This window comes from Sparus aurata, chromosome 16 (genome assembly GCF_900880675.1).
Source record: "Sparus aurata chromosome 16, fSpaAur1.1, whole genome shotgun sequence".
Classification (NCBI taxonomy): Eukaryota; Metazoa; Chordata; class Actinopteri; order Spariformes; family Sparidae; genus Sparus; species Sparus aurata.
In genome coordinates, this window is record NC_044202.1 from 20,780,521 (window position 1) to 20,841,468 (window position 60,948).

The window sequence follows — 60,948 nt, forward strand, 5'->3', positions numbered from 1 at the left end:
AATCTGGCCATAATGAAGCCAGTCGACTCTGAGTTAGTAAGGAGCTAGCTCTCAGGCTTAGTCAGTGCCATCTATGGAAAAGCAACTGCCATAGCTGCCAAGTGCCCTGTGGTGCCTACACTGCTCATTGCACCAGCTTGGCCATTCACAGGTCCAGAACCATGGCTCCACCAACCAAAGCTAATTTTTGTGGTCCCTTATCAAGATTTACCCTCTATACCTCCCATCCAAGAGATTCCTTGTGTTGTACATCATCACCCAGCTCAGTGACCGAGCATGGGAGTGGGCAATAATCCAATGGGAAAAGCAGCCACCCATGAAAATGCTCCTTCACCAACGAACTCAAGAAGGTTATTGACAACGCTATTCGAGAACTCTTCATTCTGGTCCAGGGCGGATGGAGGGGGGCCCATTCTCCATCAAGTTCCTGACCTTGGTAGAGGAGAGTAAGTAGAATGCACTACCATTGTCATGATTCAGTGTCTTCTTGTTGTTGTGTTCTGATTTATTTTGATAGTATGCCCTCTTGTGTCACTTCTTGCTTCTCAGTTTCTCCTGTGTGTTTTTTCCCTCAGTGTTTTTCCGTTCATTACCTCACCTGTCCTTTTCCCTCCTTAACCACTTTACCTGTTCCTGATCCCCTCTTTAGTATGTCTGTGTATTTAGTCTTTGTTCTCCCTGAAGTCCTTGTCAGTTTGTTCGTTCTATCAGCGTCTGTTCGTCTCTCCGTGATGTTCTCTAGTGTTTCCTCCAGTGTCTCCTCCTGTGTCTCCCCATTGGTATGTTTGGATTTTGATTTTTGTTACCCGTGTGATTTGAATTTTGCCCTCCTGTTGCACTTTGTTTAATCTTTTAAGTTGCTATTTGTTTTTTGTCCTCCCGACTCATTTTGTTTTCTTCTAATTCTCCTGGTTGTTGTACCTTCAGCTCGCTCGCTCCACTTTCTCTCCGTTCTAGTGTTCATTGATTCTGGAGCTGACTTCAACATCCTGAACTCAGTCCTAGCCCTCCAGCTAGGGATTCACCTGTCCAGCTCACTTGATGGACATCTTCTATGCTTCATCACCCACAGAACTGTTCTGGTTCATGTCAGATAACCACTATTGGACTCTCACATTCCTGCAGCCAGCCAGCCAACCAACCAGTGATTCTAGGGTTTCCCTGGCCCTGAAAAGAACCCACATATTGACAAGGCACAGGGGGCCATTATCCGATGAAGCCACTACTGCCATGCTCTTTGTTTCAAGTCTGCTCTGTCCTTTTCCACAAGGCAAGGGTCTGATCCAACTAGCACTATGACTGTGTCCTTGACCCCCTCGTAGGCACCTACTAAGGCTAACTCTGATCTCTATCTGCCACTGAAACCAAAGCCACAAAACGGTACATCGATGAGTCATTGGGTGCTTGGAGCATCTGCTCCACTTCTTCAGTGGCTTGTCAAGTTTTTCTATGAGGAGAGGAAAGACAAAACACTCCGCCCCTGCATAGACTACCTTGGTTTCAATGACTAGAACAAGTGTCATCTTCTACTAATCTTTCTCTTTCAGCAATCTTGCAAATGTCCCCATTGTGGGACTAAAAAAGGATTATATTTTAGTAGTGTGCCACCATCTTTACTAAGCAGTATGTTTGGATGCCTACCACCCTGTCGATATGAGAGGGCAACACATGGTGTTCATCTATGTAAAAAGTTCCTCGAAACTCAATTCTTTGTCAGATCTCTAAGGTTTTATTTCTGGGCTGTATGGTGGATGCTGCTAATCACCATCTTTCACATTAGGTTCATCTGGAACTACGATTTGGTGGCAAACTCTCTTAATGTGATGTAGCATTGACAGAGTTTATACATAGTTACAAAAATAGGTGACCAGTGATTGTCAAAGAATTCATCCCTACTGCATATCAAACACACATGCTGTTTGGCTATTCAGAGATACATTATTATTATGTGGTTTCAAATTCAAGAATATGAACACTTCAACACATACAGAGAATGTGAGGTTGGTACAGGAATTTGAAAAAATCCACTAAACATCAATTATGGGCCAACGGAGCACACTGGTCCTGCTGTCTGTTGTTCACCTACCTGTTCCTTGACTCTCCTCTTGTGATGGCTGTAGGGGCTGCCGATGTTGGCTGGGGTCTTGTGGTAATGTTGTTCCTGCTTTTGCTGCTTGTGATGAGCGGCCTTGATGTGAGTTCTGCTCTCCATTTTTTCACTGCTAGGGGTTTCTTCCACCACAGAACTGCTGTCCTGCTCAGGACAATGCAAGACAGACATAAGGATAAATTTAATAGATGTTGGAGAGAAAAAACCAAAGCAGAAAAAAGGCGTCTGGATGAGAAAACAGTTGTGGAAACATGGCCAACATGGGCTGTCTCTATTCTGTCTGTACTGGAGGTAAGTTCTTCCCTGTCAGTTTTGTTTTTTGGCACAGTAGTATGCTAGCTAACATTAGCCTCATAGGCTAGAGAGGTTATGGGATTGGCTTTTGTGGTCTCAGTCAGAAAGCACAGACGTAATCATCCAGATTTGACTCTTAAGCATCAGACATATTTGATATTATTGGGTTGGTCCTTATGAGTCCAACAGCAGCTCGGGAGGTTTAAGTCTGGATCTGTAACCTCTTATTTGATAATCCAGGCTGAAAATTGGTACCAACTGACTTAGGTCTCAAACCAGATTTCGTTTTCAAATTTCAGGAAGGGTGAGTGAAGAATACATCAGCTCCAGACTCTTTTAGTCTGAGAGCGGCTTAACTCAATTGTGAGAATTCTCTCGTAGTTCACGAGACCCTGACAACAACATTGTGTCTGTGTGAGATTTCTTACTTTGTTCGGTAGAACGTCTACCCTGGTGACAGACTGCGTCCTGCGCTCAGCTGTCAGTTTCTCCCTTCTCTTCCTTATTGTTCTTCCTCGCATGAAGCGATGCACCTGAGGACAAAATCTGCATTCACATCAGCTGCAAAAACTCGACACATCTTCTGTCAGTAGCTGGAAACTTACCTGTCATCATCTCATCCATCTCTTTTTGTTTCTAATTATAATTAAGTTGATCTACTTGCATGATTGTGATCTTTGTGGTTTGCATGAACTTTATTGTTTTTGGTCAATATTCACTCACTATGCATATGATGCTTGCACCCTACAAAGAGAAAGAACCACAGCCTTTTTGGAACCAGCTTGGAATAAAATCAAGGTTAAGTTCATAATGCAGACACTGACCTGAGGAGCTCTGGCCAGCAGAAGTGCCACATCTTTGTGGTGGTTATCTCTGGCCTTGTCGAGGGCTGTTTTACCTGCCTGGAAGTGAACACAATCTCATCAACACGAGAAAAAAAAAACATGCATACATTTCACATGACCTAAAGCAAAACAGTCATGTGGTATTTACCATATAGTCCACTGTCAGAAGTGTGTTTTAAAGGTCAGATTAGCCATCATGAGGAGGACTACTCAACCTTTTTTAGACTATAAGAAATAACTTGGATGTCATCAGGGTTATGTTGAGAAATCTAATGTGAATTGTGAGCGTGTTGTACTTGGATGCTGGTTTGGCAGTAACTTACATTGTTTCTGACTGTGCCGTCTGTCCCAGCCTCCAGTAAGAGCTGAACTGTCTTCTTATGGTTCAGAGTAGCAGCCACATGGAGAGCTGTGTCCCCTGCCTACAGACAAACACACACACACACACACACACACACACACACACACACACACACACACACACACACAGAATATGTATATGCACGTATAGCTTAAATACAGTGACAACAAACACAATGAAGACGTTTTTTCTGCTTAAATGGAGCAGATCTAACTCCACACCAAACAGCGGTGAAAACAAAAGACACTTTGCTAAGATAGCTACCTTAAAAAAATATGTCATTTTTATTTTCTTAAAACAATCTACCATTGAGATGGGAGCATTTCAGATTATATTGATATTCTTAATTATTGCTTAATACACATTTTCTAAAAGCATTAGACATATTTTATCATTCATAAAGTAACGATCTCTCATTCTGTCTTATTTTCTCTCATATCATCATCACAATGATCGCCTTGATCAGCTTACATTAAAATGCTGCATACATAGTGATGAGTCGGTGGTAAGCATTCAATAATAGTTTATACAAAACATAGGTAGCCTTCGTGCATAATAGTTAAGTATACTTTTGTTACTTTAATTAAAATATCCTGATTATTTTGACTCAAACACACTATAAGGACCTTTTCTATACTCATTCCTCTGTATGACCTACATAAGCAAGCATGACCATCGTCAAAGAACATTGGCCTTTTCTCTGTAGTTAATATAGTTATTTCTAATGCCAGCACTGGGTCGCATTCTGACATATCCAGATTGGATAAATTCAAAGGATTGTTGATTGCTAAAACAGACTTTTTGTCCACAGGGCTACCAGCACAAACAAAAGTGGAAGCTCCTTGCTGTGGCTTTACAAGTTAAAATGCAGTCCTGATACTGCTGCTTAATGCGAGCACAACACCTCCTGCAGACTCATGCACAAGCTACTGACACAGGATGAAATGAAGCACTGACATCTCAAACACACTGAAGAGATCCACGCTGTAAGATGCTAGATCCTACTGACATCCTGTACCTGGTTTCTCTCTGTCACACGGCACAGGGAATTCAGCAGGATCTTCACCAGCGTCAGGTTGTCGTATCGAGCAGCCACATGTAGACACGTGTCACCAAACTGGAAAAACACAGAGTTAAAGAGGTGGACCGAGTTTCAGAGTGACAAAGAACATTTCTTAAATCATTTGTTCATCTCTGAGGAGAGCTCAGTACTTTGTGAGGAGATGGAGGACTCACGTTGTTTTTGGTGTCTGGCGTGGATCCTCCGAGCAGCAGCAGGCGAGCAGTCTGAGCATGTGCATTCTGACAGGCCAGGTGGAGGGCTGTGTTTCCTGCCTGGATCAACATAATATACAGACTGCTGAGTAAATACAACTTTACAGGAGGCTTCTATTGGGGAATTACTAGGGAGGGTAGTTATGTAGCATCATCTATAACATGAGAATGTAACACCGCAGCTCACATCTTCTGATGTCTGAGTTTGGCAAGACAGTCCACAGTGTTGACTGATCACATTATAGTTCATGCAGGAGTAAGAATGAAACATGAAATTTAAAGGAAGATTTCAAAACATTCCATTGAAAATCAAGCCTATATATATTTGTATGTTTTAAAACAAGTCCGCGGGTACTTCAGTTATTGAGGAGAATGCTGCAGTGCTGTTTGGCTGTGAAGCTCCAGAGATCGACACTCAGGTAAGCTGATATGACTGAGCCTGAGATGTAATGGTGTGAAGCTGCCATATTGTGGGGGTTTATGAAACGAAGACTGGGGCTTCACAACCAGAAACAAAAATATTGGCCATGAATCAGACATAAAGCATAATGTTACTCTTCTTTGCCCTTTTCTTAACATAATGTTCCTCACCTGTCACTACAAACCAAAGACTGCAAGACTGAAACTTGTAACTGGGAGTGCAGAAACACGTACCGTTGAGCTTTTATTGTTCATTTGGATACTCTTATATCAGAATAGTTTGATCAAACTACTACTACTTATAATAATGATAATAATAGAGTTATTATCCTACCTTGTTCCTGATGTGGAGATCAGCCCCTGCCTTGACCAGCAGTTTGACACAGTGAGAGAAACCATGCCAAGACACCTCATGCAGCGCAGTGTTTCCATCCTTTAATCAGATATTGGGCACAGTTATTCCATCACTAATATAACCTTATCAGCATAAATGACCTTTCCTGTAGCTGTGTCTGACATGCATAGAGTTCACCGCTCACTCTGTCCTGCAGGTCCACAGCACAGCCCCCCTGGATCAGAGCAGCCACAGCATCACTGTTCCCCACCATGGCAGCCCGGTGCAGGGCCGTCTGGTGACCGGGGCCCGGGCCTGATGATGGCGATACATGGATCAGTCCCTGCTCACTCATCACTCCTGACACACACATTCATGCACATAGGATTACATGCCTCTTCATTGTACTGTATGTGTGCATGAACATAAACAGATTCAAGTAATATCATCCTATTCCTGCCCATCTTCAGATGACTGACTTCATACACTGACTTGTATGTGGATATGCCTTCATATTTAGGACAATGCAGCAGGACAGTGAGCAGGACACTCGGCACCAAACGGCAGACCAATTCAATTCATATTTCCAATTCAAATCAGGAAAGTGCAGAGGCTGCTGTTGTTTCTTTGAGCATCTTTCACTGTGTATGATGTGGATGAATAAATACATCCATACTAACACTGTACTGTGATTACGCCCGGTGTAGGACCATTTTTTCCCGAATTGAAAGAACAAATGTCAGGTATTGTCAGTCACTTGTGCCCCTGGTGTGCCACTGCATGTTTTTGGCTCACTCACTAAACACCACTGACCTGAATTCTTACACTGACTGTCCTCCTCCGGTAATGTTAAGCATCTGACCCAAATGACAAAGGATTTCATGTCAGTGCTGCAGTGTTTGAGCTCAGATTATGTTCTATGCAACGATGAAGCCTTAATCTCTGTTAGCGATTATAAAGAGTCTTAAACCTAAAGCATGTGTACATACAACACTGAACACTTGGGCTCATCAATCGCTCCTACTCTGTACTCAGCACTAATCTGGACTCATTCTTATCCCATGCATAGAAGGCTGGGTCTCTGTTTACGTAATTACACCGTCTGAAATCCTCCGTTTCATCGTGTTTTATCGTCTGCCTGACAGATTGTTACAGACCTGGGATTTGTATTTACCACAGTGCACAACACAAAATGCCAAATTTTCCTGATGTTGCTTTGACTTCTGGATCCAGTGCGGTGCATGCAGACCTGGGCAGCATTGAATGTGGTGAGGTGTGCTCATGTTTCAAGGTTGGACACCAACCTGAGCTTTCCTCCACCAACGCCATCAGGTCAGACTTCACCCCTGACTAAAACTGTGGTGCACTGTAAAGTCTGATTCATTTCTAGTGCTTTGTTGTTTTTTTTTTGCTTTCAGTTTTGAAGTACTTGTACCCAACTCAAGTAGGCTATTTAAACTCCACTACATTTCTGAGCTATTCAACCTTTTATACTTCTTTCTACTAACAAAGCATTACAATAAAATATCATAAAATACATTGTTAAAATGTGAACCTGTGGTTCTGACCAGCCGTGTCTGTTCGGGGCCCTTCTCACGTTCGGTGTCTGTTAGTTAGACATTTCCCCTCAAACTTCTGCGATTGTTTAATTCCACGACACAAGAGACAAACCATGTATTATTTCACAAAGAGGCAAAGATTAGAGAAAAGACCTGCGCAGTACAACTTTGTTCACCTTTTCTGTCCCAACACACTGATCATCGTACAACCCCTCACATTGATCTTGTGACTCTTACGAGCCCCACGTTGGAAACCAGACTAACCTTCGCTAACTGTACGTTTCAAACTCGCTCCACCTCAAGCAGCTACAACAGTACAATGCTGCTAATACGTTGATAAATCGTCAAAATCAGAGAATTTGCACAGACAGGTCTGACTAACTGTTACACACCTGGGGTTTGTATTGACCACAGTGGTGTTGCACTCAGACACTGTGGGGGTGCCAAATCACACAAGATGACAATTTCTATGTCATGTTGCTTAAAGTGTCAAAAGTGGAAATAAATGATAAATATATTTACATGTATGTATACACTGTTAACTATGAGTCGACTGTTTATTGGCCCAGCCCATTATCAGATTCCATATTCAGCATTTCTCAGTCTGTCTGAGTGACAAATAAATCCATTTGTAAATGCATCACCTTGGCTCTGACAAAGCATGTAATCAGCAAAGTAACCAGTAACTACATGTATCAATTAAATGAAGTGGAGTAACAAGTACAATGTGAGCCTCCAAATGTTGTGTAATGCTCAAGTAGTATGTACAAGTACCTCAAAATTGTACCTAAGTACAGGACTCGAGTACATTTCCTTAGCTGTCTTCATCACTTGTATTTGCTGCTGTTAAAAAACCTTTTCAGTGCGTTTATTGGTATTTCAAAAAAGCTGTCTCTTTTTAAAATGTTTGTTGTTCAATTCAAGTTCTGACAGAAAAAAAGTGCATTGTCCAGTTCCAGTTTACCTTATCCACACAGCAGAGAGCGCGCACACTTCAGTGACTCCGGGTTGTAGCAGAAAGGAGCATCCGTCCACAATCCAAACAAGCCTTTCAACGGGTTGTAGCTGTGTGTGGCGTGTAAGAGGATGATGCTGCTGCAACAACAGCAGGCCGGCTACTCAGTGTGTGAAGACGTGCTGAGAGGACGCCAGCTGTTGTGGTGCATTACAGCTTAGAGAGAGCGAGTGACAGAGAGAGAGAGAGAGAGAGAGAGAGAGAATGGCAGTTGTACTTACTGTATGTCTACATTTATACCCTTCACCCACCATCTGCACGTGCGCACGCTCATGGAAAAAAAGGTTTAATCTTGTTTATGATCAGGTCATCTCAGCTGACTGTCCCGAGGTTTCAGTCCAGTTTGTAATTTACATTTATCAGACTTTTGTACAAAGAGACTTACAGTAATTCATACATACATTCATACATGATGGTGGTGGCTGCCATGCAAAGTACCGAGCAAGGGAATCAAACCAGCGATCTTCTGATAACAAGACACTGTCTCTACCCCTGAGCCACAGCCATAAAGATGTAATAATATGTTGAAATCTCAAAGTTACAAATAAAATAACCAGTCACCGCAGCAACAGATCAGCTCCATGTTCTCCACGGTCGAATCATTTTACAAAGTAGTCTGGTGATTTAAAGACAGCTTAAGCTCCCCATCGGGTAAATCCTACATTTACAGCAGTCTGTCTGTGCAGGGAGCAATCGAGGTTGCTCCTTCCAACTCACCTTTGTCATATTGTCTTTACAATTTTGTGTCTTTTGTCATATAATACAGGATGATGAAAGACATAAATAATCAGTAGGTTCACTGAACCAGTTGTGGACAGGAGCAGCCCAGTGGAAACTCATGTGTCCCAGATGTCAGCGTACCTCTGAGCCATTCATCTGCTCGGCTGCAGGCAAGTTGATGTGTGGTGGGTCCAGGAAACTGATGAAATGGATGTCCTGCAGGGCCAAGGGGTTGAATGATAATGCAAGGTATCTTAAGGATTCCAAGCTTCATTTTCCTGGTAGTTTCAACTCTAAAACACCTTTAAAAATACCCACAAAACAGCTTTTTTGTCACTACAGGGCCCATTACTGGTCTATTAGTGAGATATGTAGCAAGAGATGATAAAACTCTTAAACATTGATTTGGACTTCTTCAGGAGGGTTAGGTCATGCATGAACGCATGTACACACACACACACACACACACACACACACACACTGTCAGTGTCAATCTCATGATGAGTACTTACCAGCATCGCAACAGGAACAGTAATGTACTGCACTGTATAAAGGTGACAGTAAAGTCTCTTATCTCTGTTAAGTTCAGGTTGAACCAGCCTGACTGACTGATGCTGACGATGCCTCTGCTGCACTCATCTATCCTGGCTAAGGCTTTTTTAAGACTCTAAGGCTTTATGCCCTTTAATAAACACCTGACTGTGTAACCCACTGATGCTGTGGAACAGGCCTCAGCTCCTGGTAATGATTGAAATATGAAAAAGAAAAAACAGAGGTATTTTTGCCGTTTCAAGCTTTTCATTCATTCATGAACCAACCGCAAGCTCCATTACACATCTGAGCAAATGAAACAGGGGACATTTAGGGGTTGGTTTAGATTAGTTTTAATTACACATGAGCAGTAACATGACATGACCCAAAGCTGTGGGAGAGAGGACACGAACCCAGCTGGGTGACAGTTTAAGCGCCAATCTGTATTTTGTTTTTGGCAAAGTACATTTGAGGACATTCACAGTAATAATGGATATAATGTATCATAATTCAAAATAAAGGGTTGTTTAGCCCAACATGTACAGAAAACACTGATGGAAACACATCAGAAAACTAGCGTCCATGCCTGTCAAACAATCTGTGAGGGGAAGCAGGTCCAATCGTGTGTTTGGATTGATGTGTTGGAATAAAAACAAATCCATTCTCTCTGTTTAAATTCATCAGATCATCTTCCACATGCAGGCCATGTTACAAATGGGAACTAGCTTAAGAAGTGGAGGTCTTAGCTTCACTTGCATTATAGCTTTGGTAGGTTACAGAGCATTTACTGCACTTAGTATTACATTTACATAATGGACATGCACTGTGCCACTGCCTGTGGAGAGAAAGTGTCCCTGCATACGACATTAACTGACTGATATCTCAACATAAGAAGATAACACAGTGGAGCTCTTGAGATAAATGTGGTTATTTCCATACAGGCAGCTGTCAAACCTTTCAGAGATGCTGCTGCTCTAACGGACTCTGCTCTGGTGCCTCTGCTACCCGTCTGCTAACAGTGTCGTGATTGGCAGTTCAACACATAACAATAAAAAGTATGTTCATGGGTCCACAGGCTCATTTTTCTTCACATAACCACATACATACATAACATAATGATATAGAGTACAAAGTATAGTCATATAAAATGCATGCAAATACATATCATAATACAATATATAATGTATAAAATCTAAATGTGTGGTCAGCAATTGTAAATCTTCCGCACACTCACTGTCAGTATCTCGTCACAGTGCGCTGGCTGAACTCAGGCCTTAGGGAGGACTATATACAGGATATGACGATCATTCCCTATTTGCTACATTGTTCGCTAAATTTCATGTTTTTTTTTTGTGCACTCCAAAGAATACCAAAGTCAGTAACATCAGCTGTTTTTTTTTTCATTATCATAAACTAACTAATCTACCTTTACATTTAATGAAAAGTCTTCAACCTCAGCGTGGACACTAAATAGTGCCCTCAGACATGTAGAGTCCACAGCATGCACACTACACTACATGTATGGTCCTGACAGTAAAACCTGCTGTGCACATCTCATATCTTAAACTGTTCCAAATCCCTTGCACAGTTTTTAACCCAAATTTTTAGCAGTGCACTACAAAGTGACGACCAAAGTATTCTGGATCATAAAAGTCTTTTTCCTCTGGTGGAATCTGCGCCTCCCACTGGACCCACTCCTCTCTGTTTATCTGTGTCAGCTGTAGATCACCTCTCGAAGAACAATCAAACCTCCCGACTACAATGAAAATTGCAATCACATTAGGACACAATGGCAATGTTCACTCTCTTAGTTTTCAGGCAGAGAGAGTACAGAGCCTCTTGTGAGGCTGTTGGTTTTACATGTAGGCCTCTCTTTTGTTTGACCAAGTGGTGAGGTCCCAACAATAAGCTCTGTGAAACACATTCTACTACACACTCTTCATTATAAGATATCAAATAAATTCAGGAAAAGGTTATACATGAAGTTCTTTTCGTCTTTGTGTAAAAAACACATCTGCTGTAATAAATGATGTCAACAGAGCTTTTGCATTTCTGTTGTGAAACAGTGACGTATAAGCAGGTAGTGATATATTTGCAAACGACAGATGACAGATGATGTATAATGGCTCAGCCAGTCTGTAAAAGTGCAGTCTAGCTGTGCTGTACTGTGAGAACGGAAATAAGAAATCTTACCACATTGAAGAAGAATAGTGATTCCACACCATAGAAGAGTGATTGCACCAATAATACAGCAGAGTCCAAGGATCAGTACCACATTTATCCAGTAGACACTTGAAGCGTAAAGAAGGTGTCTGCCGTCCAGAGTAGTTCCATCTGCAATGACAGAAGATCCTGAGAATACTTTCTGACCTCCGTAAAACTGAAAATAGGAAAGATTCCAACAGTGAAAATCTGCCTCAGAGTTTTGACTCTGAAGTCTTTTTGAGGAATGTTAGTCCTCATCCTCTTTCACTGAATATCATTCAAGAAGACTCTTGGAAACAAGAGGACTTTTCCTTGATCAACGTGTGGTTCATTAAGTACACCAACATATAAGATCTACTGCAAACAAAACAAACCAACACACAAGAGAGATATTCAGTGTTCTAAATCATGTCCATCAACTGAGTTAACTACAGGCGGACTTCAGTCAAGGTGGAGAAACATCTCAATGTCACATTTCTCTGTTTCCTTTTTAATACATTTGCAAAAATCTGTTTCCACTTTGTCTTTACAGTGTACTGAGTGTAGACTGATGAGGAAAATCATAATTAAAACAATTTTAGCATTAGGCTGCAACGTTACATAATGTGAAAAGGTGAAGGGGTCTGAATACTTCCTGAATGCACTGTAGTTCAGATGAAACAACATGAAGTTATTGTCTTCTTTGTCTGACAGCAGGGTTTGGATCACAGTATATGGAGCGGGACAGGATGTTAGTCAACAAGTTATGTTCAACTGAATATCTTAGTTAATTAATGGATAAGTTAAGCCAACAGAGATAAGAGAGCTCATTGTCATCCACCTATATACAGTGCAGTACATTATACACGAGGATGATACTGTGTTTCTGCTGGTTCCTGTTGGGATGCTGGTAATCAGTTTGATTTAATTAACTAAACATAATCAAGCAAGTTTTTCAGAGGTCTCACCCCAAAAGAACGTTAAGTTGTGACTTCCTGTTTGTACTGCACAGCCGTAGATGTTAGTCTCTTGGTTGAGGGAGATGCCAGCTCTCAGTCTGAGGATCACAGATCCGTCTTCAGAAGGCACTGGTCCGGTTACGGAGCTCCAGCTTGCTTGGGGAGCCCCAAGCAACAACAATCCATGATGTTCATATTTTCATAAACTGACTTAATGTTATGAAGCTATCGTTCTCTTTCACACTCATTCAAGCACACGTAGCAAGAATGCTAGCAGCTAGCCGTCACAGTTACTACTCTCAGTCTAAAGTTAGTGAGCCGAATTAGTTAACTCAATTATACAACTGTATTGTGTATTTATTTGTTTTCCAGTGTCCTCGGATACAAGAGCTGCCGAGCATGTGGCAGATTGTACTTCTTTAAAAGATGTCAGAGGTGATATATATTTATATGCATATTTTCAATAATAGGGTCAGTTAGAACTTGTTCTGACTTTATCATGTTTTGTGAGTCCTCGTTGTTTCAAGCTCTCTCACCATCATGGTGGTCTAACTGTTGTATTAGATCTGCAGCTGATTTGTCTGGGTAGGTTTAGACTAGAAAGTGGGAAATGTTGGCACATCGAAGTTATTTGTGTCATGGTCATCTGAGTCTGCTATATTTTCACTGTGATCCACCTGTTTGTTCTGGTAACTACACTCACTTTGTGTGTGTGTGTGAGCAGTTTGACACATTATGTACAATATGAATTAAAATTATTTCTCTATGTCTGTTTCATTTAGTCTCTTAAATGCAGTGATGGGAATAACGGCGTTAGAATAATTACTGACAATTAAATGTGGCGCGTTAGAAACTGAAGCTGCTCATTGAAGCTGTTGTCATCCGACTCGGCTCTCAGCCACTGGAGGGAGGAGGGAGGGGCGAGACAACTGCATAAGTAATAATGATTGGCGAAGGTAGCGTAAGAGTTTGTAAGCCAATCACAGTCAGTGTTCAGTTTGCACACAAACCACACACACACACACTGCAGCCTTGCACACACAAACTAGCAGAGGTCAGCTGCAGCAATGGTGAGTCCAGAGGGAAAATTGACGTTTTCAAAGTGGAAGTACAGACACTACTTTAATCTCCTTGAGGTAGAAGGCAAGAACGTTCATGTGAAGTGTACATTATGTCCCAGAGCAAAGTGTTTGTCCATGTCTGGTGTAAGCAACTCTAATCTAATGAAGCATCTCTCAACGGCACACGCTTCTACCAAACTAGTGGCCAAAAACACCGTTGTTGACTCTGTTGATGATGACAGCAGGCCAGGTGTGGCTAACATGAGCTCCGCTAACAAAGAAGGACACGGAGCTGTCCGAGCAGCTACAGCTGGATTTTTCTACTCCAGCTTCACAAAAACTTGTGACACAGACTGAACTGAATGCAATGATAGGCAGGTATGTTGTTGAGAACCTGCTCCTGTTATCAACAGCTGACTCAGACTCCTTCAGAGCACTCACTGGCAAAATACCAGGGAAAAAAAAAATAACGTGCCCAACACTGCTTAAATGTCATTCTGATTTGGGAACAGCTTAAAGGGATAGTTCGGGTTTTTTGAAGTGGGGTCATATAAAGTACATATCTATAATCAGTCTGTTCCCTACTGTAATCACCGATCAGTGCAGCCTCAGTTTGGAGAAGCAGAGAGCCGCTCCAGCCCAGACGCTCAGCTTTGTACTGCAGTGAATGGAGTCCAGATGCAAAGCGAATTTTAACCACCTAAACAAGGCTCACCTAAAAAAATCTTTATCAGTTCAAGTGTACGTTATATAGAGAAAATTCACACCGCTTTACATTGCCATCAGACCGCCCTTTCTTTTGGCACTACATTTTCTCAACTGTAGAACCTCCGTATCCCTACGCATTAGTGAAACTGGGCCTCGCTCTGTATTTCGCCGCTCGCAGATCACCTGTTTGGGTCAGAGTTTCAGTGGTGGTGGTGCATGTGTACAATTGACCAAAGCATGTGCATGTGCAACCAACTGAGAAGGTTGTCTAGATATGATTGGAAATGTCAGGAAAATACTTTGGACATACTGTGCGTGCTCACAAACACTTTATTTTTACCTAAAGTAAGAAGTGTAGCCTGCAGTAATGTCGGCTGCAGCAATCCCAGCACAACTGAAGTCCTTGTGATGTGACAAAAGGCTGTGTGTGTGTGTGTGTGTGTGTGTGCGCACGTGCATGCGTGTGTGTGTGTGTGTGTGTGCGCGTGTGCATGCGTGTGTGTGTGTGTGTGTGTGTGTGCTGGTGTTTTATCTGGTGGGTAACCCTACTGCTCCAGCTCTCACCTGTTTTATGGTGCGTTGATCTCAAGTTACTGCTCTGCAGAATCAGTGGACATTGTTCTCTGATGAAGTGACTTAAGGCATGATTCCAAGCAACTTTGTTGTTCCACCTATGTTGAACTTGGAGTGCAGAGGGAGAATGGGACGTCCATCTCTTCAACTCAGGGTCAAAGTTTATAAAGTCTGTTCCATTCACTGCCCAGATGTCAAAAGAAGAGGTCGTCCCATTGAGTGACTTGGTGCATCCACGCCGCCGTTGTAGTAAACAATCTATAAAATAAGAGACTGCTGTGAAAAAATCAGTAAACTCAACTGATAATTCTCTATAATCAAGAGACTGATGAAAAACATATATTAAATTGTGTAATAAAATGTTGTACACACGTTGTAAATGTATAAACATGTGTTTATGTTTGTGTGAAAACATATATTCTTTAAAAATCATTCAAAATGTGTGTAAAAGGACAAAATAATATTCATATATTAAAAGTCAAATGTTATAAAATAATAATGTCTTGTGTGATACAATCTTGTTTGTACGAGAGATCTTGTGAAGGACCTGGAAATAACTTCCCCGCTGGTCAATAATCCCACTTCAACCCGCTCAGACCTGCATTTTAAGAGCAGTGTGAATGTGTAAACTCTGCATTTACACCTTGGTCACTTGACTCTGGCGTAGAACCAGGTTTTTATCACCTCGGCTGGGCTGGGATGAACATGCCACACTAATTGACGACCTGTTATCAACATCCAGTGGTGGCCCGTAAATAAAGAAGGAATTTGGGATGCATTTATTCGAGGGGGAGTATGCCTATGTTCCTACAGCCCTATCTTCCCACATTTCCTTAGGGTTAGGGTTAGTGCTAGCCTAACCCTTTCCTTAACCCCTAACCCTAATCCTTAAACTGAAGGGAAATGTAGGAGCACACGACCTAATTTCGAAAATGTCCTAGAAATGTGGGAACACAGGGCCTAATTTTAAGAAAAGCTTAAAAATGTGGGAACACAGGGCTGACCCCATTCGGGGGGAGAGACATGTTATTACTGGACTGCCTGCCCATTTCTTCCTTGTTTGATTAACTGTCTTTTTATCTCATTATTATTATTATTGGTATTGTTATTTTTCTTTTCACCAAATAAAAATAAACTGCGTTGGCAGAATTGGGTCCTTTTGACTGGGCTCCATCAGGACCCCAAACATGCATTGGTATCTCTAAAAATCCCTAAATAACAGGAACAGCAAGCGGTTGTATCAGTCAGGAACATGTCATCAAAAATTTGAACGATAGAACAAAGTTCCTGTGAGATATGACATGAAGCCTGAGGAACGTCAGTCATGAAGATCAACATGTCAAAAACTTACACACAGTGCAGTTGATGGATGGTGGAATCTCATGGACAGCAACTATTATATCAGATTGTGCTAAACCACAGTATTCAGGTAAGTCTGCTGATTCCAGGGCAGGTTTGAGCTCCTCTCTTATGGTCGAGCTGTTACAGTGAGATATGGGAACTCCATCAAATACAGTCAGTTGCTCAAGCTGAGGTCGATCTCCAGGCTGCAAGTGTCCTGTTGACAAGAACTCGAGGGAATGGGAACCTGGAAAAAAAGAGGAAACTGGATGGGTCAAAATGTTATCACTGTTTCTGATAACTGATAATTCAGATTCAGATTTAGGATTGCATTGAATTTGTTTGGAAACAGAACACATCACAGCAAGTGAATTCCTCTGTATAGCTGCCATGATACACATTCCTGTCTGAAGGGTTATAATATAATATATAATCTGTTAGAACTGCACTATGACATGTTTGTTTGCATGTCACGGTGAGAACAGGGTCGATACAGAAAAACAAGAATGACCTCAGCGTATGTTAACACATAGTTGACTCTTGAATTAACAGATAAAGTGCTGCACATGCTCTATGACATGAAAATATATATATATCACAACAAGAATTCAAGTTAAAGCATTAACAGTAAAGCCAAGATGTCAGCTTGTGTAGGTCAATACACAGCTGCCTTGAACGTCTGTGCTTTTCTTTAATTTGCCTGAAATACTAAAGCATGTAGTACACAGTAAATACTTTCTCTCTGATACGTGGTTTAATATGAAAATAACAGTAGCAGTATTGCATCATGGGTGATCATCAAGATAAAACTACAGTTTGTATTCAAGCTCTCTTGAGGTTGTTGTAGTTTTTTTTTCTTTGCATGTAGAATTACTACTGTAGAGTAACAAGAAAGAACTAGAATTACTAGTACAGTACAGCCCAAGAGTTTACGCACTTAGTCTCTTTTATCTCTGCTGCACGTTGGTGCTAGTCGCAGGTTTTTATCCCTGTTGTTGGTCTGCATTAAACTGAAGGTGCCTGATTTTTTCAACTTGCTTTATTCCCTGAGAAATTTGGCAACAAACTTGATCCTTAAGTTTCATTCAAGTCAAACACAGAGGCTTTGTGACTGAAGGACATCAGCTGACATCCGTGAGCCTCACTGTTTATTAAACTTTTTTACCAACAGGAGCACTAAAGAAGACATCATGCATCCGCCCATTAATCAAGATCTGAGTCCATCCTCCATCTAAGTTTGCTGGAAATCTGTTCAGTAGTTTTTGCATAAACCCACCAACAAACAGACAAGAGTGGGAACATAACTTCCTCAATAGAGGTAGTAACCTGTAAGTCTTCAACAATACGTTCTTGGCTCTGCCGCTGCAGTTAGAAACCAGCAGTAGAACTAATAAAATGTAACTTACCATATTCAGTCGCTGACAGCAAATGACATTGGATAAAAAGTGTAATCCAATTTATCTTCATTTTCTTCCGCAGCGATGATCCTCTGTCTTTTACAAACCGATCAGAACACAGATATGACATGCACAGGCCTGCTCTTTAACAGCCTATTTTTATATATAAAATATACATTTATATATAAAACGCCTATATTTATGTCAAACCGCCCTTCTGCAGTTTGCTAAAGATCACCTGGACAGGCCAGAGGGCTTTTATGGACAGATGAGACCAACATAGAACATTTTGGTTTAAATGAGAAACTTTATGTGTGGAGAAATGAAAACACTGCATTCCAGTATAAGAATCTTGTCCTGTCTGTGAAACAAGGTGGTGGTAGTATCATGGTCTGGGCCTGTTTTGCTCCATGTGTTGTGGTAAGACTCAGCCACTATTGTAAGTCTGTCCGTCTGACCAAAACTCTTGTTCAAAGCAGGATGTCAGTCTTTAAAACCAGCTAAGGACAAGGATTCAGGTAAATATCAGAGAGAGACACTGTCTACTGAAATCTTTACAGGGATCTTTTTATTTATTTATTTATTTATGTTGTTTATTTCGGGCATGTCAATTCATAAGCATCGCATTTCATCATTGTTCAAATAATACAACACACATGGCCGAAAGGGAAAAGCGGGAGAAGCCAAAGCTTATCAAGTCCCGCCCCCATTACCCACAGGATAAAATCTTCATCCTGATCTTTTCTTGTCTTTTGCAATTTACTTTTTTCTTTTCTTCTCTTTTTTTCTTTTGTTATGACCTTTGACAAAACATATTACAGCAGTAGCATACAGAGCTGAATTCAAGCTCTAGACAGTACATACAGATTACATGTGTGTCTGCACATGTGTCCATATTAGTCCATCGATCTCCACCTGGACATCCCAGATCACTGGACCAGCACACAGTGATGTCATCACCATCTGGATGCTGCTGTTTCCATTCAAGCTGATGCAAGTGTAAGAAATGCACTGGTGTTGATGTGTTTATCAAATGTACATGTATATTTATAGCCCCTATAGTGTTCTGTGTTTGTGTAGCATGAAGGAGTTACTTACTCCACTTGTATGATGACAAATAAATCATCCTGAACATTTGCACTCAATACCAAGTACAGCTGAGGCTTCATGTCATCAGTTCTGCAGGTGGGCTGTTCAGTCATTAGCCAAAGTAAATTGATTTAGTGCTGTGTGGCCCCTTTATGCATCTCACACAACTCAACATATCTTATTTGCCTGTTGTAATGCCAAACTTAAGTCCTTAACAGAATGCTGACACGCCCTTTAGTTTGGCAGGAATTCACAAAGGGAGTGAACCACCACATTCTCATGTAGCATGTGAACATCTGCTGACACATGGTAAATCCTTATGCAACTTTATACTTACACTACATAACAAAGGACTTATATTGTCCCTTTGACCCCACAGCTGGGGCGGCTGTAGCTCAGTGGGTAGAGCTGGTGAACCAGTGATCGGAAGGTCGCTGGTGAACCAGTGATCGGAAGGTCGCTGGTTCAAATCCCCAGCTCCCCTGAGTGGGACTGAGCTACATGCCGAAGTATCCTTGAGCAAGATACTGAACCCCAGAGTTGCTCCTGATGTGCAGTTGGCACCTTGTGTGGTAGCCACTGCCATCAGTAAGGGTCCTGCAATGAGCTGGCAACTCATTCAGGGTGTACCCTGGCCTTCGCCCATGAGTAAAAACTGGATTCGTCCCCTCAGGGGGATAAAAAGCGGCAACATCCCGCCACCCTCATGGAAAAAGCGGAAAAGAAAACGAAATGAAAAAACCCCCCACAGCTGTTGTAAGTTACTCTGCAGGTTAGGATTTCTGTTTTGTGGGTTTCGTGTTTTCTTTTGGCCCCTCGTCCCTCACGCGCTTCTCTGTTGTAGATGGATCAGACTGATTTATATTTTCTATCTCATCATGAAAAATAAGTTAATGTATGTTGCAGTTTTGTTGCAGTTTTGTGGTCACCAGTGCTTATTGTTGTTGACTTTTTGTTGTCTGCTTGTACAGAGGAATGTGACCTCGCTGCAGTCTCTGTTAATCTCGCATGAACATTTGAAGAAACATCTGTTGCAATCAAGCAATCAGGAGATCTGACTGAGCAACATGTGAAACACCTAAAGGCCTCATTGTTCATCAGAAAGGTGAGGCTGGAATATTGATATTGAATTGATATTGAATTCAATTGAATATTGAAACCTGGAAATCCCCTGAGCGTATCTGTGGACCTACAGGACCTGGAGCCGGCCCTGCTCTGACCCCAAACATGCGTCCCAGCATTGAAGCGAAGTGGTGGGAAAAAAATACCCGGTCGTCCCCTGTTGGCAGACCTCTGAAAAGTCAGTGGGTGCTGGCTCGGCAGTGTTCATTCAGCCTGCCTGTCATGTTCATCGGGCTGCTTCCACAGACCCACCAGGACCAGCCTCACTCCTCCACCCCTCCCAGTGCGGCTGCAGAGGGGGTGAGAGTTCACCGGCATGGCTCTCATGGATCAGGTGACAATGTAGGAAAGTTAGACAGTGCGAGGCAGAGACAGCGACAGTGGAGCAGGGGGGAAGCAGCATGACGACTGAGACAGTGTGTGTGCTGAACCGGCAGGAGGAGGAGGAGGAGGAGGAGGACGCGGCTCTGGGATATTACGACGATGAAGACGACCTGGAGGCGTTTTCAGACGCAGGACTGGGCTGTGAGGACGGAGGTAGGACGGTATTTCTTGTGCTTGGGAAGGTCACAGAGCAGCACAGAGCAGGACTCTGGGCTCAGTGTGCCAGGGCTCCTGCAGCTGCTCCTCTAAAATAAGATTTCCTCTGCGTCACCGGAGCGCTCGGTGGACGTCACTCTGTCAAGTTACAGCTGCGGCGGAGTAACGGAGCACATTCACTACAAGTTAGTAACGGTACAACTACGTTACTACACACAAACAGACAGCAAACAGCGGGCTTGTAGACAGAGACTATAACCTGCCATCTGGCTGCTAATAATGATGTCATGTTACTAATAATAGGTCACTACTTTTAGTTTCCTGCAGAGGAACAGTTGAAATATCTGGAGGCTGGAAGTTACAACATTTAACTGACATAGGAAGGATACTGAAATGCCTGAATGGAACAATGTAGGGCTGAAAACTCCTGACATGAAAACAGATTGATAACTTGAATCATATCCTGTCTGACATTCATCACCCACATCAGAAAACAAGGCATTTATCATTTAATTAAGTTCTCCCAGAAAATAATTAAGAGCGTGGAGGTGATGAAAATGAATTACAGATGAAGGGGATTATATGTGTATTGAATCATGGAGTTAGAGATGATTTACTGAACATTTCGATTTCACACAGTCTTGCTCTGATTACCCCTGAGTGATGCTCGCTCAGAGTAAAGCCTTAATGAGGATCCCACTGATAGACCTGTCCTACTCTTCCTCTGACTGGTTGCCTGTGTTAACAGTTAACAGCTTGAGTGTAGCGGCTGTGTTGTGTGCCGCTCTGGTTACGTCTGTTTTCTCACGGTTCTTAAACGCTGGTTGTTTCCCCGGTAAACACACCAACCTCTTCAGACTCCTTCCCACTAGCCTGCTGCTACTCTTGGGTCACCCTTTCTCCAGAGACACTCTGTTCTGCAAGACTGGAGTTGTTAGTTGTTTCGGCTGTGCTTTTACAGCCCAGAGACAGTGCAGTTCTGTGGTTGGTGTGTTTACTGGGGAGACTACAGCTCACAAACCGATGTTTGAGCTCCACCGCTCGCTGTTTGATATGCAAACCAACTGAGAGAACCACCCAGACACAACCAATTAACACCAGACGACCGCTGGACTGTTACAGTTTAGGAAATAGCATGCTAGCTAATTCTTGTCTCTGTTGTGGTGTGATGAAACAGTACGTTTACTGCAGCCCACCAGTCTCCCTCTGTCTTGCTGTCAGGGATGAGAAAAGAGAAGGCGTCTGTTAGTTGAACTACGCCACTTTTCCTGCAGTCACAGGACCACAAAGCTGCTGAGCCAACCGTCATATGAAAACAATGTTGCCTCCATTGAGGCTGAGCAGGGCTGCTCTCCTGAGAAAAGCAGTTGGATCCATAATAAAGCAGAAATCTCCTTTATGCATCATGTGTTTGACAAAAGTGGCGAACCTGACTTCATACCTGCTTGGGATTGACTGAGCCTTTCGATGCTCCTTTCACTCCAAGTCATGATCCTCTCACCTGTTAGCAGTGAACCTGTTCACCTGTGGAAAGATACAAACAGGTGTATCTGGAGCTGTACACAACACTCACAGTCTTTTGTTGCTCCTGTCACAACTCATGTGACACATGTTGCTGCACCACATTCACGAGAAGAAGATCATTCCAAATATCAATGACGCTGATGAGGTCTAACATGAAATGTAAAGCCTTTGTACTGTTTTCAGGTGAGACAAAAAGGAGTAGCAAAGTGTCACACTCCACTTTATTATGTTTCACACAGCTTATGAACTTTTTTGGCAATCAGGGCTGTACATGCAGCGTGAACGTGTACATACTCTGTGTAACTCCTACATGGTAAATTATTTTGCTGCAGTGAACTTCCTTTTAAAGATGTGAAATGAAACATAGTTGTACAGTATCTGAGTACAATTCGAAATTATACTTTGAAGCATTCGTCGTCTGTGATTGGCTGTTGGACTGCAGTGTGAGGAACACTCGATCGGTCCTGGACAGGGACGTCTATGCTGAAGCAAACAGCTGTCTGGATCCTGTTCACTTCTGTCTCAGGGACTCACTGAAATGAGCGTGCTTGTTGTCATGAGTAGACACTTGGACACTCAGTGGCCTTCAGTTCTGCAGTTCCATATGCCCACACTGCAGCGAGATGAGGTCAACTGGGGCTGAGACATAATGGGAGCTATTGTTCGACCACACACTGTGTTATTGACTTATTTACTGTACACTGACTGACAGAGTGTGTGGCCTCCTCAGTCTTTTACAGCATTTTTGTCTGAACCGATGCTGTGCCAGTTGAAAATGCCTTTGTATTCCTGCTGTTAGAAGTGCACTACAATGATTCAGTCACTTTTATAAAGTTGGAAGCCTGAACAGAGACAGATTTAAAGAAAAGTCTAAGTGAACCTGCAGAGGTGGAGATGTCTAGACATATAGAAAGACTGTTTACTACATATCCCACCGTTAAAATTTGATAGCATCTGTTTTTAGACTCTCCATGCTTGTCAGGACCATTAAAGGGACAGTGTGTAACGATTTAAGTAATTTATTAACTCAAATCAACGTCTTCATTCCTAAGTAAGTCCTCATTGGTGTACAGTTACCTCTGCCAACAATGCGGAGAGGGACACAAAGCACTACATGGTACTACGTAGTAAGGCTAAACGCATTTTCCCGAAGAGCTAGCTTGACTGCGGAACTGAGAGGGAGCTCAGCGAAAGCGCTTGTCACTAACTAACTACATCTTTACCTCATTACTTGAATCAGTAGAAATACTCGACGCTGTTGGGAGAGAGTCCATATTTTGAAAATGAGTTTCTTGTCCGTCAGGGTCACCGTAGCTTCCAGAACGTCTCCAGCGTTTTCAGAACGGGAGGGGTGAGCAAAGGAGTGTTGCAATGTAGAACCTCACAGCTAGATGGCGCTAAATACTTGCTATATTATACACTGTCCCTTTAAGAACAGCCCCAGTGAGTAAAGATAGATATGAGCAGAGATAACTCTGATGACATAATCAGGGTTAATAGTTAGTAGCGAGGAACTAGTTTGGTTACAGACGTCACATTTATTTAATTAATCTATAAAAGTAAATCACGTAGCTATAGATACATCGTGTTGTCTCGCAGAACTGCTGACTCGTCCTTCATAAAGCACTCTGTAAACCTATGTGTTGTCAGCTCGCCTCCTTTAGAGTGACTTTGTCTTCCTGTTGTTGTGTAGTGTTGGGCTTCAGTGATTCTCTGAATGGAGAGGTCAAACCTCGGATACTGCTGATGGGCCTGCGGAGGAGTGGGAAGTCCTCCATCCAGAAGGTGGTTTTCCATAAAATGTCACCCAATGAGACCCTGTTCCTGGAGAGCACCAATAAGATCTGCAGAGAGGACGTCTCCAACAGCTCCTTCGTCAGCTTCCAGATCTGGGATTTCCCCGGCCAGATCGACTTCTTCGACCCCACCTTTGACTACGAAATGATCTTCCGAGGCACTGGAGCGTTAATCTTTGTCATCGACTCACAGGTCAGGCCACACAGCGGTGTTGTATCAGTAATCGATCCTGTATAATGTCCTGAAGGAGTTCTTATTCTTTATTGTGCTGCATTTTCATTCAGTCTCATATTGAATTTACTCCCACCACCTGTCTCTCCAGGCTCCAATTGACAGGTGGTGCTGATGTGCACAATAAGGAGTCAAGTTGAAGTCACTCTTTGTTGGCTCGGCACAATCACGTCATGGAGCCTCCGCTCATGTAGAAACCATGACATAGACACTAGAACCCAACCACCATCCAGTGTTTGTGCCAGTGCTGGTACTGATACTAGTAAAAGATACATACCATTGACATTTCACAGTAATATACACAAAACATTAGACGAACAGTATTGACCAGACTACTTAGTCATCACAATGAATTTCACCCTAGAGAACGTGTGTAGTTTAAACCAAAGGGTGGACTGGATAAGTGCTGATGAACATGCTTCTTCTTCAGTGGTGTGGCTCTTCTTCATGACAGGATGACTATGTGGAGGCTCTGAGCAGGCTGCATCTCACGGTGACCAGGGCCTACAAGGTCAACCCGGACATCAACTTCGAGGTGTTCATTCACAAAGTGGACGGCCTGTCAGATGACCACAAGATCGAGAAGCAGAGGGACATTCACAAACGAGCCAACGATGACCTCGCGGACGCCGGCCTGGAGCGGATACACCTGAGGTGGGTTTTGACCGTTTTGACCACCTCATCAATTTAGCTTGTATTTAAGTATTTGTCGAGTTCCCTGGTCTTGCTGTCGTGTTCGCCTGCTCCTCGTGCTGCCTTAAGCCTGAATAAAACTTTGTCCGGTGATCTTCCTGCCAGCCTGCCGCCTACTGCATTTAGCTCCACCTTCTCTGCTTCATCCTGGCACCATCTTCCTGCAGACCACTGCTGCATATTTGCAATACTTTCCCCATGACTCTGGCAATGTGCAGCGCTCACGTGTCACACAATGTGCTGTGTGCAGATGTGGTTTGTTTTAGAATAAAAGGAACAATCTTATGTTATAGAACGGCAGTATGGCATCAACTAATCAACAATTAAAATAGGACTTAAAATATCAATAATAACAAGCCAAATTCATGAGATGAGACACCTAATATACCGGCTATGTGCTGCTGCCTCGCAAAATGATTATCAAGGCCCACTTTAAAGAAAATACAGAGGGAACCTTTTCTCTACCTACCAGGCGCTCAAATGAAGAAGCTTCCCTTATTTCGAACACAACATCTGCTTCTTCACTGCTGGAGAAGACAGCAACTCAGATTCTGACTGGGCGACGAGAGCATGGTCACAGTCTGATAAGTAAACTGTCCAGTAGGAATGCTCTCACCGCAGGGTGAACATATGGTGATTTCACTTTTAAATCAACATACAGCTTGGTTAAATACATACTGCATCATTCCATGTAGAAATAGAGGATTGTGGGACAACATTTTTTACGATTACCTCATAGCTTTTATTGAAGAGGATTGTGGGACAACATTTTTTACGATTACCTCATAGCTTTTATTGAACAGAACTGTTTTATGATAATAAATAGATTCCCTGGTCCCACTTTCAAGAACCCAATGGCTCCTGGGACTGAGTTCAAATTTTGGGACTGTCATGTGATCTAAACTGTGTGTAACAACCTGATTGAGATTGTTGTCCTCGCTCTCCACAGCTTCTATTTAACCAGTATATATGACCACTCCATATTCGAGGCTTTCAGTAAAGTGGTCCAGAAGCTCATCCCACAGCTGCCTACGCTGGAAAACCTCCTCAACATTTTCATATCTGTGAGTAATCTGCTGCCAGATGAAATGAAGATATCTAGTCAAATCTATATTCAATATGCATCAGTGTGTTCTGTACTTCTCCCACAAGCTGGACTAAGGGCCCTTGGCAGTATAAAAAGCATGCACCTGTCCTCCTGTACTTCACAGTCCAGTCACTAGGTGGCAGCTTTACATAACGGATATCCTGTTTGTATTTCACCAAAGCAGACTTATTGGAATGCCAACAAAGAGTATTAGCCACATTCAGCACACATGCATTCGTCACTGTTTATGAGTGTCACATGCCCTCATTTAGGTTATTCATGATGTCATCCTAAATGAAAGGTGTTCCAGTTTCCTGCTGATTTATTTATTTCTGCCTGTTTTGCTCTGTGTGTTGTTAACTGTCACATGCTAATTCAGGTCTCATTTGGCATTTAAATGAGCTTAAATGATAATGTGGTGTATCAACACATATATACACATATTGGCTGGTCATTAGACCAATCGTCAAATTGAGAGTGGCACTTAACTTACAACGTGTGACCGCAGAGATCGTAAACTGTGTGCCTTGCTAAGTGGCTGTTTCAATTAAAATATTACCTGCATAGTGAAAGTGGTGAAAATAGACCTGTTTTGTCCAACCAACAGTCCAAAGCCAAATACAATGAGCTTACTGCCAAGACTGATATATTAATGTAATGTTAATATCAATATAAATTCAGGAGCTGCTGCAGCTCTGACTGGACTGCTGTTTGTTTGGTTTGGTTTCACTTGCCCTCTTTACCCTGGTCATATTATAACAATATAAGTGTTTATACTATTGACATAATAATAGCCTCATTTTAATAATAATAATTCAAACCTACATTAAAAGCTGTTCTAAAACGACGACTGAACATTCCTGTGTTGACCAGATGTGGCCTGTATCACACTGGAGCTCGGTTCTGAAATACAAGACGACAAACTGCTCTGCACATCAGCGTCACTGCCATGTACGTGTATTCATGCACATGTAACAGAGTAAAGAATGAAAGTGTCTGAAGGAAGTCTGGGATGAGAGATGAATGCATGTATGTGAGAGTATAGCGGAAACGAAAGGCAGCTCACTTGTCACGCTGCGATTGGCTGAGATGCTCGATGCTGACTCCCACTTCTCAGCCAATCGCAGCGTGATAAATAAGCATCACCAAGTCAATATATTTTTTCATGACTAAGGCCTTCTAAAAGTTTAGCTGATATTGGAAACGATGAGTGGTTGTGAGCCAACCAGAGGGCCGCGTGGAGGATGTTTGTTAGGCCTGCATGAAGGGAAAGGTTCGTCTACCATCACATTCAAGCACATATAGCTGTTTCTCTGACACAGTTTGACATCATGAGATATATTACAGACTCCACAGGTTGTAGAGCTGTTGTATTCCTCCAAGGTGATGCAGTGTAACTGTAAAGCTTCCACCTGATGTTACTGTATGAAGCTGCGGTCCACTGTGGAACAGTGAGTGCAGCATTATAAACGAGTCACAGAGGCAGTGACAGGCAGGAACAAGACCATCTAAAGGTGTAAACCTGCTACCAGCTCACAGAGAGTGGTGCCGCCGTGTCTCACATGTCAAGCAACAGACATATAGAAAATACCACACCTTCAGTTTTTAAGTAACTCAATCAAAACACATTTTTTTTTTATGGATGTAGCACATGTCATGCAGCGGGTCATAGCACCAGCTGTGACTGTAATATAGCTCCAGCATGGTTACTGACTTTACAGTACCCTGGTTGTTGGCCACAGGAAACTACCTTCAGTCTCGGCCTACGTTTTCACCCGTCTTATTTCTTCAGCTCTCAGACTGTTTTGGAGGACTCGGGCACCCTAAAAGCTGCCACACATCAGCTTTAAAAGTCAACAGGGCATCAGCAATGTGAAGTTCTAATTCCTCATTTCCTTGTTTGGATACAGGACAGAGATGTTGGAATGCAGCCAGGCTAGTGAGGCAAACATGTGATGTGGTGGTAGATTCCATCAGCCTTGGAGGGTGTAGTTCATGCTGCTGTCGAACTGTGCTGTTTTTCTGTTCAGCTGTTTTAAATTGCATCGCCACACACAGAGTGGTGTTTCCGTTATTTTAGCCTATCCTCACTGACAAACATGCAGGCAGGGAAACAAAAATAAGGTTTTATTTCCGTGAAGTTATGTGAGCTCAACATCTCACACCTCAGGATTATCTCGGGGAATTCTTCTTCAAAATGAAACCGCTCTGAGAAATACCAACCTGATTGTCAAATGTGACACAACTGTTAATGTCTTTGTTGAGTCACTTCATGAAAATGTGTACAAACCCAAATGATCTTATCCCTGTTAGCACAGTTTCAGAAACTGACCAAGATAGAAAAAAGGTAAAGCAACTTTGTGTTGTTTGATAATTAACCAGATTAAAGCTCAATGGATTTAGTCCCTGTGATGGTTCGCACTATTCAGAGATGAAGTGTTAACTAAAGATTCTCTTTATAATACAGGCCAGTGTGTTAATGGCTGCACAGAGTGAAGTAAACACCTTCCTCGCCCTCTGGCAACAAGTTTTGTTTCAGAGAGTTTTGCGTGCCATGTTTTGACAGACCACAGAATAAGAGATTCTGTTTTGCTACTCAGAATGAAGACTAGAGTAGACAGCTCGTCTCTCCTCAAGGGCAATTTAATTGAAAAAGAATGAAAGAAGAGGCAGGACTAACATTGAATGATGTTTTCCCTGCAGTGATCCCGGGCCTCCTTCCTACTCAGCTGCACAAACACAGACTTCTAATGACTCTGTTCTAATTAAATGTTGGGTTGGACACAAGGCACCGACTTATGAGCGCAGTACAAACAGAAAGCTGTATCTTTATTCTTGTTCTTATTCTTAAACAGACGATCCAGACTCCTTAAGCTTCATGTGGGCGTCCGTGCTGACACGTGTTCTGTCACTCCGGCCTCACTTCTGTAACATCTTGTGGAAACTGTTTTTTTGGGTTTTTCATTGACAGTGCATTTCTGTCGCTGTGATGGGAATGTGAAGGCTGATGCTTGCATTTTAGACATGCACATATAAAATACAGTCTGTGAAAACACCTGGACCATCACACACTACTGAATCCAAGTGCCCTGGTTCTTAACAATAAGGTTAATAAGCTTTAGTTATGTGAGATCAAGGACATTTTAAAGGGAGAATGCCTCCTGAGAATGACATGGAGCGATTTACTCCAGAGAAAACATGTCTGTCTTTCGGGGTTGTTCACATAGACTGTATGTAATCAAATCTCTTTTATTTTAATCTAAATTCACTGGGATGATATTTGTCTTTTTCAGGCATCTCCGGGTGAGGTCATCCTCAGTGATGCTCTTCTCTGATTCTGTCTCTGTTTTCAGAACTCAGGTATTGAGAAGGCCTTCCTGTTCGACGTGGTCAGCAAGATTTACATTGCCACAGACAGCAGTCCAGTGGACATGCAGACGTATGAACTGTGTTGTGACATGATCGACGTGGTCATCGACATCTCCTGCATCTACGGGTAAGCCACCAGACACTAAACTAGCGATGATTCAGTCGCGAATGGGATGGCTCCCATCTGAAGTGACTTTTTCCTTCCTAGAATAAAAATCATACAAGACGGAAGCATACGATGATTATACGTTCCACATTATTACGGTTTTTATACCAAACATATTGTAGAATATGATTTTTTGGAAATGATTAGGTTCAGTATAATAACAGTGATTCATTTAATTGATATATGTGTGCACATACCCATCATAAGTCCAAACACTGCTACGTCTGTCTGAGAGGCTCTAAATGAAGAGTCGGTGCTTGAGCTGAGCTGAGCCAAATGACCGGACTCATCAGCACACCAAACACACCATAATGCCACCAGCCAATCAGTGGAATCATACACACAGTGTGCGTACTATGACGTGATGTAAGTGGAGTCACAGTTGGGGAGAGGTCACACAATTCAGCTGAACTGACCTTTAAAATCAAGCTGACACAGAAAAGAAAGAACAAAATACAACCCCGACAGACAAACTCAAAACTCAATATGAGCTTGAAATATACTACATTTTTAATGACACTGTTATCTTAGGATAGACTCCATTCTATTAAGTGTCTCGTAAGTCGTGTCAGTGAGCAAGCAAGCACAGCAACAGAGCCCCGAACGAGCTCAACTAAATGGAATGCAGCCATCGCAGATGTTATTAAATCTACCTGAGAGGGGAAAAGGTTCCATTCAGATAAGTAGCACTTCACTGTACATAAACCAGTGTCCTGCTGTACTGCTGCCTACTCCCAATGTGTTAATTCACCTGTGGTTCCTCTTCAAAGGAGCAGTCCGCCATTCTAATGCAATACAGTTTCTGTCAGATTCAGCAAATATCTTCTCACAGTCTGTGTTGTGAAAAACCATCCGCAAGACACAGCTGTTCGTTCGCCCAACACTCAGCCGCATCACTCAGTGTCCGGATGATCTGCTCCCACTTACGGACTCCTCTGTCTCTGTTATGAAGGCCGCGGTGGGCACACACAACATTTACTTGGTTACCAGGTTGATGGATGACATGTTCTGATATATCCAGTATATGGTTGGTTGCCTGAAAAAGAGTGACCATGACGACCCCAGAGCCTTTCTGAAAGGGTCAGAGATGTCTAACTAAGCACGTTTCCTTAATGCAGCCACATGCTTCCCAACACGCTCTCTCCTCATTGTGGAAAACTGAGAGGAGCAGGGCCCTAAGCTCTTGAATCCACCATATCTGTCCTCTGGTCAGCTAGCCCAGCGCTCGGGTTGTTGACGCGTCTTTGTGTGAAAGGAGCGACGTACTTGTCTGGCTGTTCTCCACAAATTGCTGCAGCAAAATAATATTCAAAAATGGTATTCACCAAAAATAAAGAAAACATATTCAAATATAAACCAGTCATTTGAATTGTGCAGTACAAAATATGACCTGTACAAATGTTCACCTGAAATCAATATCAGTGTGTTTATACTGTAATGTACAGTACATAAGAACAACAACTGTGAAGTCACAACTTCTATGTTTATAGATCCACAATACCTCCATAGTCTATGTCTATGTGATCACTCTCACAGGTGGCTGCACTGTTAAGTAAGCAGTGGTCATGAGAACGGAGCCGATGAAGCGTTAAGATGTGGCCGTAGTAACCCTGTAGGGTCAGTGCTGTAGTGGCTGACGTCACTGTCCTTGTCCAGGTGAAGTGTGCTGGCTGCTTCTGTCTCAGGGACGGAGAGGAGATGGTGTCTGGTAGTATGGAGCTGAATGTGATGTAAGACCCAAGCAAACTCTGCACTCCTGATCCCCCAGCAGGGCTCTGATGGTCTCTGACTCGCTCTATATTCTCACTTCAATTATCACTCCAACTGGGAGTATAATTAGGTCCTAATCTGAGAAACCTGTGTAATCCTGTAGGCCAGAGAGAAGAATTAGAACCTGAAAAGGGAAATGAGTGTGCTCGTTAGCATAATATACTTCATCTTATCGTGGAGGAAGCTTCTCTCTCTCTCTCTCTCTCTCTCTCTCTCTCTCTCTCTCTCTCTCTCAGAAACTGCCTGATATACATTCTTATATAGGATATATGAATATATCCTATAATATATATATACACAGTATATTATATATGTATATAATACTGTACATATACTGTGCACATGTAGGGTGATGGAGGGCTAGAGAGTTTGATTTTAGATTAGGTTTGATTATATTACAGGGGACTGTGGAGCTTGGTGAAGGTATGCGCTCTACTGAGAGTCATTCTAGTTTGCAGTGTAAATATAAAACAGAGAGAAAGATGAATAATCAGTGGAGGGTCTCCAGTGTAAGAGTTGCAGCTCTATGAGTTGATTGGTCTTGTCAGTGACTTTTATCAGATTGGTAGATGATTCTAGATCTGTATGTGTACATTTGTATCCATAGATACATTCGATTAGTACCAATTGACGATGTTGGTGCTGTGATTAGATTATTATAATGCCTCTGTGGACATCGGACACAGTTCCAATGTTACATCACATGAGCAACCTAACAAACAGCATTGTTTACTCTGCTCTATCAGTTTGAACCAGCTGGGCAGTAAAGTTGATGCCTGACCTCGACCTTCATCTCTCATATGTTCATATGTCTGATTGTCACACCTGGACCAATGACAGACAGAACACCAGCTCTAGCTTTATGGCTCTGTATGCTGCAGGACCAACACAGCACTGTGCGTGCAGGGGAGTGTTGAAATAACATTAAGTAAGAGCTATGTGTGGTGGAATTAACTTTAATTTATTAATTCCAGTCATGTATTCATGATTAGAGATGTTAACAGTGAAGTGTTGATCGGTTACAGAGCGTTAGGGAGCTCACCTTACTGTAACCATCGCATGGAAAAGATAGCCAGGCAGACGGGCTGACGTTAGCTCTGACAAGGGACTGCTGGGTCAAAGCTACAACACAACGTTGAAAGTGAATTTACTGAGAGTGATATCCTCAGTTTTAAGAAGAACCCCAGTGGTACACTTTGTAATTGTCCCTTTAGAAATCTCAAGAGACATAAGTCACCCTTGTGACAATCGTGGGTCGGCAGAAAACCGCTTGGACTGACTCCCACCATCCCCAGCTTCAAACTTGCCTGACAGTCCTTTTGACCCACCAGTGTTAGCTGCCTGAATGAGTCGGTCTGTAGCTGAAAGCAGCATTAAATGACTGTCCTTGATCAAGCCACTGAAAGCTCACCTGTCAGTATTTCACTTGTATTCAACATGAAAGGCAGCAGAAAAGGAACAATGTGGAGCAGCGTGCCCTTCACTCAAGCTGACGGTAATGAGACAAAGATATCGTCCTCAGGTTGATCAAATAATATCAGTTGAACTGATGACGCTCAGCACATCACGCTCTTTACATTTATGAAAAAGGTGAACAAACAAACAATACACGCTTATGAAGCCAATAATTTCATCACCTTGACAACACCTTGCATTTAGGGACACTGTAAATAGACATTGTAAATAGACCAACACAGACAAATCCACATTCACCCATTTGACAACACATTAATAATAAATATAAACCCACCGAAAAGACAAAAAACATCCATGTATTCATGTTCTGCTCTCACATGGCTCACATCCTGTTGGCAACAGGCTGATGTGCTGGATATAACCCAGAGACTCACAGTGGATGTGCTGTCAAATTACATGGACGTGAATATAATATTCATTATTTTCTTTCATTAGTGTTGGTGGGTTTAATACCAGTTTCATCACTGTCACTTTCTGTGAAGACATGTCTGCCTACATTGGTCCTACATGATCAATGATATTATAGACAGTGAGTCCTCAGCACTCAGATGAGCGCACCTCATCTAAGTGTCTCCAATAAAATTGGTGATTTCTGATAAATTGCAGTGTCAAGTTATGATCATGGTTATATGTTTGATAATAATGTATCTGAAAAATTAAACAAATAAAATCCCTAACCTGAGACAAAACACTGGCATCTGCAGCTGCCCTCTGAAAGCTGATGAGTCTGTCAACTGGAGACTTTGTCAGTCAGAGTAAAGCTAAAACCTTTATAACTGAACTATTAGCAGGACCAAACTTGGACTTACAAAATACTGATGTTGGCTGATGAAGAGGTTTGGTGTGGCGCTGAATTTGGTCTTGTTGCAGCAGAAAGTGATGATGGCTGAGACATGCAGACTGTGTGTGTTTACAGGAGGGATGTAACACCAGTGTGTCTCTGTGTGACTGACTGACAGTACACAGAAGGAGCAGAGGAGGGCAGAGCGTCACCTAATTAACCGATCGTGGATGGCGTTGTTCTCTTTGACGGATTAAAAACATAGAAGTATCTTATATTCCTTGGCGGCCCATCAAAGCAAACTGTATGTGTGGGAAACACTGGACTTAGCAAAACTGCCATTCCCGTCTGAAGTGCTTTACATTTACATTCAGGGCATTGAGCAGATGCTTTTGTCCGAAGCGACTTACAATAATTACATCTGTCACAGGAGAGAAACCACGACATAATACTGTTGAAAAAAAAAAGAAATATAGAAACAATTGTCAGGCCCTCATCTGAGGATAGCAGCTGCTATTTATCAAAGATAAGTGCATAAGTGCTATGATTGAAGTGCTGAGGATACGAACATACAAGTGCATTCTTTTTTTTTTGACTTATCAGCGTTCTGGATACGCTGCCACTGTTTAGTCGCAGAGGCTGGGAGTCCAACCAAGAGGGAGTTGCAGTAGGAGGGAGATGACCAGCGCTTGGACCAGGAGGTGCGTTATGTCCTCTCTGAGGATAGACCGGATCCTGCGGATGTTGTAGAGGATCGGGCCACAGGAGTGGTGTTGGGGGCGCAGGACAGTACATCGTCGAGGATTAAGCCCAGGGTTCCTTGCAGTCGATGGAGGCAGTACCATGACATCCTCGACAGTGACTGACTGGTCGATGTGAAGGCAGTCTTTACCCAGGATGAAGAGGAGTTCAGTTATACTATGTTGAGTTTGTGGTGGTGGCAGCTGTCCAAGCAGGGATGTCTGCCAATCATTCAGAGATGGGCGTGTGTTGGTGGAGGACATGCTTTAGCATGTTAAAAATAAAGTGGTTTATTGTGGCTGCAATAACCTGCAGCAAAACACATTACTCATAGAACTAAAGTTACGTCCAGTAACTACTGTTTCCCTCGCTAATGCCAACTTCAGTAACACAAACATGTGGAAGGAGAGTAACACAGTATCTCCACTGAATAACCAACACAAACGTCTTCATCTACTGACAGCATCAGAGGACGTGAGACCCAGTGGACTAACTGTACTTCTGATGGAAATGACCCACAGCAACTCTTATATTGTTCTCAAACCATTTTACTTCAGACCTCTTTGTCAATGAGGGCCAGCAGCAATGTTTGAATATTAAGTGTTAGAAATCAGAGAAATGGTGTGAATATAAAGCCTTGTTTGAGGCCCATTAAATAACACAGTGGTAGATGAGATGTGGAAACATTAGCACCGCTACACCAGCTCAGCTGGCTCTGATGTTAACTTCAAATGAAGGCTTCTCCTGCTCCCTGATCCTCACCAGGCTGTGTGTCTGTTGCTGCCTATGTAGTGATAGATGCGCCTGGTCGTACACTGACACCGCCCTCTCTGTTTGACAGGCAAGGACGACGCCCACACCACCTGTCTATCCATTGATCAGTCAGTCCAACTCACAGAGGTCAATCTCTGTCTACTTAAACAAAGTAGCGTTGCCTCAGGCTTTCAGATGTTGCCTTACCTGTAGCTGGGTTCATTTGCTCCAGAAAAAAAGAAAAAAAGATGATACATGTTTGCATTGTAGTTCTGGTTTGGTGTCTGTTCACAAGTAAACAAGTTAAACTGGCCACAGAATTGTGTGAAGATCAGCAGGAAGGGTTTACAGCTTGTGTGTCTGTGTGTGTGTCTGCTCATGTCTGAGGAATTAATAGGCCTATATGTAAAAACACAATCAGCATTGACTCCATCTGTAATAGTTCAGTGTGTTTTCTTGCCTGATTCACTCGTGGCACACATAGATAAATAGCACAGACGCACAGACGATCGATACAGCTCATGAGTTCTGCTCCGGGCCACGGTGCGCTCTGTCTGCTCGGCCGGTTGGTTAACTGAAAATGGGCCACATGTGGAAAAACAGACGGTGAAGCATCCTGTATAGGGATGATTCAGGGCTTTTTGCTGTCAGATCGCTGTCACACACTTGGACTCGGACACATGGAGCAGGATACAAGTCTTTGATTTATAAGAGGAGATACAGCTCATTGCAACTGGACCGAACCTGTAATGTGTGAAGCCACCCTCAGTGATTCTAGCCGGCTCACGCTTGGATGAGAACTGTCCTCGTGTAACTCTCTACCCTTGTGGAGATGTCCTTAAAATTCCAAATAGAAAGGTCTTAAGAGACACAGAGAATGCTTTTGATTTCTTAAAAGGAACAGATAGAGCTCCTCTGCAGTTATAATGGAGCATAACAATGGCTCAGGCACCACATCATCCGCAAGCACATACTGAGATCCAGGTGATGTTTCTGGGAAACAGTGGAAACTAATGAACCCCGCAGTAATTTGTTTTCCCCAGTCTGTGTAATGCCTGATGGTAGTTAGCTGTCAGGTTGTGACCATCAACTGTACACTATGCAATATATTTTAGACACACTTTCGACATAAACTCCCAAATGTAGGGAATAATCTTTTCTATTAAACATATGAACTGAGAACAAGTCTGTGCTCACATCATATGAGACAGACCGTAGAGGAAGAAAATCATTACATGGTTGCAAGTTAGTCGTGTAAATCTCCAATTCAACATTACATTCATTACATTTTGATTACTTTATTATATCAGGGCTTTCCCAGACACAATTAGGACGTAGTTGTTAATATGAACACAAGCTGTGAAATGACAATTATCGCAACTCCCACGTGGCATAGATCTAGTTTGTGTTTTATTTATTATCAGTTTTTGAAACGTTTTACCTTAACACTTCTGTTTTGCCGCTTTGTCTTTGTCTCAGTGAGTTAGTGGTCAGGCTCCACTGACACCACAATGTCTGGGCCGAGGAAGTGTGGAGTCGTGGAGCTAAGTCGAGGTAGCTAAGGTGTTTGTGGTCACGAAGCCTCCCCGGGCCAGGTGATGCTCTTTTGACCCTAGTTTGTTGTTGAGATAATAGAGGGGAGCGTGTGTGTGTGTGTGTGTGTGTGTGTGTGTGTGTGTGTGTGTGTGTGTGTGTGTGCTCCACCTTAGGCATCACAGCTGGGGGTTTTAACTGAACTAGGCCACATTTGGCCTGAAGTGAGTGAATATTTAACCCGTCACAGCTGCGTTGGTGAATGTTTGGCCGAGGGCACGAAAAAGACTGCTCCTAATTTCACATTTTGACCGCGTGTAGAGATGCTGCCAGATATCTTTGGGTCGTGTTGCCTTTGTAAACACAGTAACTGTCTGCTTAAGTAACTCTCAATAATGCGAACACCCTCCTTTGTCTTATATTTGTTCAGCATGAACAGGTTTGGAGGCCTTGTAGGTACCAGTTGGACCTGCTCACTTAAAGCAGCAGATTGTAGTACAGAAGGCTGCCATCACTATCATCACAAAACAGCTGGGATATTATCCTTAATTAGAGGCTTTAGTAAATGCAGTCCTTGTTTTACCTCATTTAATTAATGAACTCTTGTGAGAAAGCTGGCATGCTTTGCACTTGGAGAGCTCAAATGTGACTGAAATATGTGTTGGCCAAAAAACTGAGCCAAGTCTTTTGCCAGTGAAATGTAATTATTTCTTTCTCCCTTCGACAACAATGATTCATTCACATTTCATTAAACTCACATTAGCTGTGCATGTTTTTCTTCTTTGGCTGTCTCCAATCTGTGGAGCACTGGAGCTATTTTTAGAGCATATACAGTATATCAGCAGGCAAATAGCCATGAAAACATGAGATTAAGTATGAGACAGCACTTTATTCATTTAGATAACTACACTGAATCCAGCATCTGCTACATAGAGATGCTTTTTATCACATCTCTAATGTGTGATGTGTGGGTTGCCAGCAATGCCTCAGGTACAGATAGGACTGATTCTAAATGAATAGCAGCTCAGCCCGCTGCTGTCTATCTGCTCTTGTAAAGTGTGGATTTATGCCTGATGTGTAAAATAATTCCCTGTGAAAGTCTTATAGTTCTTCACAGCTGCTCAGACACGTTTTGGGAAATGTATTCCATTTCCAGAAACTGTCATATTGAGGTTCCAAAATCCTCGACGGCTAAAGCAAAACAAAGCACTCTGCTCTGACATCTTGTCATTAAAAGAAATAATTCAACTGAAAATTCGCACAGACACTTTCTCTCTAGTGTGCCATGGTGACTGAAAACCCATAACATACTGGCAAGATAAGTAAAAGTAAACGAATGCTTGAAACTTCATTTCTGTCCTGTTCAGCATAGCAACTCAAAAACTGATGCAACAGTGATGCCACTGACATGAAATTAAGCCTGGAATCATGCAGGTTTCTGCCAGAGCCCCTTCACACCTTGTATAACTGTCCGTCCTGAGTGATTTGATCACAAGCTCTTAGTCTGTCAGGTCACACCTGGCAAGAACATGCTTCTTGACATGTGATCCTATCTCACTCCCTTCTAAATAGGTACATACACACAGTCATCACTGAGCAAACAGACACTAGCTTTAACACAAAAAAAGAAGTTCATGTAGAACATTTACAAGACGGCCAATATAATCAAAGATGTGTCAGAGACAGCGTTTCACAAAGTTTATTCTAACTCAGCAACTCAATCATCACTCAACGAATGAGTGTGTCATGTTTTGCCCTCATGTGCCGCGTTGTTTTACACTTCCTCTCCGTTTGAGTAACTTCCCGCCTTTCTCTGTGTTCACCTGTGTCTTGAATGTTGATCAGCCCTTGTAGGTTCATCCCATTTCACCTCAATTTCATCCACATTTCCCTCATTTGCGTCTTTTCCTCGCGGCTCAATTGCTCCCACTTTTTTCATGGAGGAATGTGAGGAAAACACGGGAGGAGAGAGGGCCAAGAAACATGAAGCAAGAGAAATGAGACGTCCTTTACTCCGCAGCGTCATGCGAAGCAAGGCCCGTCTCTGATGACGGCAGCAGCTGATCGCAGCTGGATCAGCTGTCAGTCACCTTGGGTCCACTCAACACAGATTTTCCACGCTGTCCATTGATAGACCTGTGATCCATCACTACCATTGTGCTTTTATGCAACAATGATAGGGAATTAGGGTTAAATTTTGCAGTCAGGGATGATTATTGATCCTGATATCATACATAAGATCCAATTTCATTAGATTTCCTTGGAGCACCACCCTTGAAGAAGGGAAAAGATGACCAATTCACCAAATCAGTCTCAGAAAAAGGTAGTAAAGTGTCAGTTTGTAACTCTGTTTGATGATTAGCTTAATAACTACTACCAAAATTACCTTAACAGCTGTAATGGAGTCCTTGACAGAGTCGAGGTTGGCAACATTCACTCTTGTACAATATTAAATAGGAAGCATAAAGGTTCAACAGTCTTTTATTTTACACAAAGATGAAGCACACAATATAACTAACATGTACTGTGTGTGTGTTTGTGTGCGTGCGTGTGTGGCGTGATGCCAGGTGAGAGAAGACAGTTTGTTGCATGCAAAGTCTCTGAGTGTGTGAAGCATAACCCATCAAACATGAACTTACCTGTGTATCAAGGCATCTAACTGACCTGAATACGCAGAGATCGCAGTGACACACAAACAGTGAACAGACACAAAGGTTAAGCACAGGTTGCCAAAGGACAGAAATATTACAAGAAACAATACTGATAGTAAAAAAATAAACAATATAATAAAATGGTAAGAAATAAAATAGTACAAACGTAAAATTGTACAATATGAACAGTGTAATTATAAACAGTGCGGAAGTGCATTGTTATTTATAAATAATACATGGGTATTAAACATTGTTCAGTAATTGTGAACCCAAAATGATAAATTAGTTATGTGTAGAGTTTTTTTTTGCACAGTGAGGTTTACTGGGAGCAGTGCTGGTTGTAAAGTCTTGACAGCATCAGGAAGGACCTGTGGTACCTCTCCTTCACACACTCGGACCTGTGATACCTCTCCTTCACACACTCGGACCTGTGATACCGCTCATTCACACACTTGGACCTGTAATACCACTTATTCACACACTTGGACCTGTGATACCTCTCCTTCACATACTTGGACCTGTGATACCTCTCCTTCACACACTTGGACCTGTGATACCGCTCATTCACACACTTGGACCTGTGATACCTCTCCTTCACACACTTGGACCTGTGATACCGCTCATTCACACACTTGGACCTGTGATACCGCTCATTCACACACTTGGACTTGTGATAGGTCTCAATCACGTACTTGGACCTGTGATACCTCTCCTTCACGCACTTGGACCTGTGATACCTCTCATTCACACACTTGGACCTGTGATACCGCTCATTCACACACTTGGGCCTGTGATACCTCTCCTTCTCACACTTGGGCCTGTGATACCTCTCCTTCACACACTTGGACCTGTAATACCACTTATTCACACACTTGGACCTGTGATACCTCTCATTCACACACTTGGACCTGTGATACCGCTCATTCACACACTTGGACCTGTGATACCACTCCTTCTCCATCACTGAAGGAGTTGTCCAGAGCTGTTATAGTGACCTGCAGGGGGTGGGAAGTTCTGTAGGCCTACTGGAACAGCAGCTGGTAGGTCTGAACAGCTGTTGGTCCAGGATCCAGGATTAGAGAACTGGACCTAGACGTAAAGACTGGGGAACTGAGTTCAGTTCAGATTCATTTTTAAATCCACAATGAAAGACTTCAGCTGTGGATCTCAGTGCTACTGGGATAAATTCAAGTGTGTGATCAGTTCAGACAATTATGTGATTAAAGTCGTAGTGACTATAGTTGAGACACTTTACTGTAATGACACTGAGATGAACTCTTCATGGTGGCTCAAATTAAAGATCAGTTATCCTCAGCACTCTGTATTATCTCAGCTGCTGTCTGTGTCCTACATTGTAACCAATCCTGCCATTTTTACAACTTTAAATATCTTTGAAGCGGACGGCAAACTGTTTGCTGGATGATCACTTTATTTTTTATTAAGGCTGATCTCTGGACGAATTAACAGCTGCATCTGCATCTGCTCTGCTGTCTGGTTCTGTGGTTTGAGTTCAGTTCCTGTTTCATTCACTCTCTCACTGGACTTGTCAGGATGAGGAGCTCCTGCTCATATCCTCATTATTTATTTTTGGGTAAATGAAGCTTCTGTGAAACAGAACAGCCTCTGGATTGTTTTTATGAACCTACGACCGTAAAGTTCAGACTGTGCCTGTGATTCTCTGTTAGCTGTTGAATAAAACGACTGCACATGAAGAATGTGCTGCAGCCTGTATTTGTACTGTCTATTTATACTGTGTACTGTATATTCATACTGTGTACTGTGTATTCATACTGTGTACTGTGTATTCATACTGCATATTGTGTGTTTATACTGCGTACTGTGTATTCATACTGCATATTGTGTATTTATACTGCGTACTGTGTATTTATATTGTGTACTGTGTATTCATACTGTGTACTGTGTATTCATACTACGTATTGTGTATTTATACTGTGTACTGTGTATTCATACTGCATATTGCGTATTTATACTGCGTACTGTGTATCTATATTGTGTACTGTGTATTCATACTGTGTACTGTGTATTCATACTGCGTATTGTGTATTTATACTGCATACTGTGTATTTATACTGTGTACTGTGTATTCATACTGTGTACTGTGTATATCCATACTGCGTACTGTGTATTCATACTGCATACTGTGCATTTATACTGTGTACTGTGTATTCATACTGTGTACTGTATATTCACACTGTATACTGTGTATTTATACTGTGTACTGTGCATTTATACTGCGTACTGTGTATTTATACCATATGCTGTGTATTTCTATTGTGTACTGTATATTTAAACAGTGTACAGTTAATTCATACAGCTTACTGTGTATTTCTACTGCGTACTGTTTATTTTTACTGTGTAGTGTAGTGTGTATTGTCTGCTGGGAGGCACAGGAACCATTTTAACTGGCAGAACGTGTTAATGCGGAGTCCATATTTTTCAGCATGCGGTAACTTTGAGGTTGTTCTGGAGAACATTCTGGGCAAGATTTCTCATTGTTTTGTATTGTTGCAATAATAATAATCATATATTTGCATAAAGCATATTTGACTACTTCCATGTTGATAAGATAATGAAAAATTTGAAAAATATCCTTTGAAGGTTCATTGAGAACACATGAAAATGTGTGATTCATTTTGGATTGATCACAAGGTAACTATAAACAATCATGCTATTAATCATGATTTAAATTTGAATTGATTGGCAGCCCCGGTAATAAATGAAGAAAGTTGTTTGTGGTCCTTTTGTTCTCCTACAGTCAGGCTGACACATGTTAACTCGCTGCTAAACCAGAAAACAATCTAAATATTAAACTTGAGTTTAATTTCTTATCTGTCTTCCCTCCGTATGAAACTCCATTCATGTTGTGATGTATCAGATCACTGAGGGGGCGCGTCAGCCGGCTTCTGTGAACGCAGCTCTCGTGGGTCATCGTTCATCACTCCTCAAACCACAAATAAGATTATTGTGATGACCTGCAGTCTGGCGGACAGGAATGACTTCCAGTTCAAGCGAGGAGCGAGGAAACGACAAATAAGAGAAATGAGATGTACCGATTGGACTTTCTTGCATTTGGGTCCCCACGTTTTAGCCAAAACTTGACAAAATCATCTGTGAGAAAGTACATCATGACCAAGGTACCCTTGTACCTGTGGAAGGCTGATTGAAGATTAGTTGCTGAATCCAAAAACGTTGCAACTATTTTCTGCCTCCAACTCAACACAGTCGAGGTCAGTGGAAAGCTACAACCAAAACAACCTCATTACCTCCACCCTGCATGATGTGTCTCCATGCTTTTTAGTTGTTCATCTTTTCCTAACATCGATGCTTCAGGTTTAATCCTAACTGCTATGTACTCAGTTTCACTTGTGCTTGTGCGCACCAGAAGTGTGTCTTTACACTTCAAGTCTATTTTCTTCCAACCTACCCCACACGTCAAGATACAGTGGGCTTTTGTATGCATACTGTGAGATGAAAACTCCTGTGTGGTTCAAACAGGGAAGGAAGGCAAAATAACAATAAGCCAGGAGGAGAAAATTCATATTCATCAGATGATGAAATGAAAGCGCTGAACAATGTTACTTTCTTTTCTTTGTGAAAACAGAATAAATTACAAATGAAAACCAAGAAAGAACAGCATGTTATTGTTGTTGGACAAGTTTATTCATGAGCATAAACCCGCGAGATGAACTATCACACTTCTGAGGGGTCGTCCCTGTCCACTGCTCACTCACACCTCCTCTTTCTTTCCATATGAAGCTCTTCTGTCACTGCTTTCACCTCTCTCTCTCTGTCTCTCCTTCCCACCTTCTGCCCTCCATCTAGACATTTCTGTGGATGAAAATCAGAGGCCTGTTGTTTTCCTGAATAGCAGCCACTGTTTGTATCCTTTCATTCATCCATTCAATCTTTATTTAACCCTTAGATGCATGAGTGATTGGACCCTACACTCTTCCATAAGTGGGTCAAAAATGAAGAATCAATGCATTTTTGTGCCATTTCTCTCATTTTTGTTAAGAATTGTCATTAAAGCTTGTAAAATCTTTGCGGGCAAGCCCTAATTTTCATTGATGTCAAGAGCATAAATCATCAAATAGTTGCAAAAATATGAAACAGAAACAACCAACATAATTACAGAGAGAGTAAACAGACTGGGTACATAGAAATGATAATCAGAGAAGAAGGATATGACAGAATACAGATACAACAAAAGAAAGTGCTTGAAAACAATAACAAACTGCAGCAAACAAACATGACAAAACACAAGAAACATAGAGGTGCAGAAAAGATAAATGACAGACAGCCATACAGGACAGCACGTAGTTAAAGCTCCATTCAGATGCTGACTATTTTGAACTCAAAGTCTGACCTATAGGTAGGACTCTATCAAGTTTAAATGGCACATTTTACAACACACGAGTGTATGGAACAATTAAACTGAAAGCAGTTTTGATTATCTGGGGAATTGGAGCATTATACGATCACTAGATCGTATTGAACCATGACTCTGTGACCAGTTTGATAAAGAGCTGATAGATGGTGGCATGAGGCCCTTCAACACTTTAGAAAGAAACAGTTCCAACCAGATACCCAAATAGTTGTCTTCTGAAAACGTTTCAGTGCTGTGTCTTGTTAGAGTGGTAACATACAGACCAATGTCTGTGATATCTCTGACTCTTGAGAATATCATGAATATGTTTTCTTTTTTATTGAGGACTAATATCAGTTAGGAAAGAGAATCTTGCAGTTTGTCAGAAGCTTGCTGGATAATTGTAATGGCTTTATGTGCAGTTTAATCACAGCAGTACAACATTGTATCATCAGGATAAAGATGGGGGTTACAATTAGTCATAGAGGATGTATTTTTGTCAATATAGATTGTGAATAAGACAGGACCCAGTATTGAACCTTGCGGAACCCCTTTAGACAACGGTAAAAACACAGTGAGATCATTTCCTACAGTCACACATTGTTGTCTATGAAACAGATAGTCCTTGAACCAATTACATGAGCTGATTTATGACGAATGGTTCCAGGACATTAGACATGGCAATTCAGAAACTGGTCAATAGTTGTTAATATCAGCTCCATCACCATCTTTATGCAGCAGGAGAGCATGTGCAGTTATCCTAGATCTTAGTAATAACCCCAGAAGAATTGGATGGACTAAAAAGATGAGTCATTTCAGAGCACAGAGCTTTAAAAAAAATATATAATAGATTATAGATTATCCTCCACAGTTGCTTTCCTGATGTCTACACCTTGAAGATCTACTATCCTTAACAACAGAGGAAGTGAAGTTGTGCAGCGTGAACCCAGAGGTTTGGGTTGAGGAGGCTCATGAGGCAGCTCATGGGTTTGTACAGGAGCTGGAGATTAATTCTGTGTGAATGGCCTTTGCTTTTCTTAATCAAGTTATTAATGCATTTATTTCCGAGTTTTATAAATGTTAACCAGTTGGCCTCCTCACCAGAACGCCTTGCTGCAGCCCAGGCTATGTCCTTTGTATTGAGCATCATTGATAGTTCTGAGCTGAACCAGTGGTTTTATCTGTCTTTAACCCTGAGCTTTGTCAAGGGTGCATGTTCATCAGTCATGGTAACTAAAGAGTTGATGAAATGTATAAGATCCTATTCTACATGTAGTACAGTACAGTATTTCAGTAGTATACTGTATATTGCCATTAGCAATGTCACTTAAAAAGCATGTTCATTAAAATGTTGTAAATGTCTTTTGATAAAAATTGATGTTGATTTTGCAAATCCAGCACTTCTAATGCAGCCTACAGGACAGTGGTCACTTAGACCAAGTGCAAAGACTCCAGAGGCAGTAGTTTCCTCCCTCCTGTTACACACAATCAGATCTACCAATGTTGACTTTGAGGGATCCCTCAGAGTAGGTCTGGTCGGCTCCTCGATCAGCTGTGATCAGATTCAGATTGTCACATGTCTCTTTTGGACGGTTTGAATCATTTGTTAGCCAATTTAAGTTAAAATCACCAAGAACCAGCATTTCTGAGTTACAGTACAGAGCAAGTCTGCTAAGTTATCCGTTGCACTGGAGATAGCTGAGGGTGGTGTGTATACACCCACAGCAATGATTGCAGTAATACAACATATAGTTTATCTGTCACTGGTGTAAATGCTGTCACTACAGCGTATTCCTTTAAATGTATTGCTCTGTCGATCAACTTGATTTACATGAAGTGACAGTGATTAAAACAGGCCGCTGTAATGGTACACTTTGTTTCCAGAAACACGTGAACCTGCTGCCTCCATGTAGGGCCGGTATGGTCTGTCAGCATTATTGTGTACTCACTGGAGATAAATTGTCATTAGAAAACTTCTTGCTTCAATTTGTCGTTCTGATGAAGGTTGTTATGAACACAGTGTAATGGCATGATGAATAATTAAACCAGATGATGTAAACATGGGCTCCTATATAAGCCTCACTTTCACCATGTAACTCTGTTCACCAGCTGTTAAATCGCCTGCGAAAATTAAGCCTTGATTAATGGTACAACTCGGCTTACATGTCTAATTATAAACTAAATGACTATGTTATGACAGCACTTTGAAAAGCTAAGGAGGGAAAAGTTGTTAGCTTCCACTTTGAGCTAAGTGTGTTTTCCTGTCTCATCTCCTTCAGTCTGACCGATGCTGAACGTGGTCTACCCTATGACAAGGAGTCTATGGCCATCATTCATCTGAACAACACAACTGTCATGTACCTGAAGGAGGTCACCAAGTTCCTCGCCATTGTCTGCTTCCTCCGCAAAGAAAATTTTGAAAGGAAAGGTCAGTCCGTTCACAGTCAGTTCATCAGTGCACCAATCACCAAATGATTAAAGGGGTCCAGCTGGAAATAACTGGTCCTTAATACAAACTTTAATACAGTAGGCAAAGTCTGTGGAGTTGAAACGTTTGAGGCTCATTACGACTCCCAACATCCAATCACAAGCTCAGAATGATATTTGCTGCACTGCTAATGGTGGACGAAAACAGAAACAGAAACCGTCTGCCTGCTGTGTCGTCTGGTCCTCTGGTGCTGATTTTGAGCCCTGCCACACTGTAATTAAACTGAAACTATATTGTTACTTCTTTATTTTACTTGCTCTGTTTTATTTTATTTAACATTACAATAACTGTTTTCACCTTTCTCTTTGACTCTTTGACAGTACACCTTTGTAAACAACAATCTGAATGACGTCACTTTAGATTACTGTGCACCTGTAGAAAGAGCCCAGCACAGAAAAGACACACACTTCCTCGAGAGCGCAGAGTGCTTTCTGATGATGGAGCTGCCGTGGAGCAGCAGGGGCTCAGTGCCTCTCTAAAGGGTACTTATCCACTGGTTGTTGATAGAGGGCGTCATTTGTTCATCCGCCTACCCTTTTATACAGGCTACAGGGATTTGAGTCTTCAAGTCTTTGGCCCCTGGTTGATCTCTCCAACCATTACAGCGGTGGTTCACATGCAGTCACTGCAATTATCTGCATTATCTTTTAGGACAGAACATCAGTCAGTGGTTTGTTCCTTGCTGCTGAATTTGGCGTGTATAAGGCTCACAGTTACATACTTACTTATCATACATTCTTCAAGAGATACAGAGCATCAGTAATGAACACATATGGGGCGTTGTCTCAGCAACTGTCAGCAGGTGTGGGGCTACATCTTCTTCATGTCCTGAAAGAAGCATTGTACTTCAACATGTCGGCTGTTCACTCTCATCGCTGGGGCTATTTTTGACTGAGTACGTTTAGAGTATAGCAGTGTAGTTAAGAAGTCTGATTCATTCCTCTAATTTCATATCAACAGTCTGTTTGATGTTCCTATAACACCTGGAGCTCTGCGTTAAGCTGACTGCTGTTAAATGATGGTTTCTGAAACTTGGAACAAACAAACACAATCTGTTAATAAAAAACACATTTTAATTCAACAGTTTCAGTTCACCCTCTGCTGTGCTGCTGATCAAACTTGAGTCTTAACATGAGCACAGCATTTCAGCCTGAACCCAAATCATACCATATTTAGGGTATTTGAACATGTCACCTGATTTAGTTCAGGTCATGGACAGAATACTAAAGCGGGACTTATGAAATGTGCATTATGACGTGTTACTGCACCCCAAGGCCGGACAGCACAGCTCTTGGCAGCTCTTCAGGTCTGAATTGATTCAGTTAGATGAATGTGCCACAAAGGTGAAAGCAACACAAGCCTCCACTCGTTTGACTGAATTCAGAGTCTCTATAAAAGTATTACTCTATAATCATATCTGTTGCCCTCAGAAAATAAAATCACTTTAAAGCCCTTTTGAGAAATGGGTTGCGTAACATTGCTGTATTCACCTGTCACCTGATAAAATGATGGATGATGGATTCCATTTGGATATGGAAGAGGCAGTGCCCCAGACAGCCCAGTCTTCCTAGCATGTCCTTTGGCGTTCCGAGGCCAGATGAGATTTGCAATTCCTACAGTTCTGGGTCTACCCGAGGTACCGACCTCCCAGTTGGACATGCCCAGGAAAGCCTTTAAAGGGAGGGCCACTTTTAGTCCCAAGGTTTAAAAGGCAGGGTTAAAGTCGACTCCAGGTGTCTGTCTGCAATCAAGTCATTTTATTTGTCCAATATTTGCATTACCACAGGCCAGGTTCAGTGACTCAAATTATCTGAGGTGAAACGGAGCTAACAGTTAGCCGCTAGCTGTCACTCAAAGAATCCTGGGGCTTAATGATGCATTTGTCATGAGAGGGGAGAAAAACCAAATAGACCGACTTGCTGCCTGTTTTTGTACCAGGCTGTAAACATGCTTATTTCTGCTGTAACGTCTGATCACGGGCTCTTATGGGGGTGAATCTCTTTTTGGAGCCAGCCTCAAGTGGACATTGGAACAGCTGCAGCTTTTGGTGCTCAGCGTTAGCTTCATTTTTCAGCCCCAGAGGTTCCTGCTCAGTCTGACTGCTATGCTGCCATCATGGCTTGTAAAAGGACCTCGGCTGCTCATACAAACATGAGACCAACACGTTGAAATGACACAAAATAACATAAATGGGTGTATGTCTGAAAGGAGCTTCTGAAGCCCGGGAACACTGTTAAAGAGAATATTTCTAGATCTCACAGTCCAGCCCAGGAGGGGCTTTGTTGGCGAATACATACCCAACTATACACCCATTCAGCTCGTCATCTTTGAGGGTGAAATCAGTGGTTCTTTGGTGTCCAGTAGTGACAATATGACACATCAGTGTGAGGGACAGACATCAGTTAGAGACAGCTGGCAGGATGTATGCCAGAGATGTAAACCACCAGCAGCAGGATTTGTTGTGTGAAGTCTTTGACTCATAGAGCAACACTTTGTTTCTGACCTGTGTGTGTCACAGACCCACCATAATCACAGGAAGAAGTTTGCTGCAGTGTCTCTGATTTGTCTTCTGGCCTTTTGCACTCACTGTTACTGGAATGTCTGGACACACCGCACCACAGCTTGCTCTCACAGCACTGCTATGATTTTTAAAATCTACTCATCATAACTTATATAAATTTTGTGTCCCTGGCAACAGATGTGAGTAACATGGTTAAGTGAACGAGGTCCTTAGAGTCTCTTCACAGCGTGCCGTCAAGGACATCTGTAGCTCAGCAGGTACAGCTGGGCGTCCAGTAATCGGAAGGTCGCTAGTTCGAATCCCTGGCTGCATGACTAAGCATCCTTGAGCGAGATATGGAACTTCAAAGGGCTCCTGATGAGCAGTTGGCCCCTTGCACAGCAGCCTCTGCCATCAGTGTGTGGCTGTGACAGGAGCTTTGATCAGTCAGTAGGCTGAGACAGACTAAATATAGAAGTCTATATGTATATTTCTCTCTTCCAGGGTTGATATGTGTGTTACTGTTCCTCTTTATTTGTACAGGGGCCATGTGCAATGTCAAACATAAATGTTGCCTTTTGATGCAATGCACCAGATTCAGAGCTCATTTATATCTCGGTGCATTCCTGTATGACACCTTGATAACATAAGAATATCCAGTAGTTCTGACAGCAGGATTCTCTAGAGAAACAACAATGAAAGTTGACTGAAGTTGAAGTGGCTTTCAGCGTCAGCTTTATGTCAGAGCTCAGAGCAACAGCTGCTCCCTGTGTTGATGCTCTAATAAAACCTGTGTGATTTTATTTATTATCATATTATATTTCCACCAGCAGGATATCAACACGTAGACAGAAAACATTAAGACAGAAATGTAGAGGAATTGGAAACAGGATGAAAACCAGACTGGATGATGCGGAAGCGTCTCGCGCTGATGCAGATAAAATATTATAAAAGGCACGTTGTTACCAAATAAAATGCATGCCAAAAAAAAAAATCAATACCAGCTTTAATTATTTAATTCTATTTCTCATTTGTCCGTGAGGGATATGGATTTTTATCAGCCTAAAAGCGAGCAGCAGCTGATGAAGAGCTATGAGAGCTACGTGCCTGCTCTGTCCTGCATATGGCCTCAGATAGTGTGGTGTTCATCATGATGAAGACCATCCTGTACAGTCCACTACGCCCCACCTGTCCTGTCAGGGTCCCTGCTTACCTGCTTGTTAGTGCCAAGAAATAACATAGAAGAATGATATAACCATCAGTAATAAAATAAAAGATTGTAATCTAGTGAGAAGGAGTGCGCTAAGGGTAATCTTATTCTTTCATCAAGATAACTCAAATAACATTTGAATTCATAGACGATAAGATAACAGGACCAGCCCTGTGCTTTTACTACGATGCTGTTCCACCGTTTGACCACAAAGTGCAGAGGTTTACACCTTGGATAGATGTGTGTTGTGTTGGTCTGCTGTTCACTTTAGTATTCACTCTGAAGTGAATACACAACATGAAATATAATTCAAGATGTATATAGTGATGAGAGTTTCATCCATGTGACAGCTCACATGCAAATAGTGGCTACCATTCTTATTTCAAATTTGGAACCTGGACCCATTCAGAAAGGAGGGATGTCTGACCCCAACCTAGCAGGAGACACAGAGACAGCTCATTGCTTTTAACCAGTTCATGTTACAAACCTTACTACCTACTGAATGTAGTGTCAGTAGACTTCTCCCTTGTCTCCCAGCTAGTGACACATATTCACTGTGCTCCCCTGACTCCGTCTCCTCCACCGCTTGTTTACCATGGCGAGGCGACAGGATGTGTTTTGTGATAGACATGTACATTGTGCAGGGCCCGTGCTCACGCCCCAGCACATTTGACAGGCTTTGACAGGGTCTTGCTCTTATTCTTGTTCTACTTCACACTGCTTCCCCTTTAGTCCCATATGTTGGTGCTTACATGTTCCATCTTCCCCGGTTTTCACACAAAAGTCAAATTTCAGCCGATAAGATGCAGTGGAAACACGAGCGGTACTCTTCCGCATAAAAAAACTCGCAGCTCCACATTAAGATGACAGGCGGACCAGCGAGTGAACAGAAAAAGAGAGCAGGTAATTGCTGCTGCGGTTATTACTGGAGTGGAGATAACCAATTACCCACATATACACTCTTAATGGGAGTTCAATCACTGCTTAATGCAGGTAATGTTACAATCTGGAGATATTAATTCCGTCCAAATGGGCCTGTAAGTCTGTAGAGCTGAAACACCCGTCAGTCAAACAAGCTTCCACAAACTCACACCTGAATACAGCAGACTCCTCTGAGATGAGCCAGGCTTGTGTGGAACAATCATCACATGAGCAATTCTTTCTTTATCCTACCAATCACTGTCTGACAAAAAGTTAATGTGACTTCCTGTGTGTACTGTCAATCAATCAAGTACAAACCCTCTGCCTCGGCTGTAGCCAGGGAGACCAAGACCAGAGCTCTCCTCCAGGACTCGCACTGGGAGAAATAAAGGCACCGATACAGAACAATAACTTCTAATGACTCTACCTCTTCATTTTGTTTCTAAAGACAGATGTTGTGACTTGTAGGACTTCACTGTTTGTGTGGTAGCTGCTGCTCCTACATGCACTTTAGCTTAACTCCTGATTTTTTTAGTTGTGCAGTCTGCTGCTGTCTGATGTTGCTCAGTAACAGGCAGATAGTAACGCCACAGACTGACTATAGAACTGTTTGGTTTTATTTTTACTTGAAAAGTCCTCATAGAGATCATAACCTGCAGAGCCTCACATCTGAGGACAAATGTGTCCATCAGGGGAGCACAGACTGGTATGCTGCTGTTTGTTCATGCATGTGTCACAGTGTTTGTGACGCCAACTGTTTTAAATTCACATAAATTCATTTCTGCACTTTGTGTTTCAGTTAAATATAACCTTTACTTGAGATCCTCAGCGTCTCTCGATCTGACATCTGCCTGTATTTCGGATTTGTATTCAACATCAAGTCACTATTAATATTATGTTTAACAAATGTTTGGACAGCAAACACGTGAATCATTAGCCGTCTTTCTTAACAATACTGTTAGCAATGTAGATGTACAGGATAGGTGATGTCCACCAGTGAGCTCAGTTTTTGTTCTCTCATGACATCAGACCAATACACTCTTCTTTCTCTCACAGTCTGGTCACCATCTCCAGTGCTGCCACGAATGCAGAGGTCTTAACCTTTTAATAGCAAAGAATCTTACAGTATTTTTTAGGTGCTCTCCTTATTCAGTATTGTTACAGTTGTGGAACAAGAGACAGATTTACAAAACTCGAGGCAGCAGAGGCCGAGATATTCAGATCTGACTTGTCCCTACAATGCTCGACCCAACCACCTGAATAAATGTTGGCCGCAAACACAGCTGGATGTGTCAGTCAGATGTATCCCATTGAAAAATGTTGCCACAAATGTGGTTTCACGCTCACAAATCCCGTCTTGAACCTCTGGTCTCTGACTTGTCAGCCTTGTCACCTGCAACTCCATGACCATCACCTCCACCTGCAGACGTGAAAGTCAGGCAGTGAACATGTAGTGTGAACTGGATATGCCAGTTGTGATGATGTGTAAATTGCTGTGTCTCAATTCACAATTTCTACTGGCCAGGCCGCGAAAGTGACGACCTACGCCACGCGATATCACCATTTTCTCTCTTTCTTTGTTCTTTTCGTGCACGCAAAGAATCTTGGGATATGTGAGGCCACAAAGGATAGCAGCGATGCATCCTTCAAAAAGAGGGAAAAGAAGGCCGCATTTGTGGGCTGCATTTGGAGGAGCCTTCGAATTGGCACAGCCTTCGTGCTGCGTTGTTAAGTAATTGGCCTTCAAATGCGACCTCCGAAGTATGCAGACCCTGAATTGAGACACAGTAATAGTGTTACGTAGCCTTCAGAACGCATCAGTGGTTTGTAGATGGCAGGCAGGCACAGCAGTTCTTTGAACTAATGCTGACATGTGTGAGTTTAGCATGTTAGCATGTTAACATCAGCCAGTTAGCAGCAAACACAGCCTGTCATTAGTTCTGCAGGTATTTTGTCATAAACCTTGATGATGCCTGGTGAAAATTCAGTGGATGACAAGGTTGACCCGGTGACTGAGTCTCCTCCTGAGGGGGAATGTACCAAATCTCATCGAGCCAAGAGCAGTTGAGATTAATCATAAGTGTTGACCTGGTGGTGGCCCTCGAGGAGAAGTGTTACCATCCTCTCTGGACCATTAATATTTGTGCCACAGTTGTTGAGATATTGCAGTCTGGAACAAAGTGATGGGTTAGCAGACTGGCTCTATCATAGCTACAACTATGCTAACATGGCTAAAACCCCTTTGTTGTTGACTTGGTTGCCTTTGTCCACTTCCTGCTTATATTGGTTTCTATAGGTCATAAAGAATCTTTGTCAGTCTGTCCCTTTGTGACCTGTAACAGTCACGCCTCCGTCCTCTCTCTTCCCTCACAGGACTGATTGAATACAACTTCCACTGCTTCAAGAATGCCATCCAGGAGGTTTTTGACGTTCGAGTGAAAGTTCAACAAAATCGTAAACTCCTCTGTCAGAGGAGGTGGAGCAAACTGACTATGACCAATGGCGTGCTCAGCAACCACTGAGGACTGATGACCTCGCATCAGACAGCCAACTGTCCCTGAGCTGCACCTTGACCCCAAAGAAGGGCTTCAATCCACACGGACTCTGCCCTCCATCCTCTCTGCTCAGAAACAAGATGTCTGCCAGCTGCAGAGAGGACAAACTTTGTTTTTAAGTAGGATCCACATGAAAGTGTCTACAAAGAAACTCACGTGGAGGTTTTAACTAGTCATTGCAACAGTACGTGTTGTTTAGCAGCGTGACTAAGCGACTGTGATGCAGTGCAGCGGCTAGTTGAATGCTGTCTGAAGGCATGTCAGATGTTTTTTTAATGATGCCCATTTGGAGAGTGAGGTTGTCAACACACAACAACATTGATTGTATAGTGAAGCCGATTGAACAGTGTCTATAAAATGACTCCCATGCCTGTGTGACCTGTGATGCGGCTCCGTGGAACTGTGGAGATCAGTGGCTGCAGCGCTACATGCCACTTTACTTTCCACCATTCGGTTCAGTTCAGTTCAGTTTGGGACACACTAGAAGTTGTTTTTTGTTGCATTTTAGATTTGGTTTTGATACTAAATGTGGAGTTAAAACACTGCAGACAGCTGATGATCAGTCAGAACACTGGAGTCATCTCACTGTCCGCGCTCTGATGAAAAATCCTCCAAACTCCTGTCTCTTGTCTGGCTGCCTGCCCCCTCTTCTCAAGCAAAGACTGATATTATTTGTTATATTATTTGTTTATTTACTAGGGACAGAGCAAGATAAGGAACATCAGCACAAAATAGATGCTGCAAACATGGCCCAACAATAACCCTAACCCGTTTAGCAGGAATACTGGACTACCAGGTCGCAGGACACGTGCGTGTGACAATGACAGCCCGGTACGTCTGCCGCTGGCACACTGCAGCGGTGATGTTTCGGCAACAGTGATACATGTCGACATGTTCACAGTCCTCTTGATATGAGGAAGTGTGGGTCAGTTAATCAACAGATCAGATCAGACTCTCTCCTGCTGTTTCCCCCCTGCTGACAAAGTGAAGTGGGTTAACCGTAGCTCGGCCTACATCAGAGTACTGTCTGCAGTGGAAACACGCAGCAGATCTGGTGTTTAGGTACAGACACACGGGCTACGTACATGTTCAAAAGTCACCATAACCAAACTGGTGAAAATGAGGCTCCTGGTGACACCCGGTTTAAATCAGTCCAAGAGACATTCACTCAATAGAAGGAATGTAATATTTCAGTGTAGCTCCTTTTAATTAAGGGTTATATTGTGCAACTGACGTTGTTTTTTTTCAGCCGTGCCTACTGTTTATCATGGTGACACTTAACTTCTGAAGCAATCATTCTGTAATTAAATGTGTACAGAGGTGACACTGAACCTCACTCATGATTAACACCGTCTGCTCGGTGAGCAAACATGTCAAGTCCCCATTTAATAACTAATTCATCTATAGTTTCTGTATTAATGTTTGTTATTAGACTTATTATAACATGCTGTCCCTGTTTCTTAAGCTATATATAACATATGTTGGAAGTACGTTTGTACCCCCTCATAGACACCAGCCATCTAAATATGCCAGATTTTTTTCACAGAGAACGATGTTATATTCTCTGAGAGATTAATAAATATGTGGAAAATGAAAGTGAGAAAATATTCCTGGATCTGTCCCTTTATCTGCATGCACAAAAGCTTTCAACCAACAAGACCCCAAAGTATTCGGAAACAAATGAAGAGGTCCACATATCCATAAAGGCTGAAGACCAGGAGATGTGATTGAGAGCTGTCCACTCAGTCGACCTTGTGCTGAGATCCTTCTTGACAAAATGAATGTTGTTTCAAGTAAATACCAGAAAACCAGACAAGTTCAGAGTTTGGTCTGCATGTAGTTATTGAACATTAATGAGAAAAATCTCTGCGAAACTCTGCTCTGAAATAATGATGATACAATCTGACGCTGCTGTGACAAACACATTTCCCCGTCTGCGGGACATTAAAGGATTTCTGATTCTGATTCTGATTCTCATTTATGAAATTCTCACATTTCTTGTCATACTATTGGTCCCACTGAATGCACAGTCCTCCCGCTGATAGCACATCATGTTGAATTACAGAGCATGGTTGTGGTTCAGATGAAGAGACTTTTATAAAACTAGATGAAACTGTTTTATGATCCTTTGTGATCCAACTCAAGACATGACTCTTTAAAAACAGCTCACAGATACACAGTTTGGTGTTTTTTTTAAACCGGCTCAGTAATTTGCCCAGACAGCTGCTCGTTGTAGTTTTGCTCAGACTGGAGGAAATAATCCATTTGTCGGGGACTATTTTCAGCGGCAGATTAATCCACGTGTGGTGCCGTAGTTAGTCCTTCTGGCAGCAGGATGGTGTGTGTGGGGTGTGTTGAGCCAAAATAAACTACATTGTGGGTTGATGATAATAAAGAACATGTCAGCCAGTGTGTGAGTCTCTGATGTGTTTTTGGACAGTTAAGAGGGAGGAGATATCTGATACACTCACAATACATGTGAAATATTCACTTTGGGTTACATCAGCACAGAGACACAGAGATTATGAGCACACTCTGAAGGATCTGATGAGGCGTTCAAGGGTGTTTGAACTGTTTTGTGCTCTGGTCTGTTTCCTGTGTAGTCTTTTGGTCGTTAAAAAGGGAAGCCTAGGTGCTGGCCTCCGGACTGACTAACAGCAGGCTATTAGCTTGTTAAGATGTACAGTGGACGGTTTCTTCGATTGCTCGCTCATCACGTCTGACAGCTATAGGTCACTCCATTGATCTGGCCTGCAAATTGCTTTCACACACTTGATGGGGCCTTTGCTTTCTAAGACCCTTTTTATCCAGAGAAGGTTGAAGGAGCTGCATGCAGAGGTGAAGCGCTACTCTCAGCTGTCAGCCTGTACTTCATCAGCCCCCCTGTCATTATGAGCTGCAGGAGGTACTGGAGACAATAAATTCGGGGTTTTGAGTTTGAGTGTCTGTGCTCAGAGTCAGAGGAGCTCAGAGTGGAGCTGATTCCTCGTTAAGGTGGTTTATCAGGAGGCATTTTCACAAATTAACTTCTCGTACGTTCTGAAAGACCCTGAAGGCTTCTGACTCACAGCTTCTCCTGAGAGTCTGCTGAGAGTAACTGAGGCTACAGGAATGTTTCCTCACCGCATCAAATTTTTGCGTCCAGACAACACTCAGTTATTTCCATGGGTGGCTATGGTAACAACATAACCACTATATACGCTGGTGACACGGTGAAAAATATGAGCGGTCAAACGGACGGTTTGTTTCAGACATCCTTCTTTCACACTGTTGTTCTCTGTGTTGTCTTCAGACAGATTCTCTCTGGGTTTGACGTCATCGCTGTGTGTTGCGATGCTAGCGACAGAAAAATCAGTAGAAATGTGATTTGAATTACATTTCAAACCATCGCTGAATGTGGTTTGGATCAAATCTGCCAAAATCACATTATTGTGGTTTTCTGCTGTCCAGACTTTCCTAGAAAACAATGTGGACACGCCAACAAAAGCTCAGAGAGCTCTCCTTATGATGGCGCCGCAGATGGCGGGTGTGTTGGTGCGCTCCGCTTTGTTGGTAGATTGAATGTTTTGCGCCTAATGAGCTCCTGAGCATCAGGGGAACAACCCCAGCTGATTTATTTCCTATTCTGCATGTCATCCATGGAATTGTTGGACATTTTGTTCAAAGGTGTTCTCACCACGTCTTACCCACGCATTACCCAGAATGTTTCTCTACACCACACATCAGAGGATGCTGCTGTAGGCTCAGTCACAGCTCAGGTGTGCCTCACATGTGGGCTGTAATGTTCAGGGGTGGCTCCTCATATGGGAACTATGGGCAGCGTTGAGGTAAGGCATTCACCTAATAGTGCACAACTAATGCAGTTAGCAGGCTAAAGTCAATCACATCACGAGATGATGTCAAATAAAGCAGATTTCAGTCATAACAATATTCTGAATGAAGGCCCATAGTTTCATATGTTATTTTTCTGGCTTTGGTTAAATAGAGAGATATATTACGAAACAAATCTGCACAACCAAGGTGAATTGGCTAAGTCTTAACTCTTGGTTGGCGGTGTTGGGGGATGGGTAATGTGTTGATTCCCGAGTGCCAAATAAACACAACTGGACAAGAAGAGGTCGAAGCCATCAGGTGCCCAGTTCAGAAAAAAGGGTAAGAGGAGGAAGAGGAGAAACAGGCATTAGATAAAGGTATGGAGTGATGTCATCTACTCTTCATGTGTATGATTATGCATGCAGGCTAACTCGTATGTTTGTTAGCTTCTAGCTATACTGCTGGCTATAAGAGTGGACGACGGCAGTGTTCCTTTTTCCATCTAACTGATTAGCAAACATTATATCTAATTCATTTCACCCTAATAAAGTATGTATGTATGTATGTATGTATGTATGTATGTATGTATGTAACACAATGATGACAAGCTCACATATTTTTTGGTAAACTTGTTAGATTGTGTGCTGCTCAGTAAAGTGAATTATAAATTCTATAAGTTAATTCAAAAGACGTATATTGTGCTGATATTTTGTGATAAAGCATTCAGAGTCATTTGGTGTGTGTGTGTGCGTGCGTGTGTGTGTGTGTGTGTGTGTGCGCGAATGCATCCCTGCAAAGCATTTTGCAAAGCCAGTTACAATGGCATGATATGTTATTATACTGGGTGTGTGTGATGTTCCAGCACTATAAGCGCTGTGAATAATGTGTGGACACTAATGCCCCTGTGCTCTCCATTAGGATGTCCTCTGTCCACTGACCCTGCTAACTGGCTGCCACCATCAATACTTCAGGAAGTCGAGGGTTAGTCGGGAAAATGTGACCAGAAGTTGGTTGGTGTATTCCTCGAACAACATCAACAGCCTTTTCTGTTTCTGTTGTGCATCATTTTCCAAGACGAAAATCAAGTAAACACGTATGCAAGGTCATTGCTCACATCACATGACAGCAGTTCAGAACACCTAAATTCACTGAAAATGTGGAAAGAGCTGGCAGTGAGGATAAGAAAAGAGGACACCGTCGACAAGGAGTAGATGGCACTTCTGGAGGCTGAGGGGTTCAGATGGAGGGTGGTGCTGACACGTCTCACTGCTATTGTGCAACTGTAACTGTCTCTGGTTGTCTACAAGACAAACTCATTGATTTGTTGAGCAGTAAGATCATTTCAGCATTGGTGAGCGATGCAAGAGCAGAGAGGAGCTTTTCTAAGCTGACGTCAAGGTTGAGGTTGTAATTGAGGACACAAAAGCAGATCAAGGCAGGAGACGGGGGAAACAAAAGGCGAGTTTTACTCAAAACGAAGCCGAGAAATACAAAAACCTGGGTGCACAAACGAAAAGGAGTCCAAGGACCAAAGACAAAGTGACAAATTAAACAGCTGAACAAAGTGCAACAGAAAAGCAAAGTTCAAATCAAAATGCAAAATAAGAAAATCAAATTGCAAAACACACCAAATGGGAACCAGAGACACACAAGGGACCATGACAGCTGAAGCTCATTAAATCCCACCTGAGGTCAACCGTGTCACAGGAGCGCCTTTCTGCTCTGCTCATCACCAGTATCAGTCAGTCACGCACGCACTGGGCAGATTTCATATGATGATGTAATTGATGGCTTTGCATCGAGGAGGGCAGGAGAAGTCAGGCTGTAGACGGCAGTTGTGCCATTTGTGCTGGATGTGTTGTTATGGGTAAAGAGGTCAACAGCTTTGGGCCCAAGTCAGATTTGTGTGTTGGTTATTTTCAAAAGGGATTCATGAGGAAATGACTCTCAGCCAATCGTCTGTAACCAGCTGAGATTGCATGAAGTCGGCTTGCCATTAAACATTAATGAAACATTATAAAGTCATTTTTAAGCAGAAGACTTTCTGAAGTGTTCCTGAGCCTGTGTGGTAATCCCTTTCATACATTCATACAGTATATTTATAAGTATATATTTTCATAAATCAGTGAAGATTATGAGTAAAACAATAAAAATGTATTTAAAACATGACCTATATGTGAAAACAGCCTTCTCGTGTCACACTACAAGGACATCACTGTGCTGACCTTTGAGTGGAGGGGGGTCCCTCTCTTCCTCCACCATCCTTTCTCACAGGATCACCGGCAGCCCAGCCTCCGACATCACCATCCCACAGCAAGAAGATACCACAGAACAGGGACCCGGGCTATCCAGCACAAGAACCATAGAGGGGGGAGAGGAAGCCACGCCTATTAGGACGTGCGCCCTTCGGGATATACCCCCACTCTGAGTCTCAACCGCCCACCCCTGGTTTCTAGACGGCCCCCTCTTCATCCACCAACCTCGACGCCTTTTCCTCATCCAACCACCCTGACCCCTTTTTCCTATCCTCTCCAAATTGTTATCATCTCCAACATTTAAATAAACTACTTAAACAATAAAACTTGGCGTGGTCTCGTTAGCGAATGTACAGATGACACTACACTACATAAAGGATGTGCGTGTGCAGTGTGTGCTGTGTTGTGTGTGTGCAGGCATGTCTCTTCGTGCCAGGTCAACAATGGATTGCGTAACAGCTGCTGGTGCTGTGGTCTGCTCTACAGTGTGTTACATAAGACAATTTGATGTTCACAGTTATAATCCTGCCTGTGCTGCCTGAGCGCTCCCCATCTGGGATTTCCAGGCTGTCCTCGTGCTGAGCTCTGCGCTCGCCTCCCATCGGAGGCTGTTTCACTCAGACACCACTCCGCATGTGAGGACGAGTCAGGATGTCCCCTCTGACCGGCACTTTGATTCATGACAGGCTGTGTCAGGAACACACGGCTGGATGGTTTGTTGAATCCCTGACTTTTTCATCAGGACAGCTCTGCTTACAAACTGTTACTGAGTCCACGAGGAATCCTGTCATGAATTAACTGAGCACATTTGCTCTCACGAGGATGGACCCATTCATTTTAATGACCAGCATCACTCTAGCAGCACCACCGGGACATATTTAAGCATTTGAGCCCGACTATTAGTAGAGCTTGATGAGCATGAAAAATGTTGAGTGTTTTTGCATTTTTACCAGCACTTTGGTTCTGATGTAGTGAACATACAGGCTGCCAACCACGGGTAAGCCCAATGTATCTTCATCCTTTGCATCTTTACAGAAGCAAGGATCTGTGTGACGTATCAATATGTGAGTTCCACTTTGGTCCAGATAACTATTAGCTATTAGCATGACATTTGGCACAGATACTCCTTCAGCGTGACTCTTCCTGAGGCTCCAGCAGCATGTCAAAGGTTAATCCTTGGAAATATATGAAAACACTAAGTGGACTTTTTGAACAAACTTGTGCAGATGGCTTTACTTGTTGCTAAACTAACGGTGGCTAACTGCACCAGGCTCCAAGCAATCCAAGGGTCTGAAGGGGCGGGACACAAACTCTGAGACTGACTGCAGCCAGTTAGACTCTATACGGTACTTTTATGGAGTTGAGCTGCTGTTAGTTACAAGTTATGTGAGAAAAGAGAACGCTCACACAAACATCACCTTAAAGGACCAAAATACAAATTACAAAATGTGGAAATCAGTAGTATCAGGAGTGTATGAGTGTGTGTCAAGGTAAGAACCAGATAATATCCATGTGGAGTGCTGGACCGTCCTTCGGAGCAGCAGAGTATGGTCTGCACTATCGTCAATAATTGGTCTTGCATTTTTATAGCCAGTTTACCAGTCTACTGACAGCTCAAAGCGCTTTACAATACATGCCACATTCACCCATTCACACACACATTCATACACTGATGACTGATGCGCAATGACACTACGACATGCAGCTAGGGGGAGCAGGGATTCGAACCAGTGACCTTCCGATCACTAGACGACACGCTCCACCGACTGAGCCACAGCCACCCAAATATGCAAATAGCGCACACTGATG

At 42.5% G+C, this 60,948-nt stretch overlaps 2 protein-coding genes and 1 long non-coding RNA gene across 7 annotated transcripts in view; 1 reads left to right on the forward strand and 2 right to left on the reverse strand.

Moving 5' to 3' along the window:
• Positions 1–8,299, reverse strand: part of ankrd6a (ankyrin repeat domain 6a) — a 12,596-nt gene extending 4,297 nt beyond the window's left edge. For both annotated transcript variants that reach the window (XM_030443294.1, XM_030443293.1), the window contains exons 1-9: positions 8,163–8,299; positions 5,845–5,999; positions 5,640–5,738; positions 4,847–4,945; positions 4,629–4,727; positions 3,573–3,671; positions 3,229–3,306; positions 2,833–2,937; positions 2,087–2,254 (exon numbers count right to left, since the gene is read on the reverse strand). In XM_030443294.1, coding sequence (XP_030299154.1) covers positions 2,087–2,254; positions 2,833–2,937; positions 3,229–3,306; positions 3,573–3,671; positions 4,629–4,727; positions 4,847–4,945; positions 5,640–5,738; positions 5,845–5,994 — 897 coding nt within the window. In that variant the 5' untranslated portion in view covers positions 5,995–5,999; positions 8,163–8,299. The remainder of the gene's footprint in view (positions 1–2,086; positions 2,255–2,832; positions 2,938–3,228; positions 3,307–3,572; positions 3,672–4,628; positions 4,728–4,846; positions 4,946–5,639; positions 5,739–5,844; positions 6,000–8,162) is intronic.
• Positions 8,300–11,663: 3,364 nt separating this feature from the next.
• Positions 11,664–17,758, reverse strand: LOC115566334 (uncharacterized). The gene is made up of 4 exons (XR_003980975.1): positions 17,697–17,758; positions 16,301–16,537; positions 14,941–15,207; positions 11,664–11,798 (listed from the first exon to the last, which is right to left on the reverse strand). It is a non-coding gene; the product is annotated as an uncharacterized LOC115566334 (long non-coding RNA).
• A 2,352-nt stretch (positions 17,759–20,110) lies between these two features.
• On the forward strand, positions 20,111–55,036 carry rragd (ras-related GTP binding D). Of its 4 annotated transcripts, none has more exons than XM_030443096.1 (7): positions 20,111–20,435; positions 23,656–23,951; positions 24,445–24,644; positions 25,633–25,747; positions 29,124–29,266; positions 45,677–45,825; positions 52,890–55,036. In XM_030443096.1, the coding sequence occupies exons 1-7, from the start codon at positions 20,300–20,302 to the stop codon at positions 53,036–53,038; spliced, it is 1,188 nt and encodes a 395-aa protein (XP_030298956.1). In that variant the 5' UTR covers positions 20,111–20,299; the 3' UTR covers positions 53,039–55,036. The 4 variants fall into 4 exon arrangements, with proteins under 4 accessions (XP_030298956.1, XP_030298958.1, XP_030298959.1 ...); XM_030443098.1 differs by lacking the exons at positions 45,677–45,825; positions 52,890–55,036 and adding exons at positions 33,936–34,033; positions 39,324–39,434; XM_030443099.1 differs by lacking the exons at positions 45,677–45,825; positions 52,890–55,036 and adding an exon at positions 41,907–42,555.
• Positions 55,037–60,948: the final 5,912 nt, after the last annotated feature.

Bases quoted from the DNA above. Each gene is read 5' to 3' on its own strand.
- rragd (XM_030443096.1), top strand. From the start codon at position 20,300: ATGACGACTGAGACAGTGTGTGTGCTGAACCGGCAGGAGGAGGAGGAG. The intron at 25,748-29,123 runs GTGAGTAATCTG...CTCTGTTTTCAG, and splicing joins TCCTCAACATTTTCATATCT to AACTCAGGTATTGAGAAGGC. The intron at 45,826-52,889 runs GTCAGTCCGTTC...CTTCCCTCACAG, and splicing joins AGAAAATTTTGAAAGGAAAG to GACTGATTGAATACAACTTC.